This window comes from Peromyscus leucopus, chromosome 1 (genome assembly GCF_004664715.2).
Source record: "Peromyscus leucopus breed LL Stock chromosome 1, UCI_PerLeu_2.1, whole genome shotgun sequence".
Classification (NCBI taxonomy): Eukaryota; Metazoa; Chordata; class Mammalia; order Rodentia; family Cricetidae; genus Peromyscus; species Peromyscus leucopus.
In genome coordinates this window covers 185,689,251-185,761,339 of record NC_051063.1, presented here as the reverse complement: position 1 = coordinate 185,761,339, position 72,089 = coordinate 185,689,251, and the positions used below count along the sequence as shown (strand labels likewise).

The 72,089-nt window shown below is 39.7% G+C and overlaps 1 protein-coding gene across 7 annotated transcripts; it reads left to right on the top strand.

Moving 5' to 3' along the window:
• Nucleotides 1-16,095: 16,095 nt before the first annotated feature.
• Nucleotides 16,096-51,649, top strand: LOC114688727 (leukocyte-associated immunoglobulin-like receptor 1). Of its 7 annotated transcripts, XR_005090726.1 has the most exons (6): nt 28,230-28,372; nt 29,113-29,148; nt 32,892-33,221; nt 33,330-33,512; nt 50,664-50,925; nt 51,051-51,649. XR_005090726.1 is itself a non-coding variant. In XM_037202176.1 (5 exons), the coding sequence occupies exons 2-5, from the start codon at nt 28,339-28,341 to the stop codon at nt 51,194-51,196; spliced, it is 546 nt and encodes a 181-aa protein (XP_037058071.1). In that variant the 5' UTR covers nt 16,096-16,229; nt 28,303-28,338; the 3' UTR covers nt 51,197-51,649. The 7 variants fall into 7 exon arrangements, 4 of the variants coding, with proteins under 4 accessions (XP_037058071.1, XP_037058073.1, XP_028719091.1 ...); XM_037202176.1 differs by lacking the exons at nt 33,330-33,512; nt 50,664-50,925 and adding an exon at nt 16,096-16,229 and having other exon boundaries at nt 28,303-28,372; XR_005090725.1 differs by lacking the exon at nt 50,664-50,925 and having other exon boundaries at nt 28,231-28,372.
• The last annotated feature ends 20,440 nt before the right edge of the window (nt 51,650-72,089 follow it).

Sequence of the window (72,089 nt, the reverse complement as noted above, 5' to 3'; positions counted from 1 at the left end):
TGGCAACACAGTTTTTAAAAGCAAACTTTCCTTGACATATTCATTGTAAATAGTGATTGGTTTCATAAGGATGTTCTCATACAAGTGGAACATTTACTCTGACCATTCACACTGTTCTCCTTCTTTTCCCCCAGACAGTTTAATTTCTACTTTAGTATAAATTGCATATACTATATACTTCAGTATAAATTACATATACTATAAATAGTATATATTTGACATATATTGTATATTACATACACATACTACACACACACACACACACACACACACACACATATATATGTAAATGTGTGTTACTTTATTAATACAAATAAAGTTTAGGCATGAAGAATTAGAGAACCATTTCAAGTGTCTTGCATCTAATGTATTTGCCTTAATGGCTTCTGTTTTCATGAAAATAATTCTTTTACATGCCATTATTCCTTGCTTCAAACATGTATGTCAATAATTACATATATTTTACATGAGTAGATACATATACATCTATAATACATAAACGTAATTATACAAATACATTTAAATATTTTTATATTTACAAAATTTCATCCCTACTAAAATTGTCCGGTTACTATTTTTTGAGATTTCTTTTCAGCTGGTCTGTTAGAGTACATTATCACATGTTAAAAAACATGCACATGTTTGTGTATCCATATTTACTTGGGTTTCATTGTAGGTTTATCTAACTATGTGATAGTTAATGAGATGATGAATGAATGAAGGACCATGAGAACTAGCTATGGTACAGAAGAGATAGCCCCAGACTGCCAATGAGGATCAGCCTTCACTCCTTGATATTGGGTCCTCAGTTAATGCTTCCATGAAAACCAGTTTCCAACGGAATTAGTGTTCATGCTCCTGTGCTACAGATGGAGCAGAAAGCATAAGGTGTTTTCATTAATTCCAACTATAACTAGAAGGTAATTTTCTTCGTTAATCATTAGCTCTTAGTGATGAGAAAAACTTTATGCTTAAGTGTCTCATACTCAAGTAGGGAATCAAACAGCTTGGTGTGTCTGAAGAATCCAAGACTAAGAAATTATGGCATAGTGGTGAAATAGCTTCTCCTGGATCCTTGTGAATTTATGTGATTAGATTAATGTGCACTTATAGGAGATGAGAAACACATGAAACACGATAGTTGAACTCAGAGAAGACACTCAGCACTCTTAAGAACTTCATTGATTGTTCTTCTCTTCTGTTCTTAGGATCATCTGAGAATATGAGTGCATCATAGATCATGTCCAAACAAAAGGCAGGTGAATAAAGAAAAATCTCAGTTATGGGATGGACCCAAATGGTTGACATCTAATCATCCTCAGGTGAATTTGTTCTTCCCTACCTTATTTTGACCACAACCACAGCCTCAGAGAGCCACGATAACACAGTGGAGAACCTTATCAGGAAGAGGATGGATGGCAAGGTCATTGTGTTACATGGGATTCTGCTATTTGAGACTTGTCACAGCCAGTGATAGCTCCAACATGCAACTGGAAGGTGAACTAGATAGACAGAAATGCATCTTTTGTAGTTCCAGGGACTTGGAAAAATATGAGGATTCAGGGTGATATGGTAAGAAATAGAGTGCATATGTTGGGATCTGCTCTCAAAGACCATTCCATTGACAACATGATTTGAGTGCAAGGAAAAGGTCTTTGTGTTAAGATGAAGAGTTTTCCCCCAATACCCCACCCAAATTAGCAACCTAAAAAGGAAGTCATTAATGAAAAATCTTAAAATTATGACAGGAATGTTGAGGTCTAGCTCTCCACAATTGATGTCTTCTGGTGGAGGTGCAGATTGAGAAGTACTCAATTTTCTTTAGGGAACAGGCAATTTGGAGTTTGACCATGCTCCAATGAGTGTAGTGACAACACAGATTGGACTTGTTTTATTATTATTATTATTATTTGGGTGGGGGGAGGCCACAAGAGCAGGGGGACAGACTTGGAAAGACAGAGAGGTGAGTGTGATCAGAGTGTAAAAGGCAAAATTCCCAAGAGTCAATAAAAATATTAATTTATAAAAAAGGAAGTAACACAGATGGGTCTTTTCTGCTACAGACCTAGTTTTGGGTGCATTTGCCTCCGTGTGTGAAATTATTTGCAAAGCACATAATTTCACTGTGAACAGTTACTTCGTACATCTTAACCTCTGGGCTCCATCCATAGTGTTGTCTGCTTACATTTGTCTTTTCTGTAATTTATTTTTCTGGTTTGCCTTTATTAATAAATCTACCATAAATGCTATCAAAAATTGCATTGTTTAAAAATTAAAGGAAAAAAATCCAGAATGAAAAATAAGTAACCTGATTTGAATTATGCCATAAATCTCTTTCTGGAAGCCTCAAATCTTTCATTTTAACATACATTTATTTGTGGATTTCTCTTAAAATAGAAAGGATTGTCATCAGCACACCAGTATTAGAAAGAACTAACTGGAGGGACACTGTTTTCATAGCTTTGAAATCATCTTTTAAAAAACAAAATCCTTATGATGTGATTCCTAATTACTTTCTACATTCCCTTTATCACTCTTTGGAAAGCATTGACTTATTATGGGTAGTTTGGAGAGTAGAGAGTATGTGTATGAGTGGGCATATCCTATGGTATGTCTGTATGCTGTGGATATTGCTTTGTATAAACAAAATGCTGATTGGCCAGTAGTCAGGCAGGAAGTATAGGCGGGTCAAGCAGAGAAGAGAATTCTGGGAAGTGGAAGGCTGAGGCAGAGAGACACTGCCAGCTGTCGCCATGACAAACGAGATGTAAGGTACCGGTAAGCCATGAGCCACATGGCAACTTACAGACTAATAGAAATGGGTTAATTTAAGATATAAGAACTAGTTAACAAGAAGCCTGCTCAGCCATACAGTTTATAAGTAATATAAGTCTCTGTGTGTTTACTTGGTTGGGTCTGAGCAGCTGCAGGACTGGCAGGTGAGAGAGATTTGTCCTGTCTGTGGGCTAGGCAGGACCAGAAACTCTCCAGCTACACCTGTAGAAATCAGAGGTTTCAATTCTCTCTTCTCTTATATGGATTCCTTGGAACCAGTCCCATGTCATTAGGCTTGGCAGTAAGCACTTTTACTTTTTTTTTTTTTTTTTTTTTTTTTATTATTTCTATTCACAGTTTTTTTACTCTTTGTGGCTAAATTGTCTTAATTTTGGTGGTATTGTGTTCCCCAAAATATTGTGCACCCTAATAAACTTATCTGGGGTCCGAGACAGAACAGCCACAATATTAAACATAAAGGTTAGGCAGTGGTAGCATACGCCTTAATCCTAGAATTCCAGAGGCAGAAATCCATGTGTTCAAGGATACAGCCAAGCATGGTACTCACTCCTTTAATCCCAGAAAGCGAGCCTTTAATCCCAGGGAGTGATGGTAGAAAGCAGAAAGGTATATAAGGCATGAGAACCAGAAACTAGAAGCATTTAGCTGGTCAAGACTTCAGGCTTTCGAGCAGCAATTCAGCTGAGATTCATTCTGGATGTGGACTCAGAGGCATCCAGTCTGAGGAAACAGGATCAGCTGAGGTTCCGGTGAGGTGAGGTAGCTGTGGCTTGTCTGCTTCTCTGATCTTCCAGCTTCAGCCCAATACCTGGCTACAGGTTTGATTTTATTAATAAGACTATCTAAGATTCATGTTACACTTAATGCCAAATTTAATATCACATTTTTTTGAAGTTCAAAAGTAATAGATAAAGCTGGTGATAGATTAAGACATAGTGTCATGGACTTTCATTCTCACTTATGGTCAGTCAGAGCTCTCACAGGGCTGACAAAGGTAGAGAGTTCAAAGGTAGAAAACGGGAGAAGGTCCTGGAATGTGAGTATCTGACCTCACATTGAGACAATCACAGTTCTCATCATTCCTATCAAGAGTCTGCAGGTTGTCAAGGTAACAGAATCCTAGGACATAATTGTTCTTGTGGATTACTAACATACCAACAAGAGTCTGGAGACCATAGACATGACAGAATCCTGGATCATGATCTCTTAGCTTTTAATTCTAGCACCTGGAAGGCAGAAATAGGCAGACGTCTATGAGCTCAAAGCCAGGTTGGACTGCTTACACATGTGGAAGCCAGAGAAGGACATTTTGTAACTCTTTTTTTGTTAGTCTTCACCTAATTGAGACAAGGTCTCTGTGGGGTGAAAAGAGCTAAGGAAAAACACTGTTACTGACTAGAATCAAGACCTAGGCCAAGAAAAAACACCCTGACGTGACTTAACCACAGGACTGGGGCTTGAAATCCCACCAATCTCTGAGATTGCCCAGAGTCAGGTTGCAGAATCCCACTAATGCTTGAGCACAGAATCCCAACAATCCCTGAAATTCCTTAGTATGGAATCCCACCAGTCCTTGAGCTTGCCCCAAAATCAGGCCACAAAACCTACCAAGCTACCTAGGAATGCTGCCCTGCCCCCCCACCCCCATCCCCGCAAATCCAAGAAACCCTATATAAGCTCTGTACCCTGTTCAGTTTGCTTCAATTTCTCACCCTAGAGGCTGTTATCCTCCTGGATTTTTTCTTCCCCATAAACAAATCTCCTGAGTGAGGTTTGTTGTGCAGTGTGACAATTCCACAGGAGCAGAGCCTAGCTGTAACAGCTTACAAGGGAGCCAGAGCCAGATAGAACTGCAACACTTTTCCTAGGTAAACTTTGCCCTAGTGGAGCAGAGCTGTAGCACTTCCCGGGACCTGAGCAGAGCTGTAGGATTTCTCAAGAGAGGAACAGAGCAGAGCTGTAACAACTTAGGGTTGTTACACTTGCATATCATCTGAGCAGAGCTGTAAGCTGCTACATTTATAGTGACTTTGTGGTACTCCTTGGCTCCTGACTGCGAGATACCTTTCCATCTGAGTTGCAAAGCTCACATTTGGTTCCCTCTTCCTCCTCTCTTCTCCCATCTTTGCTCTGGAGTTGCCCATCATTCCACAGCTCCTCTAGGCCCTTGTGACATTTGCAACCCAATTCCTGATCCTTTCCTGTGGATGAGACTATCCTATAGAGTTCAGTATTTTTCTTTGCCTTCTGGCCTTTACAAAGCCCTGATACCAGGTGCTGAGCCAGTCCTCTGGTTTAGGCAGACTAAGTCCCTGAGCCCCATTGAGTGTGGTTTCACATATGGTGATGATACACTTAGTGGCTTGGTCCTTGTTTGGTCCTCTCTGAATCCTGGGAATGCCTGTGACTACAGGCTGCAATGACATTTCCCCTCTTTCATGGTATCTTCCATACTATCTCAATGCCCTTGGGATGCTTCTTAGAAAATGTCCGGCCTGTATACCTGGCACCTGACCTTGAGGAACCTAAATTTATTTGTTTCTGCAATCAAATTTGGCATCAATATTCCTTACAATCAATCCAAATGCCTAGCTAATGGTACCCTAGGTCCTAACATTATTTGGAATCTTTACAGCTATTGTGAGCAATCAGAAAAATTGAAAGTTTCCCTATTCTGTACATTCAAGCTGTATCTTTTCTCCACTTCTTTCCAAATTTGTTTTGTTTCTAGCCTTCTGAACATATGCACTGTGTAAATGTCTAAAGTTACTATTGCTGTATCAGTATGTTTATTGTAAAGTGGGGATGGAAGCTGGATGTAGTAGGAGGGGAGAAAGCAAAGGAGTAGGCCAGCTGCAGTATGCTCATACCCGGCACATACTCCTCCCTGGCTGGTGCATCTCTCAGCTCCTTCCTGCAGTGTCCTCTGTCTATGACTAGGACTTACAAATTTCCTTCTAACCTTTTATTCTTCTCAGCTTACTGGATTCAGTTTTAGAGGGACTGTAGGTATCTTGTATGTATGAGTGACGTGAGACTGTTGTTTTATGCTATCTCACTTCAGTTGGAAGCTGATTCTGGAGTCGGGGTATGTCTCCCATCCTCTATACTCAAGTATGTTTGTTTAAAAGATTTCCTGTCATATATCAGCCTAGCCAACGGCTGTTTGACAGAGAAAGGAGAGTGAAACAAAATAAAGGGTATTTCCAACGGGTACTATTGCTATTCATCTCATACACTTTTGGTTTTGTTATAACTCTTTAAAACTTTTGCTAAGGTATAAATATTACCTAAAGATCTACAAGCTTATTAGGTAAGGTTACAAATCTGAAAAATCTATAACATTGGGGTTGATAGTTAAAAATCTATATATAGGTAATCTTAATAGAACCATGTGGTGTGATGCTAAAGATAAACCAACTGGGGAGGAAACAACTCCTAGCTATGAAGCCCAAACCAGATGATTCCTCCAATCTTTTCAATCACACTACAAGCATCCCCCTTATTGTACTCAGCCCATAATCCCTTCTCTTCCTCTCCAGCCTCTCTGGTTTTCCTTTTTCCCTTCTCAGCAATAGTCTGCCCACCCAGTCAGGGCTTCGTGCATGATATTAATGCAGAGTACTCAACTATCATGTATAAGGCCTTGTTCTATGTTAACCAATCGAGTATCCAGTATATAGCCCAATCTTACAACCTCACTTTCCATGATGTTTACATGAGTCTCACCAAGAATCTTCTCCCAGAGGAGCACAGAAAAGTCTGGAAACAGACCAGGGCCCATGCAGATGAAATCTCCCAAACTGAGAACATCCACCTAGTTGGAGCTAGGGCAATCTATGACCATGACCCTGAATGAGATTACAATACCCCAGGGGACACACTAGCTAGGGGGAGTTGAGGGAGAGAGGGAGGGTAGAAAATAGATAAATAAGTTATTAATTCAATAATTCTTGAAAAAAATTTAAATTTAAAGATATTATTTCCACTGTTTTGTTTTATATTATATTGTTTTTCCTGTTAAACAAAACATATAAATGTATACATGTTTGTGGTATGGTGTGTAATGTTTCAATATATTTCTATATTGATTTATTTTCTCATTTCTGCCAGACTTTTCAGAACTTTGTATAATGTATTTTAATCATGTTCATCCTACTCTCCAATTTCCTCCTAGGTCCAAATCCCATCCCAGGCCCACCCAACTTTGTACCCTCATTTACTTTAAAAAACAAACAAACAGACATTTAGGGCTGAGTACTTGAAAGTCTATCACTCTCCATACCTTGTCTAATTGTGGATCGCTTTGATAATTCCTACCCATTGCAAGAAGAAGCTTCTGTTATGAGATTTGAGGGATGCAGTAATCCGTGGATATTTCAATAGATAATTAGGAGTCATTTTATGGCTAAGTTCCTTTAGTAGAATAATCGTAGTAATATTGCCACAAAAAAAAAATGTCATATCTAATCTCAGGTTCTTTGCCATGTTAGAAGTATCAGGTATACCCACCACGCTCCAGGTCAGGCTCCCATGACAGAGATTAGTTAACCAACCCAAAATAGACTCCCCATAACTTTGTTTTGTAGTGTGTGTGTGTGTGTGTGTGTGTGTGTGTGTGTGTGTGTGTGTGCATGTGTGGTTTTTAAAGTTTTATTTAGGTATTTTTGCCTTTCTTTATTTCTTCTATTTTTATTTTTTCTTCTTTATTTACTTTGTTTTGATTTGTGGTTGTTTTTTATTGTTTTTCATGTTTTTTTGAAAGAGAGAATGGACATGCAGTTGGGGGAGTAGGAAGGTGAGGAGGATCTGGGAAGAGTTGCAGAAGGGAAAAGAATATGATCAAAACATATTGCATGAAGAAATTCAATAAATTTTTAAAGAAAACAATTTTTAAACTCCTGAGATGTGGCATTTGCTCATTACTGAATTCAATTTCTTCTTGGCCAACTTCCCAGTTCCAATAGAACATCACATGTGGAGTTAGGAGATGACACACACACACAAAAAAAAAACATGATCTACAGTTTCATCCATTTTGGTTCAATTGTATAATTTCATTCTGTATAGCTGAGTAAAACTCCTTATGACAAATTTTCTTTGTTTATCCATTGATAAATATCTAGGCTGATACCATATATTCATTATTGTGAATAGCACCACAGTAAACATGGATGTGCAACTATCTCTACAGTAGACTGGCTTTGAGTGGTGTAGCTAGTTCAATAGGTCACGCTATTTTTAATCTTCTGAGGAACCTTCATGGAGGTTTCATTGTGGTTGCAGCAGTTCACATCACAGCTACAGGGCACATGTTTCATTTCCTCAAATCCTGACCAGTATTGTCTACTGTTTCTTTTTTCAACAGCAATCATTGTGACTGGGACAAGATGTATCTATGACTATAATCCTTTACTGTCTGTTCTCTACCTAGTATAAGTCTTTTCACAACAGCAGCCAGCTGACATCTGAGTTTTCTTAAACATTTCTCATCCACATCAAGATGAGATTCCAGAATATATTCATGTGCCAAAGACCCTGAGAAATGGGGCCCCGGGATCCCAATTTAGTTTCACTTCTCAGAACTGCTGAGTAACTTCCCCCACATCTGTCCTGCCCTGTGCACAGGCTTCAACACCCTCCTTTCGCTTCATGGCTTCAACCCAAAGACTTAGCTCATTTGCGCTGTTACTGAGTCTTTTGATTTTTGTAAGTTATCATACAGAGTAATGGGTTTTATAATGACATTAGACATATATGTCATTACACTTGGTTTTCATCTCATTTCACAGTTCACATAAGATTGCTCCCTCTCTTCACCCTTTGATTCACTTCTATATTATCCCATTAAGTGTATTCTGTTACCTTCTCTATTTCCTGCCTCTCTTTCTAGTTACATTCTCTATAAATACATAAATACAGAAATGTATACACATATACATAGTTTTATATTTAGACTCTGGATACATGTGGCATTGGAATTCTAAATCTGGTTTATTTCCCTTTACATAATGATTTTTCAGTTACACCCATTTCCCTAAGTTATCAATGCATGTCCTTGTTCTTATAATTATTTTTATTAGTTCTTAGAGAATTTCCTACAGTGAGTTTTGACTCCCCCAAATCCTCCCAGATCCACCCCCTTTTCTTTCTACCCAACTCCATAGCCTCTCCCCCATCTCTACCTCTTAGATCCAATTTGCATTGCTTATGTATTCATGGACATGAGGCCTTTCATTGGTGTGCACTTAGTGTTATACATGTGTGTGGTAAACCTACACTCTTAAAAAAAAGCTATTGTTCCCCCAAAATACCAGTTTTCAATAGCTGCTATGCTAGGGGTACGGGGTTATTTCCATCTTCCATCTCCATGCTATGATATGGTCTGGACTGAGGTTACATGGGGTTGTCCATGCTGTCACAAACACATTGTGTTCATATGTGTAGCTTCCCTGTTGTGCCTTAAGGATACTGTTTCCTTTAGTCATTCACCACCTCTGGCTCTTTCGGTATTCCCAACCCCATCTTCTGCAATGATCCTTGAGCCTTAGGAGGTGGGTGCTCTTACATATTTCATTTAGAGACGAGCATTCCAGAGTCCCTTATTTTCTGGAAAATGGCCAGTTGGGAATCTCTATGTTAATCATTTTCTACTGCAAATAGAAGTAGTTCTGATGAGGACTTAAAGATTGATGGGCATAAGGATAAGCCATTAGTATTCAGTTTAATATCATGTCCATTTAGCCTAATAATAATTATGGGTTCTCCCCTAGGGTCTGTGACCTATCTAGCTACCAATTCTTAGCTCAACCATAGTGCCAATATGGGCTTCACCTTGTGGAGTGGGTCTTCAATCCAATCATAGAGTAGTTGGCGACTCTGCCATTATTGTACCAGACAGCATGCACTGTCAAGAGGGTCATGATTGTATTTCAGTGCTCACAACTCTGTGGGATTGATTATCCCTTTCCTCTTTGGCAGAATGCAAAACGCCTTCTAGAGCTCTCAGCATCTATGAAGCTTCTAGGTCAGTACCAGTTTAATAATTCCATGTTCTGTGAAATCAAGTATATACTCCTTAGCAATAGGGTCTTACTGTCATGTTCTGGAGGATAATCCATATCATTGGTATGGTCTGTAATATTTGGGGTTATTGGGACATACTGGCCAACAACTCTGAAAAAGGAAATTATTTTCAAGGATTGGTCTTTTTATTTGTTAGCCTTTGGTGTTTAGTGTCACTGTTCTTTTAAGGAGTTTAATTATTTTTATGTACATTTTAATTATTGTGATACGTGTGTATATTTGAGAAAACATCTATGGGAGCACAAAGGTTTCCATGTGGGGTTTTGGCTTCTAAAATAAATTTTATTCTGTATTTTTATTTGTAATAGTAATTAATGTTAAGAAAACAATTTTGTAAAGCATTAATTATTTGAATTTTAATGACATTATTTCCCATTGCTAAGGAACTACCAATTCAAATGCTATGATATCCTTTTAATTTTTATTTTTTTTATTAAAAACAGATTCTTTTTTTATACAACATATTATAATAATTTTCCCTCCCTGTACTCCTCCCAGTTCCATACCACCTCCCCTGCCCTCTGTATCCATTCCCTTTCTGTCTCTCATTAGAAAAAAAACAGACTTCTAAGAGATAACAACCAAACACGACAAAATAAAATTTAGTAAGATAAGGAAAAAAACATCATATCAAAGTGAGACAGGAAACCCAACAGAAGGAAAAGAGTTCAAGGGGCTGGCATGTGAGTCAGAAACCCACTGATTTTTATACTCAAAAGCACTATAAAAACAATAAGCTAAATGTTATAATGTATAGGCATAGGACCTGGTGCAGAACCATGTAGGCCCTGTGCCTGGTTCTTCCATCTCTGTGAGTTCATCTTGCCTTGCCTAGTTGATTCAGATGGCCGTGTTCTCCTGGTGTCCTCCTCCATCTCTAGTTCTTACACTCCTTTCATCTCTTCTTTTGCAGGTTTCATTTAGTTCTGAGGAGAGAGATTTGATGAACTCTCTCTATTTAGACTCTTTCCCCATGTGCTATCTGGCTGTGGGTCTCTACATCTGTTTCCATCTGCTGCAGGAGGAAGCTTCTCTGACGATGACTGAATAAGGCACTGGTTTATGAATGTAGAAGACAATCATTAGGATTAACTTACACTTTTTTCTTTTAGACAAGAAATGTTTGATTTTACTCTAATTCTCTAGGCTATCTAGTCTCTGGTACTTGGTCACCAAAGAAGTGTTTGGTATGGTTCTATCTTATGGAGTGGACCTTAAGTCAAATCAGACATTAGTTGGCTACTTCAACAAGTTCTGTACCACCACTTTCCTAGCATATCTTAAAACAAAAGAAAATTGTAGGACAAAGGCTTTGTGGCTGGATTGGTGATTACTTTCCTCTATAAGTAGGCAGCAGAATACCCTCCCACACCAAAGGCACTGGAATGTAGGAGTGAAGGCTCTATGTAGGCACCGGATGGACTTCTCCATTTGCAAAGAGTTGTGTGGGGTTTGTGTTCATCAGTGAGTCTGTGCTGTGTGTTTGCAGAAAGCAAACTGTTGTCTTAGTAACAGCCTGGGTTGTTTGAGGATTTTCATGTAACCTCCTTGGCCAACAATTCAATTGAATAAAACCCAGTCCCACTATTAGAAGCCTTGTTTGGTAACATGAGATGGCCAGTTGAGACTTCATGTCCTCCATTATTAGGAGACCTCATTAGGATGACCTTCATATATTTTAGGAATTTCTACTCCAGTACTGTTCCGTATCATCCCTCAAATGCCCCTGGGTTACAGTTGTTTCTTGCTGCATTGTGTCTACCTTATCTCCTCTTCTCCACCCATCCTGATCCCCTAGTTCCTATCCTTACTTGCCCCTATTCTACCTGTAAAGTTTGTTCTATTTTTCCTACCCAGAGAGATCCTGTGTCTACCTTTCTGCATACTTTACCTTTCTGGGCCTACAAATTTTATATTGGTTATCATTAACTTAATGGCTAATATCTACATATAAGTGGATCATAACATGTTTATCTTTCTGGATCTGGGATACCTCATTTGGGATGAGTTGTTTTCTAGTTCCATCCATTTGCCTGTAAGTTTCATTTCTTTTTGACAACTGAGTAATACTTCATTGTGTAAACGTATGTTTTCTTTTTCCATTCTTCAGCTGAGGGACTTCTAGGTATTTCTAAGTCTCTGGCTATTATGAATAAAGCAGCATTGAACATGGTTGAGCAAGTGTCCTTGTGGTATGCCATGTACGGTAGTTTGAATGGACTTGGACCCCATAAGTTCATGGGGAGTGGCACTATTAGAACGTGTGGCCTTTTTGGAGGATATATGTTCTTGGAGGAGGCTGGATGATATATGCCTTTATCCAGACATTGAGGCTAGAAGCATACCTCTAATCTGGACCACACCTTCTGGGAAGTGTGTCACTGTGGAGATGGGCTTTGGGGTCTTTTTCTCAAGCTTCACTTAGTGTGACTGTCTGTTGACTTTCTGTTGCCTCTGAGTCCTTTAAGGTGTAAGGACTCTTGGCTCCAGCACTATGCCTGCCTGCCTGATGCCATGCAGCCTGGAATAATGGACTAAGCCTCTGGACTGTGAGCATCCTCAATTAAATGTCTTTTTAATAAGAGTTGCTATGGTCATGGTGTCTCCTTACAGCAATAAAAACTTAACTAAGGCACCATGTGCATTTGTCCAATGCCTTTAGAGTTATTAATCATTCACTATATTCTCTCCTCTACTCTGCCTTCCCACCCTCTACCCAATTTAAACCTTCCTTTTTCATTAATCCCCTTTAAACTTTTATACCACTATTTTATAACTTCTATCTCAAAGCCCCTCCTCCATGGCACCTTACAAATTTCCTGACCTCTAAGTATATTGAAAATGAAACGAGATATATCTGAAGATTCAAAGCTAGCATTCACAAATGAAAGAGAATATGTGATCTTTATTCTTGTGTTTGTGTGTTTGGGTTACTTTTCCAGGTTTATCTATTCACCAGCAAATTCAACTTTCCTAATAGCTGGATAATATTCTGTGTGTATATATATTGCATTTTCATTAGCCTGACATCTAAACTGTTTTCATTTCCTGGGTATTATTATTAAGAGAGGCAATGAATAAATAAACTAAAAATAGATCTATTGTGGAATCCACTCTTGTGTATATAATGATATTTTTTTTTGACAGCATAAAATTCCATTGTGTACATGCACTGAATTTTCTTTATGATTAATTGGAGGGCATTTATACTTCTTTTATTTCCCACCTTTTGTGAATACTGCAGCAATGAAAATGGATGTGTAGCTAGCTTTCTGGTATGGTGAATTAGAGTCCTTCCAGTGTGTACCAGAAGTGCTATTTCTAGGTCAAATGTTTTTTCTGCTCTCAGTTGTTTGAGAAATGTCCATACATAGTAGCTGCATGTGTTTTTATTACCACCAAAAGCACATAAGAGTTCTAATTTTCCGACTTCCTTACTGGCATTTGATGTCATGTTTTCCATGATAGTCGTTCTCTTTTTGTCGTTACATTTTGACAGTTTCAGACATATATACAATGTGTTGCTTTTAGATTCACCTTCCCCTACTCCATTGTATCCCCCATTACTTTAATCCATTCTTCTTTCTACCTATTCCTGCAGAAGATCTACCCATTGAGAAAATGACTGCCTTCCTCTCTATCAACCACTAACAGTCCACTAGTTATTCAGTGAGAGATTCAGGCTTGTGGACACCTCCAGTATCTATGCTGGAACATAGGAGGGTGGGTATCCACAGTTTCTGCATGTTCATGGTTACATAAGTATTATCACATCTTGACTGTCTTCCAGCTCTTAAATTCATTCCTCTCTAACCATTGTGATACTTCCTGGGCTTTTGAAGAGGAACTGGTGCACAGAAGCTAATCTCTATAGATAGCAATGTTTAATGGAAGGTTGCATTTCTTGTTAAAGTGACATATGTTATAGATTCTGACTGGACTGCAATGGAATCTCAAAGGAGTTTCATTTCCCATGTTTCTGTCCACAGCCTGTCTTCTCAGAAACATGGCACAATCTCTTGGTGACTTACATGTCAAGTCATCCAATTTTTTTTTTTAAGTTTCACTCAAAATTTTTTATTAAATTTATGCTCAATACCACTTTGTAATGTAATTATCTTTTATTTGGATATTAGGGCAATTTGACCCTCACAAAAGAGACTTGGATGTATTCCTTTTTTAATTCTGGGGAATATTTTTTATAACTTAATTGTTTGTTGATTCTCCAGGAATTTCACATCACAAAACCCAACCCTGGTCACCTTGCAGGCCCTTCATATCTTTTGTCAACCCAGTAGAACTCCCCACAAGGAAAAAGAAACAAACCAATTTAAAACAAAATGAAAAAAACCCACTCCTCCATTTTCCAACATCTCTTCATCCATCCTAGTTGCATTCAGTGCTGTGGGGTGTCAAACAGTATACCCTTTAGTCCAATAACCCCATCCACAATATGCTCATTGCTATTGGTTATTGGTCTAGTTCAAGGTCTCTGGCACACTGTCATCACTGGACCCTCACTGGACCCTCTTGGATATCCTGCTGTTGCCCTGAGTCAAGAAGATCCTGAGCCTATCATTCCATAGGACCAGTCTCTTCACACACTCCAGTAGGGCATAGATAGGGTAGATGTTAGGGTGGGCCAACTCAAGGCCCAGGATATGGATCTGAGTGGTAACTGACCTGCTTTGTCTGGGACACTAGGACTAACCCCTTCAGGTGAGGGGCAGAGTCAGCTTTCCTAAGCCCATGCCATCAGGGCCAACTCTCCCATGCAGCCATGATGAGGGGTGGGGCCATCTTTCCCAAGTATGAAGATCCAGCTCTCCCATGTGGGGTAGGATCAGCTCTCCTGCTGCAGTGTCCAGTGAGGGGCAGAGAAAGCTATCCTAGAGCCAGTGAGGGACAGGCCTGGCTCACCACAGTTCTTGATTTCAACACCTATGTTACCTATCACCTTCTGTGGCAACATGAGCCATAGACATCATCACAGACTCCAGCTGCACTAGGCACATGGGCCTAGACATGGCCCTTAGCTGCAGCCTGGGTTCAGACATCTCATGGCACTCAGATCTCTATGGTCCCAGTTGCAGCATAACCCTCCAATCATCACCTGGTCTCAAGTGAAGGCTCAGAACTGGGCATTTACATGACTTTTAGTGGTATCAGGAGCCACAGATATTAACCAAGACTCTAGATGCAGTGAGAACACAGTCCCACACATGACCCTGCACTGCAGCCCAGGCTTGGACATCACCATAGCCATGGTCTCCTCCCACCTTATATTCCTTTCTCTGCCCAGTCATTTCACTTCCTGCCTCAACCTCCCTAGTGCTGGGATTAAAGGCATGTGACTCCCAACAATTGGGATTGAAGATGTGAGCCATCACTGCCTGACTCTGTTTCTCTTTTAGACTGGATTAATCTCAGGTGGCTTTGAACTCACAGATATCCATCTGCCTCAGTCTCCCGAGTGTTAGGATTAAATCTGTATGTACCAATCCCTGGCCTCTATGGCTGACTAGTGGCTTAGATCCCCTCTCTGATCTTCAGACAAGTTTTACTTGTTAGATCACAAATAAAATATCACCAAATTTCACCTTTTTAATCTAAAATTTAAAAAAAGGTTATAACTAATATAAGAAAAACTATATGCAATAATTGCAATAACTACATACAATATATACAGGCAATAATTATATCAATAATGTCTAATCCATTATGTTTTTGATATTGTTTTTTTTTTATCTGGGTCAGTTGGTGCTCAGATGGAGTCAGTATATCACAGCTGGAGTTAACAATATAATCCCCTATAAAACTCTATTAAATATTTCTTTATTAATAAAATGAAAAGCAAATGTACTTTGTGTCAGTCAGATTGGCAGACTTCAGGCAAACACAGGGAAACAGACTCACCCCACACAGGTTACAGAAAAACCAGAAACACTAAGCCACATAGAGACTGATGACCCAGGAAGAGAAGTGTAGTTACTCAAATCTGAGTTAACTTTTGGACAAATTCCTCTAGAAGAAGCCTTTGATTCCTTCCTTTAAAAAATTACCTATCTTTTATTACCTGAACTTGTCCATAAACACAGTAACCACTTTCACCCCATCCTCTCCCAATCCCTGCCACCGCTCCCCATTGCCCTCTCTCCCCTGCAAATTTCATTCTTACGTTCATGTCCATTTGTTTTGTGTTTCAACTCCCAGAGATTAACCAGGACCATCTGTGTGAGTTTTGTATCAAACTACCCACTGGAATCCAGCAAACTCAGCAGTGTTTATGCAACCGAAAAAAATGACCCTATCTCTTCTGCAGTGAGTCAACAACCAATTGTTCAGCAGTAAGTAGTAAGGAACAGTGAGCTCCTCTCTTTCCATGCATGATTGTTGACAAGGTCAACCTTGTGCAGGCACATGATGGTTTACTTCAATAACTACAAGTTTATAATTGTAATGGTTGTTCAATTATCCCTGTATTTAATGTGACAGGTCAGAATATTGATGACTCTGAGTTTATCACTAATGTGTTTAATTGGGGTAGACTTCATGAGAAATTACCAGTAGTCAGAACATGTCTGGTAAAATATTGTTAGATTCTCCTCCCATTCTGGGGAGATAATAAAAAATTATCAAAGTTCAAGGTCAGGCACATGCTAACCTCTCTGAATTGTTCACAATCAATGTGTACATAATTCAAAACTTCACAGTCTTCCTCATATACATACCAACACACCTCAACATGATGAAGGCTATATATAAAACAAACCTATAGTCAAAATTATACAGACACAGTGACCAAAGAATTGAATAGGTGGACAGGAAATAAGCTGATTCACATATAGCCACCTAAATTTTGATTAACATATCAAATGTACTTTGGAGGACAAAACAAACTATTTAACTGATGATGCTGTGGAAACAGATTTCCACATGTTGAAGAGTAAAACCAGATCCATACCTCTCACCTTGCACATGAATAAATTCAAAATCCATCCAATACCTTACCTTAATGTAAGATCTGAAACTGCTTGATAAAATATTTAGGGTTTCAAATACAGTGATGAAAAGAGGTAAAGAAGGCACATATTTCCTCTTTCAAACCTGGGAGTTTGGGATGGCAATTTGTATTTTTTTCTAGCAGCTATGATGGTGAGATATTGTTACTTTTTTCATTGTTGTTAACAAAATAATGTGAAACAAATTAAGGAACTACAGTTCACCATGGCTCGGAATGCAAAGTTCTGGTCATGTTGTATCCACAGTCTGGAAGGTGAGAGAGAACACGAAATTTGGCTGGTCTGCAAAATTCATTTTCTGTGACTCACTTTCACAAGCAAGCCATAGTGAGCAAGCAGTGATCTCAGTGGAGATATAACTGGAGCCCTAGTGACCACATCCTACTCATGTGTCAATTTTGGTCAGTTATATCTGATGTGCTAAAGAGGAAATATGTCCCTTCAAAATGGCTATGGCAAAATTTATATGTCAGGCCTTTCTAGATGTAGGACAACTACCCATACACATCAGAACCACTAGATAACTTGGAGATTAAAGAAAGAATATTATGGGGGTAGATAGAAAATAACCTGAAAACCTGAATCCTTTCTCATGGTAGTGTGAGAAGGTGAGTCTCCCACAGACCAACTGATGGTAACAGGAAACTGTGTGAGTCAAGACATGCATTCCCTTAAGTTGCTCCACAACTTAAAACCCCTCTCAAAACAACACTGTGTTGCCTTTATAGATTTTTTTAATTAAGAAATTATTACCAGTGGGAAAATGATATGGCTTTGTAGGTAGAATCCTTGCCTAGCAAGCACAGTACCCTGGATTGAATACTCAACACTCCACAAAGCCAAGTTTGGTGATATATACCATAATTGTGAACTAATAAGGTAGAAGCAAAAGGATGGAGATTAAAGATGACCTTCAGCTATATAGTGAGTACAAGGTAACCCTGGGACACCTGAGAATCTCCCAAATATATTAATTGACACCTGATTAGGGAATTCACTCTATGCCCTGTAGCTTGATCAATGGTATATTAAGCATGGTGACATTATTCATATGTTAAATAATGTGTTATCTGTAGTACAGTAATAAAATATCTCATCTCTTCACTTTCTAAAATCAAAGACTACTACAGCCAAACATTGTACCTTTCAAAATTACTTGGCATGAGTACTTTGTTCACATGTTTTTGCTGCTCCATTCTGTCCATTTTACCATGCCACTTAAGTCATTTTGAGTGAATTTACAACTTGTTTTATATATTTTAGAAGTCTTGGGATACAGGTGAAAGCACTACATTCTAAAAAAAGTATAAACACAAAGATGGAGACATATCTCAGATGCATGACTGATTGCTTAGCATACACATTCTTTGGATGGGCCATGTACATGGAGGTGCACATCTGTAGTTCCAGCACTTAAGACATTGAGTGAAGAATCACAAGTACATTGGCATCCTAGCCTATCCTGTGAGTCTGAGACTATGCCTGAAAACAAAGAAAAAACAACAACAACAACAAAAAGAAATCAACCAATGTCGAAAGACAGTGTAAAAGTTTGCCCTTGAACCCACCCTCTACCCAAAGTTGTTTTTTATTGTCGGTATCTTATCATAGCAACAGAAATGAAACTAGAATAGAGAAAAAATAAATCATCCTATGTAGAAAAATCCCTGCATCAAAATCCAGATCAAGGGTATTGAGAGAGAAGGCAGCATCCTTATATACAGCTACTTCCTTCTATTGTGGAAGTGTGTGGCAGATACCATTAGCTTTGCAGAGGTTTGTGCCGGTGTCTTGGGATTTGGGGAATGTCTTCCTTTGGTGATACCTAGCACACAGTTTGCTAAGTTCCCACAGTCAGCAAAGTTTGTAAAGGGTCAAAGTTAAGATTAGGTTGCTGCTGTGGACTCCAATGATTTCATGTCCATTTGGTGGTAGAGGCCACTAGAGGTGGACCATTGAAGTTTATAGCCTGGTCTCATTTCCAGTCAGGATCCCATTCCTGATCCACCAAGATGTGAACAAGATACACTGAAAGTTCCAGCTTCAAATAATTCCTCAACTTCAGGCACTGAGCTTGTGATGGGCAACTGATGAATCTTGGCTGGTTGATTTCTAAGAAATGAGCTTCTCATATCTAAGTCACTCTACAGGGGGAAGTGACTTGCTCAGGTCACAGAGGCTGTGGGAGACTCAAAGAGAGGAGGAACTTACCATAAAGCCTGACCTTACAGCCAGTGTTCTGTAGACCTTCTAACATCTCAGTAAGCACATTTTCACTGAACATCTGTTGGAATGGTGGAATTGACAGCAGTGACAACTGTCCATACTGGGAAGGATGCGAGGTGGTGGTTGATGGTTGTGAGCAGTCAATGTGGTACAGTAGCCACAGATGCAGCCAGTCTAGTTCTGACAAAACCAAGCATATTTTATAAGACCCAGCAATCTTGAACCTAGATGTAGGGTCAAAGATATTGAAAAGCTATGCCTATATAAAATTATCTGCTCAAGGACATGAAAAAATTTTACATCACTGAGTGAAAGTAACCAGTACCAAAAGACCACATATAGTCTCATTAAAACTGCAATATGTTCTGAGGAAGGCAAAACTCATGGAAGCAGAAAGTACCTGGAGTTGTAGCATGGAAGAGGAGCACTTACCTGGTATATGTGAAACACTGGATTCTGTGATAGTTCATTTTCATTGTACATTTGATGGAATTTAGGAACACCATGGAAACATACCTATAGTTTGTCTATAAAAATGTTTTCAGAAAGGTTTAGCAGAATAGGAAAGATCCAGTGAATGTTGGTGACTCCATCCTATGGATGAGATCCCCTCACTAAATTAAAAGGGGAAAGCAAGCTGATCACCATCATTTACTTCTCTCTGCATCTTGACTGGACATATATGACCAGCTGCCTCACTTTTTAATGATATAGCATTTCTGCCATGATGAACTGTACCCTGTAGCTGTAAGTCAAAACCAAATCTTTCTTAGGTTGCTCTTGTCAGGTAATTTCTCACAACAAAGAGAAAAGTAAAGAAGACAAATGCCCTCTTCAGAAGCACACACACACACACACACACACGCACACGCACACGCACACACACACGTACACGTACACGCACATGAACACACATGCATACACACACGCACACACTGTTGGAAGTTTTCCTGTGTCTCACATGGTACACAGCTGCTCAGATCCAAAGAAACACACAGAAGCTTATATTAATTATGAACTGTATGGTCATTAGCTCAGGCTTATTACTGACTAGCTCTTACACTTAAATTAACCCATAATTCTTATTTATGTTTTGACATGTGACATGGCACCTTTTCTCAGTTTTACCTTGTCATCTTGCTTCCTCTGTGTCTGGCTGGCAACTCCTGACTCAGCCTTCCTCTTCCCAGAATTCTCCTTGTCTGCTTATTCTGCCTATACTTCTTTGCCTGGCTACTGGCCAATCAGCATTTTATTTATCAACCAATCAGAGCAACACACATTCACAGCATACAAAATGGCATCCCCCCCCACATACACACTGGAGGAGGTGAGAAAAAGATACAGAGAGACAGAAAGAGATACAGAGAGACTGGGAGACAACATACACACAGAGAAATAAAAGGGTCATCGTTCTGGAATATTATTTTAGGATGTGTTACATTTGTTTATGCTGTGGCACATTTGTTTTAATGATGCAAAGATGTGTTGCATTCCCTTGTGTTGAATTTGTTTTACTCTGTGAATCTGTGTTACCTTCCCTGTCTAAAACAATGTTCGGTCTAATAAAGAGCTGAACAGCCGATAGGAAGTCAGGAAATTGGATAGGCAGGGATTGCAGCCAGAGAGAATAAATGGAAGGAGAGAGAACCAAGGATCAAGAAAAGAAGGGGTCAGCCACCAAGCTACAGAACCAGCAATGGAGAAAGAAAGAAGTAAAAGTTATACAGAAAAAGAGAAAATTAAAAGGGCAGAGGCAAAAGATAGATGGGATAATTTAAGTTAACAAAAAAAAAAAAGCTGGCTAAGCTAGGAAGGGCTTAATAAGAAATAATGTCTCCACGTATATTTGTTTGGGCTGGGTGGCAGGCCACCCAAAAGAACAAAGAGTGAAAGTGCAAAAAGAGTAACAAAAAACAAACAAACAAACAACACATCATAGATGCTTTAAGGGACAGCAAAGCTAATCATCTGTATGGTTCTATAATGGCCAGCACATATCACTAGACATTTTCCCACTCACAGAGCACACAATTCAGTGTAAAGTAAAGACCCTGGATGGCAGCAATGTGTCCTTGCAGGTTTATCAGTTGGAGCAATTATACTACTATGATGGCGCAGACAAGCTCAAGGAGTACACTCGAGACTCTCATTAACGTCTGGTTAGTTTTGCTGTGAGTCTCGAGTTTCTATTAAAATATATATTCTTTTTTAAGAACTGAGTCATATGAGCCATCTGAGTTTGGTGTCTGGTGGTAGATATTAGTCGGATGGGTGGGACCTGTAAAACTGCAGGCATTTTATGAAACACTTCTCAATGTGGTGTGGTCAGAGGTGATAAGAGTCACATAAAAGGGAAGTGGATGCTTCTGTTCCTGTTCAAAATCAGCAGAGGAAAGCACAGCATACTTCCTTGCCTATGGCTGTTCAGAGCACCATTTCTTATATGCCCGCCTGTTATGTTGGGTCTCAAGAGTTTAAAAAAAAAAAAACAGCTTCGAAAGCCATCCTAGTGAAGTTAGTACCAGTTGGAGCCTTTGTGTGGTGGCAACCAGTTCCTGGGCGTGTGTGGGAGGAGGTGTGACAAACGTCAGGTGAGTGCCCTCACCTCACCAGGCTTAGGTGCTACAGGGAAGAAGGCTGGATCCACACATGGGAGATGTAACTGGACACTGGATGAAGGGGGGGAGCACACTAACCCCGAGTGCTCTTCTAGCCTGTGTCTGGTTCAGCACAACTGGCATAGGAAAATCCTTCCCCTAACACTCAAAATCTGTTCTCCTGTCTTAAGGTGGGTTCTCACTGTGGATGTTTAAAATTAAGAACTAGACTGATTGTGGTTTCCCTGAAACTGGCACCGAAACTAAAATCCTAGAAAACAGGCTGATCATTTCCCCTAAATCTATGGTTTGAGCTGAGTGTGCCCAACTAAAGAGGGCATATGTCCATTTGATGCAGGAAGCTCATAGTTCTATGAGCTCTCTAGATCAGGAGAAGAATGGTCTCCCATTAGTAACACTTCTGAAACCTCAGTCACATACAATGCAAAGACACTTATGACCATGTGTAGAATGTGCCTTATTGATGCTGGCAGTGCTGGAATGTAGGTGTACCCCCAATAGATCCCCAGACTCAAGTTCTTCATCTGTGAAAAGAGAAGGGAACAATAGTTCATCATTATGCCCATGCCTCCAGAATCCAAACATCAGGAGCAGTCAGGAAAGGAAATTATATGTTTCTAGCTGTCCCCTTAATCTGAATCATGTTTGAGTAGTCTCAGAACAGCCAAATGCAGGCTGGCTGCAGGTGAACCCCCAATGCTCTTACAAGTTCAACCTGACAAGATAGAGAAGACAGTCAACCTCTAAGCCACAATTCAAGCTACAGTGGTGAAAAGACAGAGCACAGGACTATTTATTCGTGTGAGTGTAAATGCATCATGCAGTATAAATGCCTGCATAATAAAGACATATATGTAACCCATTCTTAGGTATTGAGTGACCACATCAAGGCTGTGATGTTAGTGTTATCTACTGGACACAATCTAAAATCACCTAGGAGAGGGGCCTTTGGGGGAGTCTGTGAGGAATTACCCTGTTTGTTCATTGAGGTAGGAAGACCCACCTACTATGGGTATCTCCATTTCCTGGATGGGATTCTGGATTAAACAAAGAAAGAGCAAGCTGAGTAGCAGCAAGGATACATCTGCTTTCTGATTGTGTGTGCAATGTTACCCGGTGCTTGAAGCCCTTGCCACTGTGACTTGATTATCACAATGGATTGTACCTTGAACTGTGAGCTGAAATAAACTCTATATTAGATTCCTTTTGCTGAGGTATGTTATTACAACAAGAGAAGAGCAAGTCAAAGTGCTCACACCTTCCCCCTTGTGTCTGGTTCCTGTTAGTAAAGTGTAAATGGAGTCATGCATGTCATTCTTCAGCTGGTGGCTTCACTCCCCACTGAATCTTGAGTAAATTATCATAAACACAATGGTTTAGGATAAGGCAAGTTTACTGAATTACAGTTTGGGAGGTCAGAAGTCCCAATTGATGCTACTTTTAGGGAAATCCAATATAGTCTCTTTCCTTTAATATTTGTGCTCCAATTTTCAAAAGAATTTTTAAGCTATTTATTTTAAAGAATTTATTTGTGCGTGTGTGCGTGTGTGCAAATGCTGGTGGAAGTCAACAGAGGATGATGTTGAATCCTAGAGAGCTAGGGGTACAGACTGTTGTGGGCTGCTCAACATGGGTTCCTTGTAAGAACAACAATCATGCCTAACTATTGAACATCTTTCCAGCTCCCATGGCATTAGGTTCTAACATGTAAGTTTTGACAGGGGAAGGAACCCAACTGTTCAATTTATAACAACGTAAAAATGTCAGATGATATATCCAAGAACTTCTTAAGAGCTGGAGTCTTATATTTGACTCCAGTGTTGTGATATAGGGATGAAATATGCATGACACCCTGATCCCATCACTGCTATTTCGTTATCTCCAAGAAGGGACTCCTATTGGCCAGGTGAAGCTGGACACTCATTATTCATCAAAGAACAGATGTTTAAAAAATTGTGGTATTTACACAATGGAATTGTTTTCAGCTATGAAAATAAATGAAATTACATCAGGCCTCAGAAACACAGTATCAGAGCCAATCATAGTAAAGGCAGTGTTAGTTGGAATCTTCTTATGATGGGAACCAGCCCTGGACATGTAGACCACCTGCTTCTCCACTTGGGAAGAATTGAGGGAGAAGAGGGATGACAAATCTCAGGCGAGTGCCTTCACATCACCAGGCTTAGCTGCTACAGGCTAGAAGGCTGGGAGGTTTAACCAAGAGCAGATTGTGGCAGAGATAAGGGAGAACTGCACCCTATTTCTCTTCAAGCCTGTGTCTAGTTCACCAAATCTGGCACAGGAAAATCATTCTCAGGGAAATAGATGGGTCTGGAGTTTATTACAGTAAGTAAAAAAAAAAAACCAGACCCAGAAAGACAGATATCCTCTTTTCTGTCATATATGGAACCGACATTACAAACAACACACATGCACACCTAGATCTGTCTCTTGTCTATCCAGTCCCTTTAGGATGTTGCTTATGTCACTCTGCTCCACACTTGATTCAATGGCCCTTCAAGAATACAGAGACGGAAGGAGTGAAAGGGGGAGACGGAGAGGAGAGCAGAGAGAACAGTGGGAGAGCGATTGAGATGATTATGTTTTTTTCAACTTGATACAAGCCCCAGTTATTTGGGAAGAGGGAAACCAATTAAGGAAATACCCCTATCAGATTAGCCTGTGGGCTTTGGCAAAGGCTTGGGGGCATTTTCTTGATTAATGATGGATATGGGTGGGCCTATCTCATGGTGGGTGATGTCTCCCATAGTATGGTGGACCTGGGTTATATTTAAAAAAAAAAGACTGAGCAAGCATGAGTAACATCCAGTAAAAAACATTCCTCCATGGACTCTAGTTCAGTTCCCACATACTGGCTACAACCTTGAGATCCTGCCCTGACTTCCAATGATAGTGTTACCTCAGATGAAGACTCAGATGGAACAAACCCTTTCCTCCTCAAGTTAATTTTGCTCCTGGTGTTTTATCACAGCAGTTTAAACCCTAGATAAGTTGAAGTAAACCATGAAATCAGTTTTCTTAACATACTAACAATACAGTTCAGTATTATTGACTGTAGGTGCTATGTTGTCTTAGAGTTATTCATATTAGTCATCCAAAAATTTTTGTTTAATGATAAATAACTTACACACTTTTTCTTCTGGTAGCCAGCATTCCTAGATTTGCATCCATCAATTTAAATTCTTTATTTATTTCATAGGTTTTGGACAGAATCTTGTTATTTGCTCAGGCTAGCTCAGAACTCATGATGGCCTTACTCTTGTGGTAATTTTTCTACCTCATCCACCCAAGTGCATGCATGGATTGCAGACATGGGTCAGCATTTCCAGTTTGAATATGACTATTTAACATACCTCATTTGAGGGGAATAATTTGGCCTCTGTCCTTCTGGAATTGTTTGTTTCACTGGGCCACGCCATTTTTTAAGTTCCAGCCATATGGTTTTTCATAATGGTGTCCTGACTGGTTTTGTGTGTCAACTTGAAGAGGAAGGAGCCTCAGTTGAGGAAATGCCTCCATGAGATCTAGCTGTAAGGCATTTTCACAATTAGCAATCGATGGAGTAATTCCCTTCCCATTTTGGGTGGTGTCATGCCTGGGCTGTTGGTCCTGGGTTCCATAAGAACACAGAATGAGCAAGCCAGGGGGGAGTAAGTCAGTAAGCAGATCCCCTGCATGGCCTCTGCATCAGCTCCTGCCTCCTGTGTCCTGCTCTGTTTGATTTTCTGTTCTGACCTCCTTCAGTGGTGAAGAGCAATGTGGAAGTATAAAGCCAAATAAATCCTTTCTTTCCCAACTTGCTTTTCAGGCATGGTGTTTTGTTGCAGCAATAGAAACCCTAATGAAGAGAAATTGGTACCAGCATAGTAGGGTATTGCTGTGACAGATCTTACCAGGTTTGGGACAGGTTTGTGAAAGGACTTTGGAACTTTGGGCTAGAAGAGCCACTGAGTATTCAGAGCTCAGTGGGATGTCCTTTGGAAGCTTAGAAGATAAAGCTAAGATCAGTGCAAAAGATGGAAGCCTGGCTTGTGACATTTCAGAGGGAAGTTTAAAGACTATCAGGGTCATCTGTTATTTTGAATTAAGACTCTGTGGCTCTGGTTAGCTGGGGTTTAAAAATCACCAGTGATTAACTAGATACCAGAACTACTAAAATGATACTTCCTTTTGCTGGGATACTTAATCCTGCTCAGCTGGAGCAAAGCAATGAGCAGTTATTAAGAACATAACAGCATCACTGAAACTAAATCTTCTAGTAAGTGTTTCCTGAGAACACAGAGAAGCTCTGTTCCAGAGGTGGCCAAGATTGTACCTCGTGCTGGCAGCCAGCCTTTCTAATGTGGAGGAGTCACCCAGGTGGTACTGGCTTTGAAGACATGAAGGGTTCATGGCGAACAGCTGAGGCTTGGCACTGTGAGAGCCCAGAGGAGGCCATTGGTGAAGGTGCACCCTCAGTGGAAATTGAAGGCCCAGGACAGAAGGGGCCATGCAAAGAAATTGGGGCTTTGCACCATAAAGAGAGCCTGTGAGAGGCATTTGGTGAAAATGCAGCCCAGTTGCTGCAGAAGACCCCAGTGTTTTGGAGATGCCAGTACCATGGGAAGACCACCAAGAATAGCAGAAGCAGTTGAGGGGAGCCAGCTGAAGCCTAGAAGCCAAGCAGTGTGTGCCACACAGGGTAGAGTTGGAACAGTGACTCAAGCTCCTTGGAGGAGTCCAGAAGATCCTGAGTGAATCCCAGACAATTGGCCATTGAATTATATATACTGTTGAAGGTTAATTTGGTTGGACACTTTGTGATAGTGTTCTGGCTCTTCCCTTTTGGAGAATGTGCTTAATTTAATTTTGCATTTTAAAGGCACCCACAGGTGAAAGACCTGAACTTTTGAAAGAGACAGGATATTTTAAAGAGACTGAAATTTTAATGTTTGAATTTGTAAAGACAGTGGGACTTTTAAAATAATTATCATTTTAATGTGAGATCCTGGAGATAAATAGAAAAGAAAGGGTTGTGGATTAATAATTAATAATGATTTGTATGTGTATCAAATTGACAAGGGATCAGTTGTACTGGTTGATTTTCTTTGTCACCTGGATAAAAGGAAGTGTCAGCAGAGAGGAAGGAGTCTCGGCTGAGGAAATGCCTCCATAAGATCCAGCTGTAAGGCATTTTCTCAAATTAGTGATCAATGGGGGAGGGCCCAGCCTATTGTGGATGTGGCCATCCCTGGGCTGGTGATCCTGGGTTCTATAAGAAAGCAGGATGAGCAAGCTAGGCTTGTAAGCCTGTAAGCAGATCCCCTCTGTGGCTTCTGGATCAGCTGCGGTCTTCACGATCCTGCCCTGTTTTGAGTTCCTGTCCAGACTTCAGACTTCTTTTAGTGGTGAAGAGCAATGTGAAAGTGTAAGCCAAATAAACCCTTTCCTCCCCAAGTTACTTTTTGGTTATGGTGTTTTCCATAGCAATAGAAACCCTAACAAAGACACATGGTATCATCATTATTTTCTTCATTCCACTGTGTATATGCACCGCATTTTCACCCATTCTTTGGAATTACTTCTCCATCATAGCTCTTGTGAACAGTGTTGCAATGATTACATGAGTGCTGACATCTCACTTCCTTATTTCTCCCCTTACTTAGATTCTATTTTTAATTTTTTGCAAAAAATCTTCATGCTATTTCCAAAGAGGAAGAACTTTCTTCTCTCTACTTTCCACTTCTTGTTCCGCTAGTGGCAGGGAGGGAGGGCCTCAGCTCCCCTAAAATGATCCTGACCGATTTGCTCAGAGACAGCTTTCCTCAGAACAGTTGAGGCCCAACATCCATGTTAACAGAATGGATAGGACCTAATCTCTCCACTCCTGACAACCTTTGATTTTTTTAAAAAAATATCTAGGTCAATGAGATGGTCAAATGGGTAAAGACGCTTGTTTCTATTGCTGATGACCTGAGTTCAATCCCTGGGACCTCCATAATAGGAGATAGATGACTCCTGCAAGTTGTCCTCTAACCCTCTCCACATAAACACACTGTATCACACACACACACACACACACACACACACACACACACACACACAACTCAATATTGTTTAAAGGTAAAATTCATCATTTATAACAGGACACATTTAAAATGCAAATATCTTACAGAGACCATAACATTAAACACTTGGGGGAGACCTTATGACTCTAATTATAAACATGTGGAGATGTGAGCTTTGGATGTTGAAATGTCTTGCCTGAAGATAGATGCTCATTATTTTTATAGTTGGGACTGAAAGGTACAATCTTATTCTCTGTCTCCCATATTACAGAGAAACAAACATGTTGAAGAATGAGCTCAGTTACACCTTAGCTCAGGGACTGGTATATTGTTTTAAGGATCTGACACCTTCTCACAGAGTCACCAGGGGAAAGAATGGAAAGTGCAGGGGAGAACCTCTTCCTCTTCGTGTAAGAAAACTGATTTAGAAATCTTGTGTTGAGCACCAGTCCTCTGACATCCTGCCTCTTGTCTCCACTGCAGGGCTTCAGACCTGGTCAGACTACCAGAGCCTGAATCATGCCAGTTAATCCTGTGAAGCTGTTGGCCCTCGGTGAGTCCTGGGAGAAATGGAGGGATGAGGAAGGTGATTTGAAGAAGGGAGTTTATTCCCTACTCAGGCCTGAAAACAGCCAGCAGATTCTGAATCCCCCTGGGAAGAGTTTTTTCCCCATCCCTATTTGTAAGATACTTCTGTGGACTTATTGATAGGAATAGAAATGGGGCTTGTGTGTATCTTCAGCTTTGAAAGGAATTAAGAAGAGCCTGTTTAGAAGAGAAGATGACTGGGAGCCAGTTGTTTTTCTGGGTTTTGGAAGTTGAACTCAGGGTCTAATGCATCCTAGGTAAGCATGCTACCACAGAATTGTATCTTCATCTCAGTCCTTTTTATTTTTCAAGTTAACAGGTGTTATGCATTAATGAGTACCCTTGTTGAGAAATTCTTTTCTTTTCAAAATACATCCTGGGCATCATTTTACTTTTGGATTTGAGACATGGTCTCAGAAAGATGCTTGGGCTGACTTTGAACTTTATAGCTCAAGTAATACTTAAATGTGTGGACCAGCTGGCTAGCTGGGATTTTGAGTCTATGTCTCCACCTTTAGCCTGAGGTATTACTTAGGCTTATTTCAGAGTGAAAAGGAGAATTATACTTTGGCATTGATATGGAGGAAGAAAGGCTGGGTAATCATGGTAGGCTGAATGTTCCCACCTATATCTAGTCCTTCCTATATTCTCATTTCTAAGCAACCCATGTGGTGAGTGTCTTTCTCACTGAGCTTTCTATTTCAGTGCTGTGCCTAGGATGGACAGTTATGACTCAAGAAGGTAAGTCATGTCTTTGGTTGTTTCTGAACCAATGGGCAGGTTTGAAGAGGATCACATGTACCCAGGAGGCCTGGAGGAAGACCTATGAGCATTTCCTATAGTCATAAACATCCTCAGATAAGCATAAACATCCTCAGATAAGCAACCTTCATCCCTCTTCCTTTTCTACCTGTTTTCTTTGATTTCTTATTTAAAACACCATGCTTTGTTGTGCATTTACACCATAGTATGATTAAATTAGGCTGAGTTGCATATCCATCACCTCTGACATCCATTTTGTTTTAGGTGTGACAATGTCATCTATCTACCATTTTTGGAAAATTTAAATAAGCAATCTGCCACTCTCATGCACAGTAGAACTCAATAAATGTATTTTTCCCATCAAAATGGAATTTCATATCTTTGTCCAGCATCTTCTCTGTCTCCATTTACCCTTCCCTTAGCCTCTGATAACCATTCTACTCTCATTGTTTTTCATCTCTGAGATGAATGTCTTTGCATTCTATACGTAAGTGAGATCCTGTGATTTTGTCATTCTGTGACTGGCTTGCTTCATGTAACTTCCTCTGGATACATTCTGGTTGCCACCAACAGCAGCAGCATTTCCTTTCTGGAGCATGACCAGTATTCTAATGTGTTTGTGCACCACACTTTCTTTATCAGTTTTTCTATTAACTGATAGTTGCATTGTTTCTGTCTCTTCTCTACTGGGCCTCATGCAGTGAAGAATATGGCAATGAGATATCTCCATGACAAGCTGTCTAAAGAGACAGTTGTTTTCAGGATGACCAAGCCTACATGTGAGAGATTTCTCCATTTCCCAGACCTCTCTCAGTATCCCCTAGCAAGGCCTTGACAGTCCTCAAAGGCAGATCATGAAAATTTGCACTTTATCCACTTCTCCATCTCCTCATTAACTGTATGCCACTAGGTGCTGTTTATTTCCCCCACTAAATTCTTAAGCCTGTTAGTTATTTAATTCTTTTGTTTGTTCTGATTCTGATTCTCACTATGTATCCCTGACTGGCCTGGAACTTGCTACATAGGCCAGGACAGTATAGAATTCACAGAGATCTGCCTGCTTCTGCCTCCTGAATGTTGGAATTAAATGCACACACCACCACATACATACTCAAATCTTTCTCCCTCTCCGCATAAATTTCTGTGAACTTCTTTTTTAAGCTCTTCTGTTCCCTACTTGTTACTGTTTCCCTCATGTCTGCTCTGTTTGTCTGTACCTCCTAAGGCTCTCACCCTCCCTGGCACTATGGATATTGCTCCTTGTCATGCAGAAGCACAAATATCTTCCTGTTATTTTCCACAATTTGAAAATTTTACCCAGAAGCTTCTTTCATGTCTTACATCATCAGAAGTTTTGCAATTTTTTTTTCAAATTCTGCTAACTCCAAGAATAGAGTCTTTTCTGGACCCCTAAACTGGGAGTCACCAACTCTCTTCTCCTTAATTTTTAAAAACAATTTTAATGAAAATATAATTACATCATTTCTCCCCTCTATATGCTTCCTCCAGTACATTGTAAGTCCCTGCTTTTCATGATCCCTCTGAAATTCATTGCCTACTTATTAGTGTCACATGTTTATATTCAAATAAATAAATACACCTTGCTATGTGGTGTTTAGTGTTGCTTATATGTATGTGCTTTTAGAGCTCACCACTTGGTACTGGATAACCATATAAGGAGCTAATTCCTGGGGAATACTTATTCTCCACCTCTCAGCAGCCATTAAATTCTTGTAGCTCCTCATCTAGGAGCCCTGTGGGCTTTCCCTCACTCAATCTGGGATGTCAATGGGTGGTGTCTTTGTTCAGGGCTTGCTTAGGTAGCCATATTGTTGAGGTATCATGGGGATAGCCTTCCTGTCATATCTGGAAAACATATTCACAGCCAACTTCCTGATCCTCTGGCTTTTAGAGTCTTCCTGTTCCCTCTTCTGTCATGTTCCACAAGCCCTAGGGATGGGAATATGTTGTAGATGTAGCCATTGGAGATATACCCAAATCAGGATCAGTTGGTTTATGCACCAGTTGAGGCTTGCTGTAATGGTCTCTGTGTGTTGCAAAAGAAGCTTATTTGATGAGGACTCAGAGTCATATTTACTAGTCTGGTTTGGACACTGGATGAGCAGGTCAGGTTGTGCCTGGAGGTGGGATGTGGCTTGAGCTCCACAGTTGATATTGATATTGAGACAGAATCAGACCCATGTTTTTCTCAGACCCGGTGACTAGGGCTTACCCTAGATACATCCTGGCCACCTTGTCCTATCAGGCTGGCTTATCTCTAAGTTCTTCAATTTTCTTTTTTTCCTCAAAAACTCCAGATTCCCTCTCAACCCTGGCTCTCTCACAGGATGACTTTTAATTTAATTTTTAAAATGGACCTCGTGTTCCAGACTGACTGTATCAAGCCAATTAGCATATAATTTATCCCATATTTTCCCTTTCAGACAGCACTTAAACTCAGCTCTCAGTGACTCTGAAGAACAATAGACTTTGCATTAATTATCTACAGAATGCCCCACAGGTGATTTCTTTTAACTGCTTCTTCTTATCTAGCTAAGAGTTTGTGTCCTCTGAGTGGAATTTTAAACAGTATTTTATCAATGTTTGATTCTCCAAGCCCCTGCTTTCTAGGGGCAGGGAATTAACTTCTGTCTCTCAGGTCTCAGTGCAAGTAGCTCTTCCCTGTCATCTCACCGAGTACACCTCTGATCTCACCTGTCCCTGGAGATTTCTGTGCTCACCGCTCACATTCATTGCAGTCTTTTTGCCACAGCATTGGACAATTATTATTTCTACATCAGTCTTCCCTCCCATTCTTTAGCTTCAAATGAAAGACATTATGTTTCTTACATAAGTGAAACGATGGAAACATAGAAGGCATCCCTAAAGGATGAATACAATATTTAAAACAGTTGAAAGAATGAATTAAGGAAAAAGAAAGTATGAGGAAATATTGGTTTAAGGGAACAAAAACTCACTTACACATGAATAAGGGCCAAAGGTTAATTATGGATTATGGCTAGCAACCATGCATTTATAAGGTTGGAAACTGAAAATATCAGTTATCCTCAGAAAAAGAAGCCAAGTTAATAAGGTGATCCAAGTTTATGAGCTTGATCCATTTGTTCCACAGTTTACAGCAAAACATCACTTTGAACACAGAAAATGTGATCATTTAAGGTTCTCTGTCTCTATCTATCTATCTATCTATCTATCTATCTATCTATCTATCTATCTATCTATATCTATCTATATATATATGTGTGTGTGTGTGTGTGAGTGTGTGTGTGTGTATGTGTGTGTATACGTATATATGTGTGTATAATCTTTGATTTAATGGTATTGTTCTTGCATCCAGATAGTTTGAAGCAGGTAGGCTTTTAATGCCTCAATAACAGGGCCTGGAAAGAAAGATAAACTTGAAAAGTCAGAGGTCCCAGGAATGAACCAGGAGGTGGTGGGCTCTGGAGTAGACATATCCAGCCTGGGATGTTCTGAGATTACCTTGGATAGATCTTTGCTAGACCCAACATGTGCTAAGGCTTAGCTTCCTTATTGTCATGGGATGGGAATTCAAATGCACACAGAAAGTGAGGATGTTATAGAGCTGCACTTCCATCATGTCTGGAGAACTCCAAATTTGGTAAGAATATAGAATGTTGCACCTAAGTTGGTTTTGTGTTGTGGCAATGTTCTGTGATTCCTGCTCTGCTCTCTCCTAGGATCTCTGTCAAAGCCTTCCATCTCAGCTGAACCAAGCCTTGTGATCCACAAAGGGCATTTTGTAACCATTGTGTGCTCAACCCCTAGTGGATATGATACATTCCGCCTGGAGAAGGGAAGCCATTGTGTCATGGAGAAGAAGAACACACAGCCTCTAATGACAGAGGCTAGATTCCTCCTTGGCCCAGTGAATGAAAGCACTGCTGGAGACTATCATTGCCTCTATTATAAAAAGTCCATCTGGTCCCCACGCAGTGAGAACTTGGAGCTGAAGGTAACCAGAGAAGACGTCACCCAGGCTCCTGACCCAGGCTCAACAGTGAACTCAGGTTTGTTCTCAGGTCCCTGGATTCTAACCATAGCTGCTTTCCTCTGCCTCAACTTTCCTGGCTTTTTCTTAAACCTAAGGATCTTTTCTCTTAACTCCTTCAACACAGGTCTCCTTTGCCCATATACCCCAGATTCCCAGAAATGTAGTCTTAGCAGACACCAAGAATTATCTGGATACAACTCCAGACTGGAGAGTTGGGTCCAAATCTGTCTCTGATTATGAAGTAGAGACTGATACCCAGCAATGGTGAAGACAGACTCATTTCAAGGTGGTCTTTTCACTGGCCATGGTGAGTTATCCTTTCCTTCCACTGAGTTTAACCTGTGGTGATTGTAGGAATATATATCGTCTGGCATGGTCCCATGTCACTAGGCAGGCCATATGGTCCAGGCAGGGCTAGCGGGCAGCCCTGGACTCTTATTTTAGGTGTGCTGTCATATGGAATGGTCTCTGTTTGGTCAGGCTCCAGAATTTCCTGGAGTCAAAGTCCAGGAAGAATTTCCAGTCCATTTCCATGTTCTCCCAGGTCTTTCATAGAGATGGTCAATGCTGATTCTGTGATGGCAAACAGAGTGAAAGAGTGAGAAATATGAGGCCTGGCCAAACCACAAGAGCAGACATTTAAAAGTGAATCTGTCATGTTTCCTCTTTTCTCTGTCCTGTCAATTCAGGTCTCTCTCATTGTCTGGGATTGAATGTTGGAATAATCATCCTTTTTGAATAAATACTGAGGATGGAGAAGAAGTCTACACAGCTCTTCTCATAGGGTCTGAATCCTTCCCCCTGCCTCTTTGCTGGTGCAGTAGTTTATTAGGTCTTATATGTTGCGTTAATATCCCAGCCAGCCTTCTGCTTAGCTTTGGAGCCAGCATCAGGATACCATTTATACGATTTTGTTTTTGTTGCTGTTGTTTTGTTTTGAAAACAACAACAAAGGCCCTCTCTATGTGATCCTGGCTGATCTTTGAATTTCCTACATAGACCAGGCTGGTATAAAATCAGCGAGACCCTCTTGCCTCTACCTTTTGAGTTCTGAAATTAAAGGCATGTGCCAGGATTCCCAGTGACTCTTCTACTTTTAATATGAGAAAATTGACATTCTTGGTCAAATACCAATTCTGAAGACTCCAGGGCAGAAGCAAACCCAGCATTGACACCCTAAATCTCTGTTTGCAAGCTCTATGCTGCCCCCTTCTGTCTGTGCCTCACTACACACATTGCTTTCGTTGGGAATGGAGCTGATTAGGACCTTCCTTTCAAGCACAGGTTCTATGACAGCTGAGGGGACTTTCTCATTGTCTGTGCCTGACTAGGGTGGAAGGATCTCTGAGGGGAACGTGACATGAGAAGGATGTGACCTGTGAAAGGTAGCCAGGCTGGGATGCTGTGTGATATTGAATGAGCTTCTCCCAATCTTTCTGTCTCAGTCTATATGGCTACATCGTTCCCTGCACGCTGTAGCCACAACATTCTAGGGAGATGTGGTTCTGCGTCATGCATGGACTCTCTGATCTCAGCTGTGTCACTGTGAGGCTAACTCTTTGTTCAAGCAGGTGGGACAGTGGACAGGGACAAAGGTTATGTAAAGATAGAGGGGAGCAGGATGCTATTTTATGCAGAGTCCTTTAATATTCCATCATGTAGGGACCTGTCATGGTGTATTTCCAAGCTAAATATATTGGGTCACCACCCTGTTGTTGATTTTAACAAATGTCTTTTCACTTTAAATGCATTAGTCCAAAGATGAGTCAAACTGGGCCCTCACAGTGAGGGAAGAGAAATGACACAGCCCTGTGAGTATTAATGGCAAGATAATTATGGTGAATGACAGAATACATTAAAATTTCAGATGTGAAACTTAAATTATACTGCATTATATATTTATCTTATAATTAAATCTATAAGTAATATTACTGATGTAACAATATAAGGTATCTTTACACATGGATAGAATGCATGTTATTCCATTTTAAAAAAATATCACATGCTACTTAATATTTGCAATATATAACTTAACAGATATTATTTATTACTATACCCTACATACAGACATATATCATTTATTATAAGATGGCTATTTACAAATGATGCTTGAAAGATGACATGGAGTATAAAATTACATAAGTAAGTTATTTATATATAAATGTATTAATATTATATATTATGTGAAATAAGTTAACATCATATACTTTTATTCAATATTTGCTTGTTTACTTTTCTGCCTGGGTACATGTCTGCTGTGCATATGTGTGTCTGCATATTGTGAAGGTGCAGTTGCACATGCAAGGATGTATGTGTTTGTAGCTCCAAAAGTAATACTGAGTGTCTTTTTGGAGGGTTCTCCACCTTACACTTTGTGAAGATTTATGTGTCTGACCCTGCAGTTTCCAGTTTTGACTAGTCTGGCTAACCAAATTACTCAGGGAATTCTCTGTCTCTGTCTTATGTGCACTAGGATTAGATGCTGGTAGTCTTGTCTACTTATCTTTGTCCTGTGAGTTCTGGGCATCTAATTCTGGTCCTCATTCTTGGACACTAAGTGAAATATTGCACATGAAGGGTAACTCATTGATCAATATCCACAGCACCTTAGCTGTGCTTATTTATATTACATGTGAGCATACAGCCATGTGTCACTTGAAAATGGGGCATTGTTCTAGGACATATATGTATAGCCCATGTAGTTGTGAAACATATGTTGTGAGAAATGCATCATTGGTGGCCCATTGTGTCAGTTTGTGGACACGATGTTATTTACACTAGCTTTCAAAGGCACAGTCTCCTGCACACCTGCCCATATGGCATATAGAACAAACAACTTCTGGACAGCAGTCCTGCAGAAATGTTACCTTGAACAATGCAGGGAAATAAATCTCAAGGCATGTACTATGCCACTATGGCATAGAAAGTTTTCAGCACAGTTATACTATGACTAAAGGTTCGTGGTTAATTATAACATTATTAGTCAGCACAGGTGACTCTATTTGCATGATATGTAATATATAGTGTGCATGCCTATGACGTTTTTAATTTAAGTTGCAATAAGGCACATGGAAATGTAAGAATATCCGTGAGGGTCTCATGTCCTGGACATAGGCAAAGTTTTGAGGAAAGAGCTTCTAGAAAAATGCTGCCTGATTTTCTTTAAGGGCATTGAAGATTCTGCCTCAGTAACAAGGTCAGGGAGTGGGTAACACCCAGGGAGAGAGGACAGGTAGAATCTACCTGTGTCAACAACTGCAAGGGGACACAGTGAGTACATGATTGGAGGATGGTGCATGTAAAAGAAGTAGTTAGGTGCTGTCTGCAGGGCATCAGTCAGCAGGGCCACATTGGATTGAGTTCTTTCCTTCCAGAGTCTTCCCTGAGAACATATAAAGATGGGTATTCTTGTATTCAGTGGGATCCCAAAGAGGGAGTCTTGCTTCTTTTGTTAGTTGTCAGTTTTTGCAAAGCTCTATAGACCATGGTGGACAATGCTGTCCTATATGATGTAAATAATGAGGTTATTGCTCTTATCTGTAGGAACAAGAGTGTTTCATTAACCATACGTGACTGCTGAGTCCTTAAAAGGGCTGTGCCAGTGGATAGGGTGTCACAGAGCACAAAGAAGTTCAGCACTCCTGATTGGTACTACAAGGACAAAAAATAAATGTTTCAAAGCTACTGTGCATGTGAGATTTTTACAAAGCCACATGTCCATGAGCACCACCCAGCACATGTGTGCTCTACAGTAGGTGCTCAGTAAATGCATTCTACTTATAACCTCATTCCCATCTGTGATGGTTTTTCTTGATTTTCAACTTAACTAAGTCTAATGAAAATCTTTGAGTTAGGAAAAATATGACTTTAATCCACATCTTTTAAATTTGAAAGAAACTTCCCACTCAAAGTACCAACTTGCCTTAGTTAGGATTTATATTACGGCAACAAAACACCATAACCAATGAACTTCGATAGGAAAGGGTTTATAAGCTTACACTTCCACAATATTGTTCATCATCAAAGCAAGTCATGACAGGAACTCAAACCTAGAAGGAACCCTGAACAGGAGCCCATGCAGAGGCCGTGGAGGGATGGTGCTTACTGGCTTGCTCCTCATGACATGCTCAAGCTGCTTTCTTATAAAGCCTAAGACCATAAGCCCAGGGATGGCACCACTTGCAAAATGCCAGGCCTTCCCCCTAAGGAGATATGATTGTGTACCAAGTTAACAAGGGATGGACATGTGATGGCTATTCTTGGCTAACAACATGACTACATCTAATTCAGATCTTTGAGGTAAGAAAACATGCCTTTAATCCTATCTTTGAGATTAGGAAAAACATGGTACACATTCCTGGTACCAACTTGTCCTACTTAGGATCTCTATTGCTGTGACTTTCAAGTTCCCTGGAGGTGTGTAGGGGAGAATCAACAGAGAAAACCACTGGGTTCATGGAAAGACAGATGCCATCTGCCTAGAAACTCAGGAGCAAGAGCTCACAGACCCCTCTCCCTCTGGTATTAAATGAAAGTTCACCCATTGAGAAGTGTCTCCAGGCTTGATGAAATGAAAGAGAAGGGAAAACGGACCATGGGACAGAGAGGAAGTTCTCATATCATAGAGATCACTCTGAGACCGCTAAGTCATCTTGGACATGCAGACCACAGGGAGAAAGCAGAGAAAATCTGTAAGAACATAAAAAGGAGGAAATGATTGGTGACTCAAAGTTGTTTGGGATAAGTATAAGAGGTCATCCTTCTGTGTACAATGAGTTCCTGTCTATGTCAAAAATGGACCAGGAGCCCATTATGAAAATACAAAAAGGCTGCCATACCAGTTCTACCTGGGAGTTTATACAGAGGACATCCCTAAAAGCTCTTCTTAGCAGTGAATGCCAAGTGGAGTCTCAGTGCATTTGGGTCTCTGGACAATTACTACGAGCTCATAATTGGGATATTTAATGGCCATAGCCTATATTTTTGGTTACATGGTGATCTGACTGAGGGACAGATAGTTCTGCCTCTATATGTTTCTTGATCTTTTCCTTTGCAGCTTTTAATATTTTTTCTTCATTCTCTATATTTATATTTTGACTATTATATGACAAGGGCACTTTTTTTGGTCTAGTCTCTTTGGTGTTCTGTAAGCATCCTGTACTTTCATAGGCATGTCCTTCTTTAGGTTGGGAAAATTTTCTACTATGATTCTGTTCACTATGTTTTTTGGGTCTTTGAGCTGGTATTCTTCTTCTTCTATTCCTATTTTTCTTAGGTTTTGTCTTCTCAGTGTCAAAAATTTCCTAGATGTTTTGTGCTTGGAATTTTTTAGATTTATCATTTTCTTTAACCAATGAATCTATTTCTTATATTTTATCTTCAATACCTGAGATTTTCTCTTTCATCTCTTGAGTTCTTTTGGTGATGGTGGTGTCTGTATTTCCTGTTTGTATTTCCCGAAGCCCATTAGTTTGCATATTCTTTATTGATCCTGTTTTGATTTTAATGTCTTGAATAGTCTCATTCACCTGTTTGTTTTTTCTTGCCTTATTGGCATTTGTAAAAGGATTTGTTGATTTCCTCTAATTTATCTTTTCCTTGATTTCTTAAATGGATTTTTTATCTCCTTTTTACGGAATTCTATCATCATGTTAAAGTCAGTTTTAAGATCATTTTCTTGTGATTCAGCTATGTTGGAATATTCAATACTTATTGTACTGGGATTGGTGGGCTCTGGTGGTACTATATTTCCTTGGATGTTGTTGATTGTGTTCTTACATCTATGCTTAGGCATGGGGATTTGGAGTGATTACAGGTTCATGTGCCAATTTCTGGATTTGTCTTTGTTAGATAGGTGATTTCTTCTATAGTTTCTGTTTGATATCTGGTCTTTTGGCCCCAGCAGCCTGTGGTTGAGTAGAGGGTCTCTGGCCATGTTGAGCGCTGGACTTCTGATGGCCTGGATAGTCAAGCAGAGTGTTGCTGCTCAATTTTGGACTGAAGTTCCAGTTATGTATGTGCATTGATTCTGACTGGCTGGAGGTTCTTTGGGGTTCAGATGCAGTCCTGGCTTGTGGTGGCATAGGAGAATTCTGTCTTGTTTTCAGGAAGCTGGCCTGGCCTTTGATTAGACAGAAGGCCTCTACCAGAGTAATGAGCCTGTATATGATGAGGAGGAGAGTAGGGGCAGTTGGATTTATGCTGAGTGAGTTTGAGCAGGGTTGGGAGGCACTATCACCTGGGGTTCAGGATGCCTGGTCTCTGATGTTGGCAAAACTTTATAGGTATGTCTTCTGACAATAAAAATTTCCATGAGAAATAGAGACAACCAAACCCTCTGCTTCTTCTCCTCTCTGACTCTTGCCTGGTGTCCATGGTGGTGTTTTGACTTTATCAGTGTTTATCAGGCTCATACTCCATCTGCACACAGAAAGGAAACAACACTTGATGGTGCTGTGACCTGAAGTTTGAGCTGAACCTGAAGATACTGTAGTGCTGACCATTAGCAGCACAAAAAGTCAGTACAAAGGGATACAGTAGGGTTGGAATCTCATATGTGACCCACAGAGCTCTTGACATCCTGATCTTCCTCACTGCACACTCAATACTTGACACAGAAATTCCCTGAATATGAAGATGTAGGAGAGAAACTAAGGGAAAGACTAACTAGACTCATCATTCTTGCCTCAGGGAAGAAAAACAGAGTCTTCCTAATGTCAACTATATTGAAACTAGCAACCAAGATTTCAGACAATGTTGGTTGAAATTATGAGATGGGAGATGTGTAATGAGTCTTTTTTTGTGGGTTGCCAGCTCTCAAATAATGACACAGTAACTTCTTATTCACTATTAAAGCTTGGCTTATTTTAGGCATGCTCCCAACTAGTTTTTATAACTTAACCTACTTATATTAATCTACATTCTGCAATTTGGCTTCTTACCTCTCCTCACCACTGCATGTCCAATTTCCTCCACATCTGACTGGTGAATCTCCCATGCCTCCATTTCTTCACAGAATTCCTATCTCTGCCCAGAAGTCCTGCCTATTCTCCTCTGCCTAGCAATTGACTGTTCAGCTCTTTATTAAACCAATAAGACAGTGCTTTAGGCAAGTGAGATTAAAAAGAGACACAACTTCTCACTGTGTGATCAAATATCCACTATATTTTCTGCTTTTTGTCTAAATAAAAAGAAAGGGTTTTAACTCTAACACAGTAAAAATATATACAATAACAACAGTTGTAAAGGTAAAAAATTACATTCACAATGTCCAGTCCATTTATATGTAACAACATTTTTTATTTTATAATTAATTTAATTTTACATATCAGCCATGGATTCCCCTGTCCTCCTTACTCCCACGCTACCCCACCCTGCTCTCCCTCCAATGTACCTCCCATTCCATTCTCCCAGTCTATTGTGGAGACCTCCTCCAAGGCAAGGTCTCCCCTGGGATTCAGCCTAGCCTGGTAGATTCAGTTGAGGCAGGTCCAGTCCCCTTCTCCCTTCACCAAGGCTAAGCAAAGTGCCCCAGCATAGGCCTTAGGTTCCAAAAAGCCAGCTCATGCACTAAGGGCAGGTCCCAGTCCCACTGCCTGGATGCCTCCCAAACAGTTCAAGCTAATCAACTGTCACACTTACCCAGTGGGCCTGATGCAGTTCCATGGGGGCTCCTCAGCTGTTGGTTCATAGTTCATGTGTTTCCGCTAGTTTGGCTATTTCTCTCTGTGCTTTTTTCAAACATGGTCTTAGCATCTCTTGCTCATATAATCCCTCCTCACTCTCGCCAATTGGACAACTGGAGCTCCACCTGAGGCTTGGCCGTGGATCTCTGCATCTGCTTCCATCAGTCACTGGATGGACCCGATCACCAGAGTAGGTCAGTTCGGGTTTTCTCTCGACCATTGCTAGTAGTCTATTGTGGAGATATCTTTGTGGATTTCTGGGGACCTCTCTAGCACTTTGCTTCTTCCTATTCCTATGGGGTCTTCATTTATCATGGTATCTCTTTCCTTGTTCTCCTTCTCTGTTCCTGATCCAGCTGGGACCTCCCACTCCTCTAAGCTCTCTTTCCCCGGACCATTGCCCTTCATGAACCCCCCTCACATCCAGTTTGCTCATGTAGATCTCATCGATTTCTCTGTCGTTGGGCGATCCCTGTGTCTTTCTCGGGGTCCTCATTATGAGGTAGTCTCCCTGGAGTTGTGAGTTGCAGTCTGGTCATCCTTTTATTTACATCTAGTATTCACCTATGAGTGAGTACATGCCATGTTTATCTGTTTGTTTTTCTGAGTCTGGGTTACCTCACTCAGGATGATTTTTTCTAGATCCATCCAATTGCCTACAAACCTCATGATGTCTTTGTTTTTCTGTGCTGAGTAGTAATCCATTGTATGTACCACATTTTCTTCATCCATTCTTCAGTTGACGGGCATCTAGGTTGTTTCCAGGTCCTGGCTATTACAAATAATGCTGCTATGAACATAGCTGAGCATGTGCCCTTGTGTTATGATTGAGCATTCCTTGGGTATATGCCCAAGAGTTGTATAGCTAGGTCTTGGGGGAGATTGATTCCCAATTTTCTAAGAAAGCACCATATTGATTTCCAAAAAGGCTGTACATGTTTGCATTCCCACCAACAGTGTAGGAACGTTCCTCTTGCTCCACATCCTCTCCAGCATAAGCTGTCTTCAGTGTTTTTTTATCTTAGCCATTCTGACGGGTCTAAGGTGGTAGATATCACAGAGTCGTTTTGATTTGCATTTCCCTGATGATTAGGGGTGTTGAGCAATTCCTTAAATGTCTTTCAGCCATTTGAGCTTCCTCTGTTGAGAATTCTCTGTTTAACTCTATAGCCCATTTCTTAATTGGACTGTTGGACATTTTGATGTCTAATTTCTTGAGTTGTTTATATATTCTAGATATCAGCCCTCTGTCAGATGTGGGGTTGGTGAAGACCTTTTCTCATTCTGTAGTCTGTCATTTTGTCTTGTTGACTGTGTCCTTTGCCTTACAAAAGCTTCTCAGTTTCAAGAGGTCCCATTTATTAATTGTTTCTCTCAGTGTCTGTGCTACTGGTGTTATATTTAGGAAGTGATCTCCAAAGCCAATGTGTTCAAGACTACTTCCTTCTTTCTCTTCTAGCAGGTTCAGAGTAACTGGATTTATATTGAGGTCCTTGATCCACTTGGACTTAAGTTTTGTGCACGGTGACAGATATGGATCTATTTGCAGCCTTCTACACGTTGATATCCAGTTATGCCAGCACCATTTGTTGGAGATGCTTTCTTTTTTCCATTGCACAGTTTTTGCTTCTTTGTCAAAAATGATATACTTATAGGTGTGTGGGTTAATGTCAGGGTCTTCAATTCGATTCCATTGGTCCACATGTCGGTTTTTATGCCAATACCAAGTTGTTTTTATTTCTGTAGCTCTATAGTAGAGCTTGAAGTCAGGGATCGTGATGCCTCCAGAGGTTGTTTTATTGTACAGGATTTTTTTTTTGGCTATCCTTGGTTTCTTGTTTATCCATATGAAGTTGAGTATTGTTCTTTCCAGGTCTGTGAAGAATTGTGTTGGTATTTTGATGGGGATTGCATTGAATCTGTAGATTGCTTTTGGTAAGATTGCCATTTTTACTATGTTAATTCTACCTATCCATGAACATGGGAGATCTTTCCATTTTCTGATATCTTCTTCAATTTCTTTTTTCAGGAACTTAAAGTTCTTGTCATACAGGTCCTTCACTTGCTTAGTTAGAGTAACCCCTTGGGGTATTTTGTATCATTTGTGGCTATTGTAAAGGGTGATGTGTCTCTGACTTTCTTCACAGCCTGTTTGTCAATTGTATATAGTTTGGCTACCGATAATTTTTTTGAGTTAATCTTGTATCCTGCTACATTGCTGAAGGTGTTTATAAGCTGTATCAGTTCCTTAGTCGAATTTTTGAGGTCACTTATGTGTACTATCATGTCATCTGCAAATTGTGAAAACTTCACTTATTTCTTTTCAACTTATTTGTATCTGCTTTATCTCCTTTTGTTGTCTTATTGCTCTAGCTAGAACTTCAAGTACTATATTGAATAAATATAGGGAGAGCAGACAGCCTTGTCTTATTCCTGATTTTAGTGGAATCTCTTTGAGTTTCTCTCCATTTACTTTGATGTTGGCTATTGGCTTGCTGTAAATTGCCTTCATTATGTTTAGGTATGTTCCCTGTATTCCTGATCTCTCCAAGACCTTTATCATGAAGAGGTGTTGGATTTTGTCAAATGCCTTTTCAGGATCTAGTGACATGATCATGTGATTTTTTCTTTCAGTTTGTTTATATGGTGTATTACATTGGCAGATTTTCATATGTTGAACCACCCTTGCATCCCTGGGATGAAGCCTACTTGATCATGGTGGATAATTGTTGTGATGTGTTCTTGGAGTGTGTTTGCCAGTATTTTATTGAGTATTTTTACATCAATGTTCATGAGGGAGATTGGTCTGTAGTTCTCTTTCTTTGTTGCATCTTTGTTTGGCTTGGGAATCAGTGTAATTGTAGCCTGGTAGAAGGAGTTTAGTAATGTTCTGCTCTGGGATGTTCTGTATGGCAAATGTGTTGCTCTGATTGGTCAATAAATAAAATACTGATTGGCCAGTGGCTAGGCAGGAAGTATAGGCGGGACTAACAGAGAGGAGAAAAGAAAGAACAGGAAGGCAGAAGGAGTCAGTGCTAGCCACTACCATGACAAGAAGCATGTGAAGATGCCAGTAAGCCACGAGCCACGTGGCAAGGTATAGATTAATGGAAATGGATTAATTTAAGCTATACGAACAGTTAGCAAGAAGCCTGCCATGGCCATACAGTTTGTAACCAATATAAGTCTCTGTGTTTACTTGGTTGGGTCTGAGTGGCTGTGGGACTGACAGGTGACAAAGATTTGTCCTGACTGTGGGCAAGGCAGGGAAACTCTAGCTACAATGTTCCTTCTTTTTCTATTGTGTGGAACAATTTAAAGAGTATTGGTATTATCTCTTCATTGAAGATCTGGTAGAATTCTGTGCTGAAACCACCTGGTCCTGAGCTTTTATTGGTTGGGAGACTTTTAATGACTTAGGGGTTTGGAGACTATTTAAATAGCTTATCTGGTCTTGATTTAACTTAGGTATGTGCTAAATATTCAGAAAATTATCCATTTCTTTTAGATTTTCCAGTTTTGTGGAGTACAGGTGTTTGAAGTATGACCAGATGAGTCTCTGGATTTCCTCAATGTTAGTTGTTATGTCTCCCTTTTCATTTCTGATTTTGCTAATTTGGATGCTCTCTCTCTGCCTTTTGGTTAGCTTGGATAAAGGCTTGTATATCTTGTTGATTTTCTCAAAGAACCAACTCTTTGTTGCATTGATTTTTGTATTGATCTCTTTGTTTCTGTTTTATTGATTTCAGCTCTCAATTTGATAATTCCTGGTGTCTATTCCTCCTGGGTGACTTTGCTTCTTCTTGTTCTAGAGCTTTCAGATGTGCTGTTAAGTCACTGGTGTGATGTTTCTCCAACTTCTTTATGTGAGCATTTAGTGCTATGAATTTTCCTCTTAGTACTGCTTTCATAGTGTCCCATAAGTTTGGGTTTGTAGTATATTCATTTTCATTGATCTCTGGGAAGTCTTTAATTTCTTTATTTCTTCCTTGACCCATTGGTGATTCAGTTGGGGATTATTCAGTTTCCATAAGATTGTAGGATTTCTGTAGTTTTTGTTGTTGTTGAAATCTAACTTTAAATCATGGTGGTCTTATAGAACACAGGAGGTTATTCCAATTTCTTTGTATCTGTTGAGATTTGCTTTGTGACCAAGTTTGTGGTCAAATTTATAGAAGGTTTCATGGGGTGATGAGAAGAAGGTATGTTCTTTTTTCTTAGGATTGAATGTTCTGTAGATATCAATTAAGTCCATTTGAATCATAGCGTCAGTTAAATCCCTTAATTCTCTGTTAAGTTTCACTTTGGCAGATGTGTCTAGTGGTGAGAGTGGGATGTTAAAGTCCCCCACTATTAATGTATGGGGTTTTATATGTGATTAAATCTTTAGTAATGTTTCTTTTACATATGTGGGTGCCCTTGTGTTTGGGGCATAAATGTTCAGAATTGAAACTTCATCTTGGTGGATCTTTCTTGTGATGAGTATGCAATGTCCTTCTTGATCTCTTTTGTTCGATTTTAGTTTGAAGTCTAATTTGCTGAATATTAGGATGGCTACACCAGCTTGATTCTTAAGACCTTTTGATTGGAAAGTCTTTTCCCAGCCTTTTATTCTTAGGTAGTGTCTGTCTTTGAATTTGAGATGTGTTTCTTGTATGCAGCAGAAAGATGGGTCCTGCTTTCATGTCCATTCTGTTAGCCTGTATCTTTTTATAGGTGAATTAAGTCCATTGATATTAAAGGATATTAATGACCAGTGATTGTTCATTCCTGTTATCTGTTGGTGTTAGTGTGTGTGTACTTCTCTTCTTTGGGGTTTACTGCTGTGGTGTTATCTATTGCCTATGTTTTTGAGTGTGTATCTGACTTCCTTAGGTTGGAATTTTCCTTCTAGTCCTTTATGTAGGGCTGGATTTGTAGACAGGTACTGTTTTATCTGGTTTTGGTTTGCAATGTCTTGTTTAATCCATGTATGATGTTTGAAAGTTTTGCTGAGTATATTAGTCTAGGCTAGCATCCATGGTCTCTTAGTGTCTACAATATATCTGTCCAGGTCCTTCTGGTTTCAAAGTCTCCATTGAGAAGTCAGGTGTTATTCTGATGTGTTTGCCTTTATAAGTCACTTGGCCTTTTTCCTTTGCTGCTCTTAATATTCTTTCTTTATTCTGTATGTTTAGTTGTTTAATTATTATATGGCAAGGGGACATTTTTGAGGCTCTATTCAGTTTGGTGTTCTATAGGCTCCTTGTATCTTCACAGGCATTTCCTTCTTTAAGTTGGGTAAGTTTTCTTCTATGACCTTGTTGAATATATATTCTGTGCCTTTGAGTTGGTATTCTTCTCCTTTCTCTATCCATATTATTCTCATGTTCAGTCTTTTCATGGTGTCCCAGTTTTCCTGGACATTTTGCGTTATGACTTTTTTGGCTTTGGTATTTTCTTTGACTGACAAATCCATTTCCTCTATTGTATCCTCTACACCAGAGATCCTCTCTTCCATCTCTTGTATTCTGTTGATTATGCTTGCATCTGTGTTTCCTATTCATTTACTCAGATTTTCTATTTCCAGCATTCCCTCTGTTTGTGTCTTCATTGCTTCTATTTCCCTTTTCAGGTCTTGAACTGTTTCCCTCACCTGTTTCATTGCTTTTTCATGGTTTTCTTTAAGGGATTTATTGCTTTCTTCCACTTTTTTATTTGTCTTTTCCTCTACTTCTTTATAGATTTCTTCCCATTTTTTGTTTGAGTTTTTCTCATTTTTTTATTGATTTCCTCCATTTTTTTCATCTTTTGCTCAATTTCATTTTTCATTTTTTCTTGAAAGGCCTCTAGCATCTTCATGATGCTATTCTTAAAGTTGCTATCTTCTGTTTCTTCCACCTTATGATGTTCAGGTCTTGCTGTTGGAGGAGGGCTAGGTTCTGGTGATGCTGTTTTGCTCTTTATGTTATTGTATGTACTTCTGCCTTGACATCTGCCCATCTCCTCCTCTAATAGGTATAAGAGTTGCCTGTGTCTGAGCGAGTTGCTGTTGGTCCACTCTGTGCTTGTTGTGTCTGTGTTTCAGGGGACTTCTGGATCTACTCTTAGCTCTTGGTCTGATTGGAGCAGGCAGCTTCTGTGTCTCAGTGAGCTGCTCTTGGTTCCCCCCAAGCTTGTTGATTCTGTGACTCACAGATTCATTCTTGTCTTATCAGGGCTCTTGTTCCAGTCAGAGTTGACAGATTCTGTGTTTCAGGAAGCCTCTGTTGGTCCAATGAGAGGTGGAAGATTCTATTTCTCAGAAAGCCACTCTTGGTCTAATGAGGCCTGGCAGATTCCCTGTCTCCTGAGTTTACTCTTGGTCCAATGATGACTCTTTGTCCAATGAGAGCTCTCTCTTTCTCTGAACCTGATGGGAGTTCTCTGGGCTGAATGGAAGCTCTATGGTTTGGGTGGGAGCTCTCTGAGCAGGACTGAAGCTCTCTGGGCCAGATGGGAGCTCTCTGGGCTGGATGGGAGCTGGGGGTTGGTCTCCAAGCCTCAGGAAGTGGTGGTGGTCTTGGGCAGATGAGTTTGGGGGCAGGGTGTGTAGATTGCAGGGTCTGCTGGGGGGTCTTGGAGAAGGGGAACCTTCCTTCAGGAGCCCTAGCTGCTGGCAGATAACTGGGATAACTGGGGCTGAGTTGGGCGGGTCTTCGCTGGGAAAAGCTGGGGCCCAGGGATGGGACCTAGGGGCAGGTCTCTCTGGATATGAAGGTAGCCACTTACCTCTGGCCCTGATGGGAGCTCCCTGGGCTGGATGGGAGCTCAAATCAGCCAACAATGATGGTGAAGACATGAGGCTGACTGCCTCAGGAGAAGAGAAGCCAGCTGTCTGCATGGGGGAATGTGCAAAAGTCGCTAACTCCTGCAGCATTTGGGACCCAAATGCCTGTGTATGGAGTTTGCTTCAGAGAGGCTCTAGGAATCCTCAGACTCTATATTTGGCAACTTTTGAAAAAGTACTCTATTATCTATAATACCTTGTTAAGTCCAAAGTTTTGTGCCTTAACAACTTTTAATCATAACTTGTATTTCCAAAGAATATCTCTTTAGACTTTAAAACATTTTCTTAGATAAACAATTTAAGCTTTTATGCCTCTCAACATTTATAAACTTTACATCTCTTTAGTTAGTTGCTTTTCTAAATTTGGTAACAATGAAAAATGTAAAACTATAACTATTTAGTCTTCAATAACATCAGATATCTGAGAAGCATAAAGTATTACCTGAATAAACAGGAAGTGCATAGGAAGCAACTTCCAAAACTATAGAAATGACAGAGACAGCTGCCTGAGCTCAGGATTTCTTCACAACACTGGGGCATCAATCTTTGGCCTATAGGCCTACAATATCTGGCAGGCTTTTCCATGATGCAGGAATATTGCAGGACTAGACTACCTTGTCTTGGCAAATTTTGGCAGTCAGCTTCCTTTGTGACCTGCTTGTCCAGTTTGTACAGCATACTGAAAACAGTTGGGGCAAGGGCAGTTTTTTTTTTTCTAGTAGCTAGCTTTAACACATTGAAAGTAAACTCTATATGGAGTTGGATGCCCATCATCTTCTTTGAAGTACATTGGTGCTGCTAGTAGCAGATGTGTCCCACTGTCATGAAAGGCTTTTATGTTATTAAAACATCTTAAATGCCATATTCTGTAGGTCTCTGAAGTGTTTTCAGACCTCATATATATCTAAAATATATCTATCTTTTACCTGGAAAACATACCTAACATGACTACAAATTTGTTTATTATAGATGAATAATTACTAGCATGCATTTCTTAAGTATCCTAAATAGTTTATAATAATAGCTTTCAAGGACTATAACTTTACATTACATTCTTAAGTAAGCTGCAAAAGTTACAATACTTTAAACAAGAATAAAAACATATACAGTATAACAAAATACCATTAAATTTGTATTGAAATACAAAAATTCATAAAAATGAAAATTATTTTTAAAAAATTCAAAAAGTAGTTGTCTTTTAGTTTTAAAAATAGACTCAACAATCTACCCTTTTATCTTATCATTCCTATATCTTCTTTTTTACTAGATAGGAGAGAAAGTAGGATAGAGAAAAGGAAAAAAGATGACATTTCTTAATCAAATCTCATTTGTCTCATTTCTTCTGTGTCTATGACCAATAAGAACAAGCAACTAACCCCCCTGAACAATTACAAACATCCATAACTCACTGAATGTCAAAAACAAGCCCCCCTCCCTCATATGAATGTGGAGTCTGTAAAATTACTTTCTTTTTTCTGGGGATGATTGCATCATTAAGGGACCCTGAGAAAAGTGGGATGATGATCAAGTCCTGGAAGAGGTTGCTGAATCATTTGTTTTCCAGTATCTTAGCTAGGGACTTAGAAGTTGTGCAGGATGCAGATATTTTGATGAAACTGCACCTAAGGCATTCTGATGGGCTGGAACTGCTGGGATACTTGTATTCATTGGTATGTGATGTTTTTTTATGAAAACACAAACATCTTAAGGTAACATACACATCTACATTAACACAAGTATGGAATGTGCAGTGTTCACAAATCAGATAAGATTATTTTCTGTTTTATGTTAGAGCAAGTAAAAGATATCTGTCAATTATTTATGCCTGTTTGGACTGCATAATCAAATATAATATAAATCTTCATCCATGCCATATGAAAGATTGTGTATAATTACAAATCATGGGGATTCTGTAGCCAACAAGATTTATCACGTCTCATCCAGTCTCAAAGCTGTTTCCATGTGAAAGGATCAGCATATATGTGACCTGTCTTGTAATTTTTCTTGGTCTCTTTGTACATGTCTGCAGGCAGAATTTTTAGGAGGTCTTCCCTGGTCAAATCTGACGTTTATTAATTTTAAAGGAATTTATAGCTTTTTGTTTCCTATAGAAACAAAGGTATAACTTATCCCCCAACATAACACATTTTCTGAATTCATTCAGAAGTTGACATTCTTAGCAGGTTAGTGTATTTCAGAAGTTTTTTTTTTTTCCCCCACAAAGCAATGTCTCTTAGCAGCTCTTGTTTTATATTCATTAGTATGGTGTGATAGACCTGTAATATGCCTTATGTTTTAATATGGAGAAAACTGTTTCATTTTACTGGAGACATATGCTGAAGAATTGTCAGTCTTAATATGTACAGGTATTCTCACAGTGGGCAAGATGTCTCATAAATGTGTAATTACAGAATTGGTCTTTCAGTTCCTAATGTCTGACTCATCTGCGTCAGACTGGTGAATTTCTCATGCCTCAGTTTTTTTCCCCATGGATCCTATCTCTGCCTGGAAGACCCACCTATCCTCTCCTCCCTAGCTGTTGGCCATTCAGCTCTCTATTAAACCCATCAGACAGTGATTTATGTAGGTGAAGTTAAACAGAGACACATCTTCACAGAGTATGATAAATATCCCGCAACAGGGATGGAACATCTACAGTGAACCAAGTGACAGAGGGCTGTATGGACAGAGAAGAGAAACCAGAACCCCTGACATTTCCAATAGCTTCTCTATATCCAGGCCCGTTCAGGTTGCCAGATAGAAGGCATGGCCATGGTCATACCTTGCATGCCAGTTTCCATTTTTAGTGACTATTTTTCACCAGACCCTGCCACATCAATGGGTCCATGCATGACAGTTAGTTTATCCTAAATTTGCTCTTCAGATTTTTGAGGCACACAAAGGAATTAATTTTGTGTTCCAACTTGAAGCTGAGTCTAATCCATTTTATGTGTGAATTTTCCAGCTAGTCTTTTGTGGGACCCATTTGCACACTGTGTGAGAGCCAGGGTGTGCCCTCAGTGATCTAAGGGTGCTGGAATGAGGAAAATCAGAATGAAGGCATGGAGTACAGGGGCATTGGGAATGATGGGACAGTCAGGCCAAGGACTCAAGATGTCTGAATCGTCAAAAAAGGAGGAGAAGCTTCATGTCCCTTCAGCCCTCTTTTCTGAGCCATAGCAGACGCTGTGAACTTTGCCCCTTTTTAAGAAAGAGCTTCCCCACAGGTAAGTGCCATCCATAACGATGGCCTCTAATGACAAAGCAGAGAAATGGCTCTAGTTTCAGAACTCTTAGTCTGGGATTCTTCCCAGCAGCGACTGACCAACTGCTCTTTTCTTTTCCCTTTCAGTCTCTACCCCACAGAGTTACAAGGTGTGGATTGGTGTCCGCATGGCCCTGGCTGGAGTAGTCTTTCTGGTCTTGGTGGCAATCCTTGGAGAAGCTTGGCACAACAAACACAAGTCCACAGATAGATCAGGTTCCGTGAATCTATGAAGAGACAACCAATGACAAAGGCTAATTTGGGCAGCTAAGAAGACCAAGGACTCATATTGTCCCATGAGATACATGGATACAGACTCTGTTGCCAGAGAATATTCTCCAATTCACAACAGGGAGAGGAAACAAAACATCACATTCTCTCTGGAACATCAGATATCTGTCCAGAGAACTTGATTCAATATGTTATTTCATAGCCCTGAATCTTCCTACACCCCCTTTCTGAGTCTTTCTTGCCTCCTGGTTGGTACTTGTTCCATCCCTTAAAATCTTGCCTCTGTTGGTCCTTAAAGATAATTAAAGTTTCCTGTGAGATGTATATAAATAGGTTTTCCTTATTAAAGAGGAATGTTTGCAAGGAACCACAGGCAGCAAAGGAAGGCTGAGAGTGGGAAAACTAATCTTCTCTAAGGAAAAGAACAACTTTTAAAATAAAACCCGTTTTCCAAACATAGTGGTTAACAGCTTTCATATCAGCACTTTTGAGGCATAAGCAGGTATATCTCTGTGAGTTCAAGGCTATCCTTGTTTAAATAGTGATTCTAGAACAGCCAAGGCTACACAGAGAGACCTGTTTCAAAAAAAAGAAAGAAAGAAAGAGAAAGACAGAGACAGAGAAAGGGACATACATACATACATATAGACAGATGAAAAAAGAAAGGAAGGAAGAAAGGAAGGAAGGAAGGATGGGAGGGAGGAAGGAAGGAAGGAAGGAAGGAAGGAAGGAAGGAAGGAAGGAAGGAAGGAAGAAGAAAGAGAAAAACCAATGATCTCAACACAATAAAACTCATCCTATTGATTTGGATAGGTTTAGACAGTCAACCACTTGTGCCCAGCACTTGGCATTGACCTCTTACAACTGAGTGAGGACCTCAGCATTTGACTATAACTCCTGTCACTCATCCTTTGCCTCTGCTTGATAGGAAACAGGAATTTACCTGTCATGTCACAGTATTCTGTAAAACTGGTACTTGTCACCAATTGTACATTCATGATGAGTTTATGGTTTCTGTTCTGATATTATGAAATTTTATATTTTTATAGCTTTGTACTTAGTCCATTCCCAGTGAACTAAGCATACTCTGGCTTACTGTGTTCCTCTCTGGAATACCTCCTATGGAACCTCTCAGTATTCCTAGCCGATCTCCATTCTTAAGTCTCCACTCCCAAAAGATAGAAACATATGTTACTAACAAGCACCAGTGGCCATACCTGGCAGGATTTGAGAATTCCCCACCAGGCAGTACACTGTGAAAGGTAGGCAGGGCAACAGAAGCCAAGGAACAAAGCAACCAGCCACCAAAGACAAGACCATATATCAACAGCTTGAATTACAATCACCAGAAACTCAGATGGCTAGACATGACTATAAAGCACAATCAATAAAAGCAAGGACAATATCTGCACTAGAGTTTAGCAATCTTACCACAGTAGATCCTGAGATACACAACATATCTGAAGCATAAGGCAAAGATGTTAAACTGGGCTTTAGGAATATGATCATGACCCTTAAAGAGGAAATGAATAAATGTAATTGAAAAATCTGAGAAGACACAAACAAAGAGGGGAAGTATATGAATAAAATAGTTCAAGATATAAAAGTGAAAACATCAACAAAGCACACTGAGTTTTGGAGAAATCTATAAATTAATTATTTAGGAATAAGAAACAGAAAATTGAGGAGACAAGCCTCAAGGATAGAAGAGAGAATCTCAGGCACTGAAAGCATGAAAGAAGACATAGATATCTCTGTAAAAGGAAATTCTAAATCTAAAAAATGCCCAGCACAAAACATCCAGGAATCTGGGACACTATGAAGCACCAAATCTAAGAATATTAGTTATAGAAGAAGGAGGAGAATCCCAGATCAAAGACAGAGAAAACATTTTCAACAAAATCATAGGAGAAAATTTCCTAAAGAGGGAGATGCTTATCAAGTCGCAAGAAGCATGTAAAGCCCCAAATAGACTGGACCAAAAGAATTGTCCTCAGACTATAATAACTAAAACACAAAACACAAAAAGAGAGAATATTGAAAGCAGCAAGAGAAAAAGACGAAGTAACATATAAGTCCTTCATAATTATACTTGGTGTCTGAATGGAAACTCAAAAACTCAGAATTCACTTGACAGAATCTAAGTGACCACAGATGCTAGACTAGCTACTATACCCACAAACTATCATTTATAATTGATATAAAAATAAGATATTCCATGGTAAAATAAAATTGCAGCAATATATCTATAAATTCAGCTCTACAGAAGGTACTATAAAGAAAACTCTTTCTACACCCAAGAAAACAAAAGTAATAAATAATCCCAGATTAGAAAATCAAGAGTGCAACATACACACAGACACAGACACAGACATAGACACACACACACACACACACACACACACACACACACACACCACCACCACCACCAACAACAACAACAACAACATCACCACTGCAACAACAAAAACAAAACAAAGGAATCATAAAACACCATTTATTTATATCTCTCAACATCAGTGATCTCAATCATCAAATAAAAAGACACAGAGTGGATGAGAAAACAGTATTCATCCCATTGCTGCATCAAAGAAACATACCTTAACGTCTAAGAAATTATCTCAGTATGAAAAGCATATTCTAATAATGTTCTAAGAAACAAGCTGGTGTACCCATTTTGATATCTGACAAAATAGATTTCAAACAAAACAAGTCAGAAGTTATAGAAAAGACCACTACATATTCATTAAAGGAAAAATCCACCAAGATGACATTTCAATTCCTAGCATCTATACACCCAAATCAACCACAACCAAGTTTGTAAAAGCAGCACAAGTACAGTTTAAATCTCTTATTGACTCACACACTGATAATGGGAGACATCAATACTCCACTCTTGCCAAGAGACAAGTCATGCAGACAAAAACTAAACAGAGAAATGATGGAGATAACTGCTGTTATTAAACAAATGGATCTTACAGATATTAGAGAACATTTTACTGAAACAAATAAGATTAAACTTTCTTCTTAGATCCTCATAGAACTTTCTCCAAAACTGCCTGCAGTCTTGTACACAAAGCAACTCTTAATAGATAAAGGAAAATCGATATACCCCTTTCCATCCAATTAGACCACCACAGATTAAAACTGGATTTCAACAATAACAACAGAAACAACAGAATGCCCACAAACTCAGAGAAAATGAGCAACTAACTTCTGAATTAAAAACTGTCATGATGGAAATTAAGAAAGAAATTAAATATTTTCTAGATTTGATTTAAAATGAATACACAGTCTACTCTAACTTGTGGGATATAATGAAGGTGGTTCTAAAAGACAAGTTCACAATACTAAGTGCTTACATAAAAATAATGGAGTGATTTCATACTAGTGACTTACAGCATACCTGAAAGTTTTAGAAAAAAGGAAGAAATTGCAATCAAGAGTGTATTGCCAAAAAATAATTAAAACCAGGACTGAAATCAATAATATATGAATGAAAGCATATATACAGAGAGCCAATGAAGCAAAGAGTTGGGTATTTGATGGCATCACTAAGACTGACAAACACTTATCTGTATTTACTAAGAGGCTAAAAGAGAATATCCAAATTTAAAAAAAAATCAGAAATAACAAAGGGGGGCATAAAAAGACACAGAGGAAGTAGAGAGAATCATAAGGATATTCGTTAAAACCACTACTTTGGCCAGGCTGGTGGTGGCTCACATCTTCAATCCCAGACTCAGGAGGCAGAGACAAGCAGATCTCTGTGAGTTTAAGGGCAGCCTGGTCTATAGAGCAAGTTCCAGGACAGCCAATGCCTCACAGAGAAACCCTGCCTCAAAAAACAAAAAAAAAATCTATACTTGGACAATCCAAAATAAATGAATAATTTCCTCAATACATGCAAGTTACCAAAGGTAAATCAAGATCAGATAAACAATTTAAACACACCTTTAATTCTTAATGAAAGAGAAGCAGTTATTAAAACCCTCCCAATTAAGAAAAAGAAGAAAACAATTCAAAAAATAAAAGCCCAGGGCCAGATGACCTTAGCCTAGAATTCTACCAGAATTTCAAAGAAGAGTTTATGCCAATAATTTTCAAATTATTCCACAAAACAGAAATAGAAGGAACATTGCCAAAATCATTTTACTAGGCCAAAGTTAACCTGATATTAAACCACATAAATATTCAACAAAGGAAGAGAACTACAAACCAATTTCTTTTATAACATAGATGCAAATATTCTCCATAAAATGCTTACGAACTAAATCCAAATGTACATAAAAAAAGACCATCCACCCTGAACAAGAAGGCTTCATCCCAGAGATGAATGGCTCAACACACATAAATTGATAAATGTAATCTATCATATAAATTGACTGAATGAAAAAAAAATCTACATGGTCATCTCATTAGATGCATAAAAAAGGTCTTTGGAAAAATCCAGGACTCCTTCACAATAAAAGTCCTGGAAAGATTAGTGGTACAAAGGGCAAGCCTCATATAAATATGAAGCAGTTTAGAGTCTCCCATAGCCCACATAAACTTAATGGAAAGAAACTCAAAGCAGTTCCACTATAATCAGGAACAGGACAAAGTTGTCCATTCTTTCCATACCTATTCAATATAGCACTTGAAGTCATAGTTGAAGCAATAATGACAACTGAATAAGCTCAAGGTGATGGGTCGGGGAGAGGGGAAGCTGGAGAGATGACTCAGAGGTTAAGAACGCTGGCTGCTCTTCCAGGGATCCTGAGTTTAATTCCAAGCAAGCACATAGTGGCTCACAACCATCTGTAATGAGATCTGGCGCCCTCTTCTGGCACGCAGGTGTACATGCCAGTAGAACACCGTATACATAACAAATAAATAACAAACAAATAAATAAACACATTTCAAAAGAAGAAAGAAAAAAAATGTAAAAAAAAAAGATCAAGCGGGTAAAAACTGGAAAAGGAAAGTCAAAATGCCTTCATTTGCAAATGACATAATAATACATGTATGCAACACTAAAAATTCCACCAAAAACTGTAAAATTCTGTAAGCTGATAAACCCTTTCCTCAAACTAACTAGATACAAAATTAACACAGAAAAAAATCAGTACTCTTCCAATATGAAAATGATAAATAGGCTGAGAACGTATTCAAGGAAACACTTTTCACAATAACCCCAAATAATATAAAATATCTTGGGGGTAACTCTTATAATTGAAGTGAAAATCATGTATGATAAAAATTTTATTTTTATTTCCCAATTAACCCCATACACCTACCACATCTCCCTTAACCTAATTTCTCCTTTAACCCCATGCACCTATCACATCTCACCTGATCCTCATCTCCATGTCCTCCTCCTATTAAAAAATAAACGTATTAAAGATTAGGTTGGAAGATAGACATATCTCTGTGCTTATGCTTCAGTAGGGGTAATATAGTAAAGGCAGACATTTTACCAAAAGCATTCTATAGATTCTATGCAATCTCCAACAAAATTCTTCACAGATCATGAAAGCTTAATTTTCACTTTATATGGAAACACACACACAAAGAAGCAGGAAGGCTCATATAATTATGAATAATAAAAAACTGCTGGAAGCATAATTATCTTCAACATCAAATTGTATTACAAAATTTAGTAATGAAATAGTGTGATTTTGGGACAAAAACAGACATGTCCATCAGTGCTATTGAATTGAAGACCCAGACATAAATCTCCATACCTGTGGCCACCTAATCTTTGATTAAGAAGTCAGAAATTCACACTTGAATAAAGAAAACATCCTCAACAAACAATGCAGACAAACTGGATCTCTGAGTGTAGAAGACTCAAAATTTGTCCTGTACAAAAATCAACATAAAACCAGATACACCTAAACTGATAGGAGAAATAATGAGGATTCATCTTGAACTCATTGGTACAATTTTTTTTTCTGAGCAGAATATAGTTAGCACAGGCACTAAGATTAGCAGTTAATAAATTGGACCTCAAGAAACTAAAAACTTTCTGTGTGGAAAAAACTACTATCATTCACACAGAGTGGGCAGCCTACAAAATTGAAGAAGATTTTTACCTGTCTTTCCCTATATTCTTATCACCAAATGAAGCTTCCAGTACTGGAACTGGGTTATATTCAATTGAGTTGTTGACCAAAGAGGATCCATGGAAATCTTTAACAACCCAGGACATTGCCTAGACAGTAGATTGCTCTCCACAATGTCATACTTGGCTAATATCAAAAATGTGTACAATACTCAAAAAACTAGATATGAAGAAAACAACCTAATAAAAAATTGATACAAATTTAAATAATGAATCCTTAAAATGTGGAAACACAAGTGGCTTAGAAACACAAATAAATATAAAATACCCTTAATTATGAGGGAAATGCAAATTAAAACTCCTTTGAGATTTTTATCATACATCTCTTATAGTGGTTAAGATCAATGCAACAATTGACCACTCATGCTGGCAAGGATGAAGATTAAGGAGAACACCAATCTAATGCTGTTGGGACCGCAAACTTGTGCAGCCAGTTGAAGTCAGTGAGGCAGTTGCTCAGGAAGATAAAATCAAACTACTTCAAGATCAGTCTACATCACAGGCATATATGCAAAGGGCCCTTTATCCTACCACAGATGCACTTGATCAACCATGTTTATTGCTGCTCTATACATAACAACCAGAAACTGGAAACAACCTAGGAGTCTCTCTAAAGAAGAATGGATGAAGAAAGCATGGTATATTCACACAATGGAGAACAATTCAGCTGTTAAATATCTGACATCATAAAATTTGCAGGCAAATGGGTGGAACTAGAAAAAGTCATGCTGAGTGAGGTAACCCAGACCGAGAAACATAAATATTGTATGTATTTGGGTATATGTGGATATTAGCCATTAAATAAATGATAAACATGATACATTCCATAGTCTTAGTGATGTGAGGTGTAGAGGAAGTGACTAGGGGAAACACATGATTCTTCCTGGGATGTTGAAATTAAATAGATTTTATGGGTGGAGTGACAGGAGGGGAACATGGAGATGAGGATCAGGTGGGGTGTGGTAGGGGTATGGGGTTAAGGGAGAAAAGACAAGGAGATTCCAAATCTGAACTTGCTATTTTTCAAACTCCTCCAAACAGAAGATTTGTATTTCTTTTTTTTTTGGTTTTTCGAGACAGGTTTTCTCTGTGTAGCTTTGCGCCTTTCCTGGAACTCGCTTTGGAGACCAGGCTGGCCTCGAACTCACAGAGATCCGCCTGCCTCTGCCTCCCGAGTGCTGGGATTAAAGGCGTGTGCCACCACCGCCCGGCATATTCCTTTATTTTTAAAAATTATTATCTTACTAATTAAATTTGTATTTTTACAATTTCATACATGTTTCATACAATTTCATTCACTTTTCTTTCTCCCATACACTTCTCTGGTACCCCCTCTTCCCTACAATTTTCTTTCTTTCTTTCTTTCTTTCTTTCTTTCTTTCTTTCTTTCTTTCTTTCTTTCTTTCTTTCTTTCTTTCTTCCTTTCTTTCTTTCTTTCTTTCTGTTCATGTCCATTTGTTTTGTGTTGTGATTCACTGAGTTTATCCAGGGCCATCTGTGTGACTAGAAGTTTGAGTTATCTGTTGGAGTTTGGCAAGCTCGGCAGTTACACAACTTAAGACAATGATCCTTCCTTGACCACAGTGTATCAATAACCAAGTGCTCAGCAGTAAGGGCTAAGACCCAATGAGACCTTCTCCTTCCATGGCAGATTGTTGACAGGGACGGTCAAGCTCTGTGAAGGTAAACTAAGTTGCTCTGATCTGAAAATTGAAATGATGTTGTCATTGTTTCCTTTCTTTAATGCAACGCTGATGAATGTTGGTGACTCTGAGTTTATCACTAATGTGTTTGACTTGTGCAGAATGCACTAAAAGTTACCAGTAGCCAGAAAATTTCTGATAAAATTTGGTTACCCTGTCCTCCCATTTTTGGTGGATAATAAATAAATGATGAAAGTTCAAGATAATGGGCATGCTAACTACCTTGAATTGATCACTAAACTGTGTATATGAATAGAACCATCACATTCTTCCTCATGTACATACCAATATGCCTCAATATGATTATATATATATATATATATAGTCACTGTACAAACATGGAGACCAAAAAACAGATTTGATGGCCAGGAAATTATCCATTTATTTTTTAACCCACCTAAATTTTGACTGAAATGTCAAATATACTTCACAGAATAAAAAAAAACTATTTAATTGATGATGCTGGAGATAATGACTTCCAAATTTTGAAGAATAAAAACAGGGGGCTGGAGAGATGGCTCAGAGGTTAAAAGCACTGGCTACTCTTCCAGAGGTTCTGAGTTCCATTCTCAGCAACCACAAGGTGGCTCACAACCACCTATAATGAGATCTGGTGCTGTGTTATTTCATGGAGGCATAAATGCCAGCACAACACTGTTTACATAATAAATAGATAAACTTTAAGAAAAGAAAGAGTGAAAACAGATCCCTGCCTCTCACATAAATCACAAATCCATCCAACAGATTAGTGTAAGATCTGAAATTTCTAGAGAAAAAGTTTGGGGTTTCAAATACAATGATGAGAATGGGTAGAGAGGGGATAATATTTCCTTCTTTCTAACCTGGGAGGTGTTGGTGATTGTTTCTATTTTTATATACATTAAGATATTGCTGTGTTGTTTCTTTTCTCATTGCTGTGACACAGTAACATGAGGCAAAATTAGGAGGAGCTTATTTTGGATTACAGCTAATGTGGGATACCACAGTGCATCCTGGCTCGGAGTGTAGACTGCTGGTCACACTGCATTCACAATCAGGAAGCAGAATAGGAACAGGGTCTGGGCTCTCAAAGTTATTATCAGTAACTCGCTTTCAAAGGCAAGTCTCCACCTTATGTTGGTGGTAGAAATAAACCACCATTTCCTTTTAACTTGTCTGAGTGAGACGGTATTCTTTCCTTTCTCTAAAGTGATAACTCGGAGTGCTGTGTATATGAAGAAATGTGCGTAAACTTCACATTTTGTAATGGTTCATTTCTGAATAATTTCATTTGTTGTTGTTGTCTGTGTGGATGATTGGCAGGCAGCCATGCACCACATGAATACAGTGCCCAAGGAGGCCAGAAGCAGAAGTCGACGACCTTGGGTCTGGAGATGCAGACAGCTCAGTCACTATGTTGTTGCTGGAAACTGAACTTGAGTTCTCTGCAAGAGCAGCTGGTACTCGTTACCACTGAGCCATTTCTCTAGGCTTGTAAGGGTTCAATTCAACTCATTTCCAAATCTGCCATCTCTCCACTATCAATATTCCTCACATCCGACCTCAAGGCACTGCATATTCTACTCCATTAGCTGTGATCCCTCACAGGGATCTTGCCTACTGAGAACCTTTCCCTGCCCAGCTCCATTCTTCCTGCTGCGAACCAGAGCCCTGAAGAATGAAACAACAACGGGGCATCTGCAACCTCTCTGTCCTACCGTCTGTCTCTTACCTATCCCGGAGGCACTTGTGCAGTGAGTGAGCATGAAAATGCAGAGTCACCCTTGTATAAGCTACAGATACAGCTTGGCTCACATCATCACCCTCCTCTCTGAATCGTCAGTGACTGTGAACCTGGTAATACACCCCTCCTTTGGTCTTTGCTTGGAACAGAGTTATTAGGTTACTCAGCACTGAATGTCTTTCCTTAGGCCACCTTACTTTCACTTCTCACAAAATCGGTACAATATAGTGGTTTTGGTAGGGAAAGATACTTTAGTGTCATCTGGTGAACATACATCCTAATACAGACACAAACCTCCATACTTTACCTGCTTTTCTTTTCTCTTCCTTGAAATTCCATTTCTCCTCTGGCATTAGAGGCCCTTGCTTGGAGATTTCTGCATAAACTGAAGAGCAGCTGAGACACATAGCCTTGTGCACTATAAAATGATTGGATTCTTAGCCTTTCAATCCTTAAACATTCATTGTTAGGCTAACTGGACCACAGGCTGTTTCTCTAGGAAATCCTAAAAGACATGGGAAACTACATTATGGAATAAGTATCAAAATCTATTAAACTAATACCTTCATTATCAATGATGTTGTCATTCATCTTTTTTACATTACTCCTTGTAGTAAGGACATTGAACACACACACTGTCCTGGCAAATTTTAGAGTGTATGGTATAGTGATGTGTTCTATAATCCATCATGGATGATTTGAAAATGTCAAGGTGCTTGCCACATGGGACACAATACATATATGCTAGAAGATGGAGTTTAAGAGATCTGTGCACATCACCATGACTGTAGCTCATAGATATTTTTGTAGAGACATTGGTGGGTGATAGGTTTCATTTGAGCTATGGTCAGTGCTATGGTAAACATAAAGTTACTTCTGAAAGTTCCCATGTACTCCCACACCCACCAAGTAAGGTGATCAGAAGCTTTGTGGTGAGCCTGCAATGATCTTTGCAGAGTGTGAACTGGGGCCATGGTGACCACATCCTCCTTATGTGCCAGCTTTGTCCAGCTTCTAACAAATGTATTGCAGAAGATACATGCTCTTTTCAGACAGCCATGGCAATCCCATCATGTCAGACTAGGCTGGATATAGGACAATCCCCAACTCAACAGGACCACAAAAATAATGATGTAGGGTAGAGAGGCAAAGGTGAAGCCTGAATCACTTCTCACTGGACAGCTAGGTGAACATGGGTTCTTCACAGACTAACTGATGCTAACAGGAAACAGTGTAAGTTGAGTCATGCATTTCCTTTTGCTTTTTACAACTTAAAAAAACCCTCCTGAAATAACACGGTGTCCTTTTTATAGACTTTTGAAAATAGGAAAATACTACCTGGAGGACTATACTCATTTACTTACCTCCTAAGAAATCTAGCTTAGTAGGCAAAATGCTTGCCTAGAATATGGAACATCCTAGAATGATTCGTCAACACTCCATCAAGCCAAGTATAGTGGCGTACGTCTGTTATCTATGCTGGAAAGGATCTTTAGCTGCATAGTGAGTTAAAGTCCATCCTAGACTACATAGAACCTCTTTCAAAAAAGACAGTAAATTAATTGATACTTGGTTAAAGAATGCACAGGCTTCTCCACAGCAAACTCAATTGTATATTAAGTATGGTGGCATTTTTTATGTGTTAAGAGATGCATCATCTAATATTACAGTAATAAAATATGTCATGTCTTTACTTCCTAAAATGAAGGACTACAAGAGCCAAGAAAGCTATCATTCAATATTGTCTAAAATGGAAATTGTTTTCGCTCATCCATTCTGGTTCACTTTCCCTTTTGTGACTGAAAAACTCCCCTTTGTGACCTAAAACCTTCATCTAGACTGCCCATAAAGAGTTTTACCAACTTCCAGTTAAGACATGCTGCAGACCAAGCCTCAAAAACTTGGGCTTAGAGGGTTTTTCCGAGCTAGACTATAACAGGCATAGATAATGATGACTCTCAAACCTCAGTGTATCTACTGTCTCGTCTATAGGCTGGGCCAAGTTATGACCCAGGGATACCTCTGCTGATGTTGGGATGTCTGGTGGTGCCAATCTGCGGTGTGTGGAAATTCACACCAGAGTAGAAAACCCTTCCTGCTGTAAGGACACACACACACACACACACACACACACACACACACACACACACACACACAAGTATTACACAGTAGTCATCAACACAAACAAAATTGAGTGATTATAAACATCTCCACTGGCGTATAGATTCAGGCTGCTTTTACCATTTTATTCTTACACTTGCTCTATAGTTGAATCTTGGTGAAGTGGCATATAGTGGAAGTTAAGTCACTGTAGGCATGCCATTGAAAAAGACATTTGTTTCAACTACTGCATCTCTCTCTGCTTCACCTTTAATTTGAGTACTATCCTCTCTCACAACTTGGAGTCATACCATACTAGTCTACCCAACCTAAGAGCAATATTTCCAACCCATGTTTTTGGAGTCACCTGAACCATGAACCTATATGAATCTTCTGTCCTCAAATTCACTTCATTTTGGAAACTTTTCAGAGAAACAGTAACTTCAACCCTATATCCACTGTGCAGGCCCTGCCAGCTCCATGGTTTATCACAAGAAATAGAAGATAATCTCAAAGCCCAGCAGAATATTTGTCCAGACTGGATGGACACTGACTGAACCCTCTGCTCCATACATCCTCAGGACTAATCTGGGGGCTCAGATGATGTTCCTTCAAGCAGGACTGTGAGAAAGGGCACTCCTCCCCATTCATTCTGCATCCTATGGATGTGTTGTCTTCCATGCCCTTCTACTCAGTTCTACCACAGCCGCATGGATAGACAAGAAAACAGTGGACTAGAAATGTTCTAAAGCCTACAGCGGGAGCTCTGGGAGCCATGGGAATGTTCTGCCCATCTAATGTACAGAAAATATCAAATTTACAATTATCAAACAAAAACTACTTGCAAACTGAAGGCATAATAGAAAGAGAAAGACCGCAATATACATCAAAGGCTGGGGTCTCCTGTTTAGGCAAAACATCATTTTCTACAATAACCTACAGCTCAGTGGTATGGTGAAGTACAGCCTGACCACTGAGACAACATGCATGGTTTTCTGAAATAGGCTGTAAAGACCCAGGATGGAGCAGTAACTATGAGTATACTTTCATGGTTCTAGTACAAAAACTCACTATCAAGGAAAAAGGTTTGTGAGGCTATAGGGAAGAGCAGCTTCACTTTGTGCATTTTGTTAGTCAGTGTTGTGTAGCTATAACAAAATACCTGAGAACAGACTAGAAAGAGGACCACCTCTTGAGGGAGCTATGTTCTCTAAAACATGCTCCTGTCATGATGGGATATCCTGAGAAATTGACCATGTGGTATCCACTATCCATCTGCTGGTCTAGTTCTGAGATGTAAAAGGGATGGGGCTTTCTAGATCATGGTGCATTGTTATTGTGTGCCTCCAACTGCACAGTACATATTCATGTCTCAAATGGAAAATACTGACATTGAAATTCCATTAGTGGAATTTATTAAAAACATGATGCCTGGTGAGAGTTGGGCTGTAGGCTGACTCAGAGTGGATCTTACATCCTGCCTGAGGACTGGGAGTAGAGCCTGGCAGGAAGGATTTTCACATTAGGAGAAAACTCACCTCTGAGCTTAAGAGTCTCTCTCTCTCTTCAGGTCACCCTGAGCCCTCAGTTGGTCCAATCAGATCCAGGCTCGAGAATGGACTTTCCCATTCCAAGGTCCACAGCTGTAAGAATAAGAAGGCAGATGTAGTTCTAACATCACACTTCCTTTTCTGATATCCAGCATGACACTGGGGTTTCCTCTCTCAAAGCTACAGCTGTCAGAGTGGGCAGCATGCTTTCCACCCCCTTGGTTTTCTCATCTTTGGTCAGTATTAAAAGGATGAAGGTAACACAAAGCTGTGTGGATAGTGTCTCATGCCTATCTGATCCCTGTGGAATGCAGGTTCAGGAAGCTCAGTTAAATTTGGCCTGCAGCATATGAATACAATGCTCTCACAGAGAAATCAATTACAGGTCTGAGTCTGGGACAGAGGCTGCAAGGAGCTGCAGATGAGTCTTCCTTAAATTCCAGCATCATGGTTTAGGCTCAGGCCCTGAGTCTCAAACTGGAGCACAGAGACTTGTTGAGTGTGATTCTGGGAAGAGGAGTGGAAACATGCTTGGGAGAGGGGCCAAGGAGTGTCATGGGGCTTACCCTCTGATGTCTTTACAGAAACATCCTCCAAACGCATTATTGGGATGAGCCAGGCTCTGTGATATCCAAGAAGAGTTCAATGACAATCCAGTGTTAGGGGAATCAGGCAACTGAAAGGCACCTACTGTGCAAAGAAGGAAGGTCAGTTGCATTAGAAAGGTCAGCTGAGCACACTCTCAGGAACAAGGCCAATTCACTATTACGTTCATGACAGTTCACTATACAGAATGATACCACTGCTGCTGTCACAGCCCTGCTGTTGTGTCCATGTGTGGTAACCCAATTGACAGGATGGTGACATTTGAGAGGACACTCAGTGGTTCTATTACCATCCGTATCATCATGAAGGAATAGGTTCTGTTCCCAAGGTCCCTCATCACAGCCTAGTCCTGGTGATATTGTCTCATTTCTTCTAGATAATTATCATAACCCTAGCCTGTCAGCTCCATCCTGTCCTATGGTGACCGTGGTAGGGATCATATCCATCAGTATGGGTCACAGTAGAGATTCCAAAGCTTGATTCTGGCCAACAAAGGATAATACAACTCCTCACATCAACTCCACCATACATAAGTCAGGTTCGATCTGGGTCCAGCAATTCTGAGCGACCATGAACAGACAGATGCTGTACTTACACCAAGAACAAGCCACAGGCATGGTTAATATCCATTGAACCCTGAATCTCCTGGTTTCAGGTGAGGAAGCCTCAACACTTTCTCAATTATTTTGAACCCTGAATGTGAGTTTCTTTGTTCCAAAGAAAGCTGCAGATGGAAGGTGGCTGGATGGAGATGAGGTCTCCTGAGCCAGAGTGTGAGAGGTAGTGAGACCTAATGGAGAGAAGTAAAAAGAGCAGTGATTTGGCAACAATGATCCCTAGGCTCCTGGTTAATCTTCCTTCTGGTATTATCCAGGACACCATCACTAATGACCCAGAAGAGTCCAAACTGTCCCCAGGAGATAAATTGACCCTCTAGTGTCCCTGTTATAGAAGATATAAATGATTCATTTTGTTTAAGGATGAAGAAACTGAAATCCCTCAGCTCCCTGGCCAAAAGTTCCAGGTTGAGAGCTCTCAGGCCATCCTTCCAGGGCTTGTGAGAAGCCTCTATGTGGTCTTCTACAGAGTGGAAGTACACATATCCTCTCCTCTTAGTTTTCATCCTTTGGCATTCTATTGCCATTCTGATCAGAATTTAGCAGCTTCAAAATCCAAGTTAAGGGCCTGGAATAAGCATAAGCCTCTCTGAGAGAGTCCATTAAGTGGAGGCCCTGATAAAAGGTTGGCAGTTTCAAGAAGGGAAGTGAGTTTGAAATGGCATCACTTTGGGAAGTGCTTATTCACAGAAAACAGAAGGACCCCTATCCTCAGAGACAGGACTTAAAAATTTTATCAGCAAGGTTTTTAAAACAACAATCACTAATAGACTCAATATACTTGAACTTTTTATATTAATTGTTCATAATTTAGGAAAATATATGAACTACATAAGCTACTTTAATAATCTGTTTGCTTTACACATTCTAATAATTAAGGGCAGATAAGAATGCTTATAGATTATTTAAATTAATTGTTTCATAGTACATATAGGACTGAGTCTCTTCTAAAGCAATGTATTTGTATTGACTGATAAAATTGCAAGTACTTTCAATAAAACATAATATTTATTCTTTTTCAATGTTGTTATTCACTGCTTATAGTAATGGATTTCATAACATTTATATACTATTCTGAATCAAGAATTTTGACTAGATTTACATTCCCTCTTTCATGCCCCTTCCACTATTTTCACTCATCCATTCCTTCAGACAGCCATGTTTCTATTTTCAGGCTGTGTAATTCAGGATTCTCTAGAAGAACAAAACTGATAGATGCATTTTACAGATGCTCTACTTACAAAAAGATGCAAACATCTCATGGCAGCTCCATAACAGTGGCTTCACAATTGAAAGTGTAGCTGCTCTAATACCCATAATATAGTTTATTAATGGGAATTCCAATAATCCAGTAGTTGCTGAGTCCTCTAAGCTGGATACCCCAGCTGGTCTTCAGTATATGCCGGAATCCCAATGATGTAGGCTCTAATGCCTGCAAAGAAATGAACTTTCCAGTGAGAGTGAGATCAAGCAAAGAGAGCATCACCTATGCACGCCATTGTCATTCAAAACACTACAGACAGCAACACAATAATAATAGACTTCCATGTCAACTTTGACAGTACATCCAGACACAGCATCAGTAAGGAAACAGTGGACATGAGCAACACTGCAGATCAGATGGACCAACAGACAAATGAGAACTTTCTCATTGTTGTAAAAAATGTGGATCTTTTCAAGAACAGCCATAACACTCTTTAATAAAGACATGCCATCAAAGATCACCAAACCAATCTGAACAAGTTTAGAAAGATGGAAATCAGACCACATATCTTTTCAGACCAAAACAAAATGAAATTAGAAACTATTACTAAATGGGATTCAGAAAAGCTCACAAATAAATGAGAATTAAGGCACACACTTTTTTATTTAAAAAAATGTTTTTGATTCATTTTACATACCAACCACAGATTCCCCCTTCCATCCCTCCTCCTGTTTTCTCCCTCCATCCTACCCCTCATACCCTTCTCAAAAAGGGTAAGTCCTCCCATGAGGGTAAAGAAAAATGGCACACATCTTAACAACCATTACATCAATGAAGACAATGTACGAAAAGCCAAATTGTCTCAAACAAAGTTGAAAACACAGCTCGTTGAAACCTATGACACAAAGCTGAGTATGCATCTCAGTGGCATATTCATTATTAGGATGCTACAGAACAAGGGCTAAATATCCTGCACCAAAAGTAACATTATATTGAGTAACCAGAGGAATTTCTAAAGAAATTTTGTAATAATGAGGATTTTATATAAATAGCCAACAGGAACATGGTGCTCAGCAATACCAGTGCTTGGAAGACTGAGTCAGGAGGATTATAAGTTTGAGTATGACATATACTACAAAATGAAACCCTATCTTAAGAAAAAAAGGTAAAGAACTTCTTTAAATATGACACAACGTTAGTATACACTTCAATGAATGAGAAGAATAAAGAAAGACCATTCATAATTTTTTACTTGTCTCAATTTAGCTGCATATTTTCTATAACCATCACACCTGCCCAATTCATTTCTAGTTCTGTCTTTGTTTCAGTAATCACTGCCCCATTTGCAATGACTAGGCATTTGCTCATGTCTCCCCATACCACATTGTCAAAGCATCTCCAGGGCTGGTTGATGACAGCCATGGTAAGACTCCACATAGTAAGGATAGTCTGGATAGAAGGGGTAAAGGAGACACAATAGGGAGTCTTTTTAAAAATTTAATTGAGGACATGAGACTTATTTGAATAAAATTATACAAACCTTATAGTAAGAATAAAAGACATTAAATAAATGAAGAAATAGCTTGCTTCAACTTCAAAAACAAAATATGGGAAAAATTACAGTATTTGCTGAGTTAGTGTATAGTGAAATTACTTGTCAACTAAAGTCTCAAGACAATACTTATCAAATGAAATGTATTGCTAGAGAAATTCATCAAGAAAGACAGGCAGGTAGAAATACTAGGCTTCACAGTGATTATTGGAAGTCATACTGTCACATATTTGTTCCACGTTGAGCTAGTCTCTTGTTTCCATATTCACCGTGCTGTTAACACTACAGCTACATGGTGAAAAAGTGTTCCATATGTATTTGTTTGAATGGGATTCTTACTGCAGGGTTTTGAAAATGTTCTAGGACCAAACTGGTAGCTTTCTGAAAATCTTAGATGATATATGAGATAGAAATTCAGACAATGACCCTCATTTTAAAGTAAAACAGATGTGGTCCTAATTGGAAAAGGAGGGTAAACCTAGATCTAAAAGTCTATCTGTATATGACATCTTTTAAGGGAAAGAATATTCTACCTGAATGTCTCAGTGTGAGAAGACTTGGAGAGTGCCCTCATGACAGTGGCACTCCTTATCCACTATCTTCTTTACTTAATGTGCTGTTTGTTTGTTTGTTTTTACAACCCCAATGCAGTTTCCCCTCCTTCCTCTCCTCCCAGTTCCTTTCCCCCACTTCCCCCTTTCCTCACATCTACTTCTCCTCCTCTGTTTCACTTCTGAAAAGGGTAGGCCTTAGAGAGGGTTTTAAGAGGGAATCACTCTCACCTAGAAGGTTCTGGCTCAGAGAGGCATCAGATCATACTAAATCGTGACCTTAGTGACATTTGAACAGTTCATTCAGAGTTCCTTATCTTGTTCATTTAAAAGCAGCATACAGGGAGATATTGCTATTAACATCAATCCCCTTCTGGCTGGCCACTGCACAGTAGATCCTTGGAGGTGGTTATGACAGGTAAGACAAGGATTCCATCTCAAAACTCTGTCCTCAGGAAAGGGTATGTTTTCAGGAGGACTCATTTTTACAGCCTAGCCCTGGAAAATGGTGAGTGGGATTAGCCCACATAACACTGAGTTCTATTATAGGTATCTATAGTAAGTCCATCCTGAAAGTCATATCTAGTGCTGTGTTGACCTCAGGGAGGAAGGTAACCCTCCAGTATATCTCACAGAAGAGATATTACAGGTTCACTCTGATTAAGAGAGATAAGATGTTCTCCTGGTTCATAAATACAGTTTATAAAATCTGTGGGGCAGTCCCAGACCCTATTCCATGTGGGTCTTGTCACCTGTAGCCAGAAGTGGACACTCAGATGTTATGCCTCTTTCCTGAGTAGCCATCAACTGTGGTAAGTACACAGTGACACCCTGGATCCCCTGATCACATGTAAGGAATTCTAAAGCTCTCAAGTGAATGGCTTTTCAGAGTTCATAGAAAATATCCTGGCTGTGATGGGTGAGGGGAGCCATAGATCCTGAGCACATTAACGAACAGCATGGGGGACAGTATGGTGTGAGACACAGAATTCAAGGCTCATTTTTCCTTTCCTTCCTTCCTTCCTTCCTTCCTTCCTTCCTTCCTTCCTTCCTTCCTTCCCTCCTTCCCTCCCTCCCTCCATCCCTTCCTTCCTTCCTTCCTTCCTTCCTTCCTTCCTTCCTTCCTTCCTTCCTTCCTTCCTTCCTCTGCACACCCTCCTCTCCATTGAGACCCTAAGCCTTTTGCCATCAATCATGTAACCCAGGGGAGTCCCAGGCCCTCAGTGGCATAAGATACCTCCTAGCTCCTGGTCCAAAGTCCCTGAATGTGGAGGACAGTGACATCTACAGATCACAGTTGGGAGGGGTAATATTTCTATAGGATCCCACTCCTTAATATCTAGCCCATCTTCCCTGCAGGGCAGTCAAAAAAACCCTACCTGCTGACTCAGTAAAGCTTTATCCTGGTCCCTGGAGACAGCCTGATTCTCCAGTGTTGCTCTGACATCAACCATGACAGATTTGATATATTCAAAGAATGGGGAAGTGGCCTTATTCAAACCATTGAACTCAGGCAGGGTTCACCTATGCCAACTTGCCCCTAGGCTCTGTAAGCAGCTTCCATGTAAACAGCTGGTATAGATGCTCTGTACATACAACCTCTTTACTGGAATGTCAGAGCCTACTGAGGCCCTGAACATATTGATTATGGGTGAGAAGCCAAGCAGATTTAGTCAGGGATCCAAATTTCCCAGACTCTTCTGGGGAAGCCCAGGAGGTGATGGCTCTGATGATGGTGAGGGATCTCAAGGAAAATGAGTCCAAATACAGGAAAAGAGAGAGAAAATTCAGAGCAAACAGAGACCTAGGTCCTCACAGAGAGTCTCAGAACAAGGTTGGCAGCCCCTTACTCACTTTTCTTCCTTCTAAGAAAGCTTCCCATCATACCCTACCTCTCAGTGCACCCAGGCTCCAAAGCATCCTCAGGAAAGAATGTGACCCTCTTAAGTCAGTCATGGAGGCAGGTGGATGCTTTTTTCTATCCAAGGAGAGACAGGTCCGTCAACCCTTGTTCTAAAATCAGTGTTTCAAGATCAACAGTCCAATAAACAATTTTTCATGAGCTTTATATCATAAGCTATTGGGGGAATGCCTACTGGTGCTATTTTGTCAAAGCTTGACCTTTTGTCTTTTGTCAAATACCAGTGTCCCTGTGAAGCTTCTCATGTGAGGTGAGGTGGTCCTAAACTATCTGAGCTCAAAGGGTTATTCAAGGTCTTGCATGAAGCAGAGTTCTTGGGGGCTGGACAGATGGCTAAACTAAGAGCCCATGTTAGTCTTCCAGAAAACATAGGTTCAATTCCCAGTACTCAAATAGTGCCTCACAATGGTCTGTAACTCCAGTTCTAGGGGATCTAACACCCTCTTCTGCTCTCTATAGACACACAAGTGTTGCATGGGCATGACTGTAGGAAAAATACCTATACACAAAAATAAATAAAAAATAGAATTCTTGGCTAGAATGGAGAGTATCTGAAGGAGATTCATTTAGAGTAGGTCCCCCCCACAGAGAGAGAACAACAAGAGTCTTTTCAAGAATGTTCACCATACCTCCTTCACTAGAACCCAGAACATTACAGGTAGATAAGAGGAGGGTTCTGGGTAGGCCACAGAACAGATGTAGGACCATAAGCAGAAAAAGGTTGCCTTCTCCTCTCTTCATTTGCAGAGTTCCTGTCAGGAACTCACTTTTAAGGCAGCCAGATCCTTATTCTGACTGAAGATATTTTCTGTCCCTAATTTACTGAGAGTGTTCAGGATGAATGACTGTGGGACATGGACAACTGCCATCTCCACATCTACATGTACATAACTTCATAAATCTCACTTATTCACAGTATATCAAATGATTTATATATCATTGGGCTCAATTTGTATCATTAACAATGGAAAATATTCTGATAAATGCAATGTTATATAATGTTTTCTATGTGTGAAAGTCATAAAAACATAAAGCACATGAACAGAATAATATGCAACAATTATATACCATTAAAATATAAAACATATGAATTATAGGCATAGAAGAAAAACTCTGGGACAAAAGCATAGATCATATTTCCAATAAAATCATAGAATAAAATTTCTAAAATCTGCAAAAAGAGATCCCTATCCAAACTCAAGAGGCCCATGGAACACCAAATATGCAGGACTAGATTCTTAAAATAAATAGTATTGCCATTC

Bases quoted from the DNA above. Each gene is read 5' to 3' on its own strand.
- LOC114688727 (XM_037202176.1), top strand. From the start codon at position 28,339: ATGCCAGTTAATCCTGTGAAGCTGTTGGCCCTCG. The intron at 28,373-29,112 runs GTGAGTCCTGGG...TTTCTATTTCAG, and splicing joins TGTGAAGCTGTTGGCCCTCG to TGCTGTGCCTAGGATGGACA. The intron at 33,222-51,050 runs GTTTGTTCTCAG...TTTCCCTTTCAG, and splicing joins AGGCTCAACAGTGAACTCAG to TCTCTACCCCACAGAGTTAC.